The 72,089-nt window shown below is 37.6% G+C and overlaps 2 protein-coding genes and 2 long non-coding RNA genes across 4 annotated transcripts; 2 read left to right on the forward strand and 2 right to left on the reverse strand.

Moving 5' to 3' along the window:
* Positions 1-537: 537 nt before the first annotated feature.
* LOC135088511 (carboxylic ester hydrolase-like) lies at positions 538-3,769 on the reverse strand. The gene is made up of 3 exons (XM_063983340.1): positions 3,559-3,769; positions 2,066-3,351; positions 538-1,623 (listed from the first exon to the last, which is right to left on the reverse strand). The coding sequence occupies exons 1-3, from the start codon at positions 3,748-3,750 to the stop codon at positions 1,125-1,127; spliced, it is 1,977 nt and encodes a 658-aa protein (XP_063839410.1). The 5' UTR covers positions 3,751-3,769; the 3' UTR covers positions 538-1,124.
* Positions 3,770-23,602: 19,833 nt separating this feature from the next.
* Positions 23,603-26,314, forward strand: LOC135088519 (juvenile hormone esterase-like). Its single transcript, XM_063983356.1, has 3 exons — positions 23,603-23,812; positions 24,046-25,304; positions 25,575-26,314. The coding sequence occupies exons 1-3, from the start codon at positions 23,618-23,620 to the stop codon at positions 26,101-26,103; spliced, it is 1,983 nt and encodes a 660-aa protein (XP_063839426.1). The 5' UTR covers positions 23,603-23,617; the 3' UTR covers positions 26,104-26,314.
* Positions 26,315-46,845: 20,531 nt separating this feature from the next.
* On the forward strand, positions 46,846-49,532 carry LOC135071448 (uncharacterized). Its single transcript, XR_010257248.1, has 4 exons — positions 46,846-47,140; positions 47,354-47,394; positions 48,843-48,976; positions 49,372-49,532. It is a non-coding gene; the product is annotated as an uncharacterized LOC135071448 (long non-coding RNA).
* A 15,949-nt stretch (positions 49,533-65,481) lies between these two features.
* LOC135088512 (uncharacterized) lies at positions 65,482-71,563 on the reverse strand. The gene is made up of 2 exons (XR_010261050.1): positions 70,949-71,563; positions 65,482-66,009 (listed from the first exon to the last, which is right to left on the reverse strand). It is a non-coding gene; the product is annotated as an uncharacterized LOC135088512 (long non-coding RNA).
* Between the last annotated feature and the right edge of the window lie 526 nt (positions 71,564-72,089).

Genomic DNA, 72,089 nt, shown 5'->3' on the forward strand with positions numbered 1-72,089 from the left:
CAACTGTAGAACAAAACCGCTTTGAAAAAGCAATCTCCCATTCAGTGAACCTTTTGCTTCATACACGAAATATTATTATCGCGAAGTCATTACATCTGCCCGTTGTTTCGGTATTAATATCTCGGGTATTTACTACCCGGGGGAGCAGGGGTCGGCTCCAATTATGTCGCCTGCCACGATTAACCCGGGTATACTTCATTACATGGTGTTTGAGGGTAGAATTACAGTCTTGTGTACACGGCCGATGTCAAAGTCAAAACGCTATATCAATTTTTGTATGCGAGTATTACAAAATGTTACTATATTTTTTCGCCAAGTGGTATCTGGGAACCACACTATCTTGTCGTACAAGGACACGCACTATTGAAACAAAATTTATCTGATCACGGAATCAGTTATTCCAGTTATTCGATGTTAATAGGTAAAATAGATAACATAAAATTAAATTACGGCAATTAGTTTCGTAAAAATTTTGCAAGGATTTATTTCTTTTGCTAATCTAATGATAAGGAAAGTAAATCAGTAAGATTATTAAAATTTATGTTCGAACATAATTTATTACTTATTCACTAACACGTGTCATGTAAAATCTAATTAGGCCAATAAATTATATTGAGTATGTACCTAATCTATTTGTCTTACTTTGAAATCCAAATAAATCCACTTGCACAAATGCAGTCTTTAAAGTAACTTAAATCTATAATAGGATAGTTTCCTAAAAAATTTTTTTTAAATCGTCAATTTTAGTATAAAAAAATATTGGACACGTATATTTTTAATTGTCAATCAAACAAATAATTACAAAGTTATAGTGCGTTGAAGTTCCGCGCGACGTCACTAAGTGCTGCACTTTTACGCACTCACTGACGTCACGGGCCATTTCTTTAGAACTTTGGCACGCTTTATCTCTTTACATTTTCATTAGTTTTAAACAGTGAAAAATACGTGTCGAGTAGTTTTTGATAAGCTAACTGACGGACTAATTAAAACTCTTGCTTTTTTACCCAGGAAACATCCCTATTACCGAGTTTGAAATTAATCAACATAAGAAGATCGCCTAGTTCTTTCCTTCACTCAAAGAGCGAAGCTCTGCCTGGCCTACATAATAGCACATTACAAAATTCCTACTTAAACGCTATTACAGCGACAACCGTGAACAACATCCAAAGCTGATGAGAAAATATGTTGTTAGCAGAGTTATATCCCTCTGTCGTCGGTTCTACGTCATCTGCTTCTGTAGTTGTTTCATCGTCTCCATATGCTTCTGTAGTCGTTTCTTGATCTTCGTATGTTTCTGTAGTGGTTTCTTCATCTTCAGCTGTCTCTGTAGTCGTTTCTTCATCTTCAGCTGTCTCTGTAGTCGTTTCTTCATCATAGGAATCTGTAGTCGTTATTTCATCTTCCGGTGTCTCAGTCGTAGTTGGCTCTGCCTCTGGTTCATTTTCTACTGGTTGTTGAGGTATTGCTTCATAGACGTCATAAATTGCGTCCCAGAAGGCGCCTCTGCTCTCAACTGGAATGCCAGCAACTTGAATGGTGTCACCTATGGAGTAGTGCGGAAACCGGTTGGCACTGGCCACTGGCGGCCATGTCGGCAAGGAAGATTCTGATGGGGTTGGGTTCCTAAAAAATAAGCAGAGTTATCACACCCGATAAAATTATAATTCTATAGAGATTTAAATAAAATTTACGGAGGCTATCAGAAACATGAAACAAACAAGGATATTAGATAGATAGATAGAAAGTATTTATTTGTCTCAAAACGGGTTATTTTATTAGGTATTTAGACTATTCTGTTTTCTCGATATTCATTATAGTCTATTAGAATAAATTATAGGAAGCTCTAGCTAGTTAATGCTACCATGTGAGACTTTGAGTAAAGGTCTTTTTTATTTACGCATTTAATCTAAGGTTAATACCGGTATTTACTGATAAAAGTATGCATTCATCACAAAATGTATAAGTACTGGTAATTTTATTCATTGCCTCACAAATATTATATTTTGTTTTGTTCTGTCACCACCACCTAGATGTTAAATCACCAAGTATCTGTTAAAGTTCTTACCCTGTGCTAATAAAGTTAGATATAATCTCTCTCATCGTTTGTGACATATTAGTCCGATCCTCTGATAAGCTCTCAGGTAATGAGTGGTCTAATAGAATGTCAAATTGATCACAGTGATCAGCGCCTCGATCATCAGCATTCGGTATACTTGTAGATTCATTGTGTGTGAAAGAGTATTCGTATAAATAAATATTATCTTGACCAGCTCCAACTCGCAATGAAACACTACGAAGTATTCCACTTAGGAATAACACATCAGTAAAATAATTAATGTACTGAGAAACAGAAGACTCGCTGATCTCTCCAGGTCCAAAATAAAATTCTTTAACCATATTAGCTACTTCAACTTTTTGTGTTTCGTTTTCGAACTGCAGGTTAGCTGGTAAAAATTGTGAGAAATCTTCATTCATTGCAACGGTCCATTCGTTGAGCTGCATAATTCTGAATAAACCTTCATGTTTAGCATATCCATATATAACTGGTAGATTTTTGAAATTACCACTCTTCAAAACATTTATAGGCGCGTCTTCTAGAAATCTTTGTTGGCCAATATTTGCCTCTACACAAGGTTGGAAAGTAAAGTAAGAATTTTTGGTAGAGGACATGTCCAACAGAGTAGAGCTAAATAGATCGGAAAGAGGTGTTGTTGTGTAAAACTCTGCCAAATCCTCTAAACTGCTCACGTTCGCGTTCGTGAAACCAAGACTTTGAGCATAATCCCTTGCATTTTGGATGGGATTTATTTGTGTTGAAAATGGGTTTATGCTGCAACCACTTTCGGCAATAACCTTGTTAAACAGGCCGTCGGTCATATTGGAGAGCATGAGCAAGTCTACTGATGACCCTCCCGCGCTACAGCCACTTATCGTCACATCGTTAGGGTTGCCTCCGAACCCAGCAATGTTGGTTTGTACCCAGCGCAACAATGCTACCTGATCTTTCATACCAGCATTCCCAGGGGCATCATCTGTGCCAAGGCATAGGAAACCATGGGGTCCGAGGCGGTAATTGAAGGTGACAACGATAATATTAGCGTCACTAGCCAGACCATTAGCTTTATGGAATATGCCTGCTCCTAATAAATAGGCTCCACCGTGAACTAACACCAGAACTGGGAGGTTAGTTTCGTTTGTATTCGGCACGTGTATATTCGCGACTAGACAGTCTTCTTGGAAGTTAAAAGGTGAGTCATCAGGAAAAAGCGCGGAGATGCTCTGAGGGCATAGGATCCCTCGATCAACTGCGGGAAAAACTCCCATGAATATTGAATTTATTGTGTAGGGAGCCTAAAACAGATAAAATAATTAAGTAAGTCGCAATTTTTAGGTATTAAATATTTCTACATTACAAATTGAATTATTCTGATTCATATTATTATCAGCACATTATGTAATACGCTAATTGAATGTGAAAATTTGCAAAGATTTAAATGTGAACTTAAGTTTTATAACTGTCAGATTCTATTTTCGATAGGATACATTTTACTCTCTCACCTTAAACTTGTCTGTACCAGTGGGTGCAAGAGCGTACGGGACATTTAAGAATTCGAACACATCATGGTTGGCCGCTTTGTACCCCCTGATTTGTCCTTGGGTGATGTTCACCACCTTCGACTCCGTTTCCTCAGTTTCCTGACCGGCGCCGGCGGCCACCAACGCACAAACCAACACTACCACCCTCCACATCTTAATTGATTACAATAACGAATTGACTGCAATTATTTCTTTTTATACAATATGATAATGCATAATACAACAGATTAAGATAGCAGTATGAGTTGTAAGAAATTCTTTGGCAGTGGCACCTGCTGAGTAGATAGTAAATTTTGGATAAGATTAAAAATTCTGACAAGTAGGTATTTCGGCGTATTTGGACTATGGGTAATAATATAAAAGCATAGTATTGTGGCATGTAGATCTGGATATATATATACGACTCGGGATTTTTGTATGTTTATTGTTTTATACATTAGTGAGTCGTTATTTGTGTATATTTTCATTTCACCGGAAAAAACATTACATTGTCTCCATAACCGTGGCTGATGACACATATTAATTAATAAGCCTCTGGCTGGTAATATTTTGTGTTCTGGAATTAAAATCTACTGCACTGTCTAAACTATACAAATTAATAACTATACAGGGTGGAATTTTGTAAAGCCACCTGAAGGGAAAGTACTCTATCTAATACAGTACATAGATTAATCAAAGAAAACAAAGAAAACTGCAATTAAATTATTTATTTGTAGGTATATTATAATGTAGGTACATCTGATGATATAGCTGGACCGCTCCTTTAAGAATAAAATGTCGTGTTTGACTGAACATACAACCATAGCAAACATTTTCAGTACTTAAATTTATGGGACAGCTTGTATCTCTAGTATCTAGATACAGTGCGCATGGACGCACAGGGTCAAACACGAACCTCTCAAAGAGCTCTATACAACGCTGTGCGTTCAATTTGCTGCTTCACTTAAGTAAGCATCGTTAGTGAATACGGGCGTTAGTATACAGATGCTTTCCTATTTACTGTTGCTGTTGAATAACAGGTTTTGTCATCCATCTAAGACAAGTTATTTACCGTACATACAAAAGGCTGCTTTTATGTCATTCTACTTATTTTGTAAGCGAACGTTTATAAAGACAAAGAACTTACTTGTGCAACAATACATCGCTTTTGATGTCTTGAGAGTCTGCTATTGGCATCGGATGAGAAATAAAATGTGTTAGGTACCTTTTTTCTGGAAAATATCGTAGCTACCCGTTAAAAGATCTCAGTGTTGAACAACATAGTTATGTGTAGATGAATTCTTAAGATTTTCTGTCTTTATATTCTGCTTAGACTAAAAAGGAATTCGTGTAGGTAGGTAAAGGTTACGTTACTGTGGGTACTAGTAATACTTTCCTTAAATTAAGTTTTTCTTATTCTTATTCTTAAATTGAAATAAGAATATTACAGTTCCTAATTTCAGGTTTTGTGAAGTTCGTTATTTGGCATTGGCAAGTATGTAGGTAAGTATAGGGATTTTTAATTACAGGCACCAGCTGTTCTTGAACAGCCTTTTCTTAAGTTAAAGTTAAGTTATGATTATGACAATCTATATAAAAAGGTAAATATGGTTGAATTAAAATTGCAGGACCTTTCAAATATTGCTTTCACTGACTATAATTATGTTTCTTGTTAATTTCCTGTATGAATTACCAACAAGAAATTAAAATTTCCAATTACTTTCAAATGTTCTAAATTATCATAGGGCAAGCTATATTTGGACTATATTTATTTTGCATGCTCTATTCATTTTAAAGTAAAAGCTGACCGACGACATCATAAAGGTAGCAGGAAGGCGCTGGACGCAGGCCGCTACCAACCGGGCAACATGGAAAGCATTGGGGGAGGCCTATGTCCAGCAGTGGACTTCCTATGGCTGAAATGATGATGATGAAAAAGCTAGATTGAAACCAGATGGTTTGAAAAAATTGTGCTTAGATAAGCACAATTTTTTTTCTTGTGTTAGATTACTTTCATACACAATTTATGGCATACACCATGCTAATTAAAAGCAAGCTCGGTCTAGTTTGATAAATTGCATGCAATGGCAATTTAGACTAGACAGTGCTGTTAGCCCTAGACCTCTAGCAACGGCTAGTGATGCAAGAGTCAGTCTTATTGTGTAAGTCCTAAAGGTTTGTTTTAAATAAAGCTGGTAAAAAGAAAAATGATTTTCTCCTCCACAACATCATCATGTAGGTAATACAAGTAGAAGAAGTATTTGTCTGGCAAGGTTTTTTCGAAATACTTCAATATTAAGGCTGAGTTGCACCACCTAACTTTGACCGTAACTATAACGATAACCGGTGTTTTTTGAATGGAGTTTGACAGATTTTTGACGTTTAAGTCAAAGTAAGATGGTGCAACCCAGCCTAAGTTAATAACACATACGGTATAACCAGAGTAAATACTAATGAATAGGTCATCTTCATAGAAACGCACGGGCGCGGTTTGTATGTGAGCGCGCCAACACGTATGCGGCGCGCACGCACACACTGACAAAATTTTGCGGGGATTAGCGGGGAGCCAGTCGTGGTTGCGCCGAATTTTGTCAGTGTGTGCGAGCGCGCCGCATACGTATATTGGCGCGCTCACATACAAACCGCGCTCGGTGCGTTTCTATGAAGATGACCTACTCATTTGTATTTACTCTGGTATAACACAGCCCAACTAAAAACCAAATCAAGTAACAAGTAGCAGATAAATTATGCTATCGTCTCATGACGTACACGTGGATTAAAACTGATTAATGAGTGATTCATTAAAAATAACGTCATCTATTGTCGGGGAAGAACATAAACTTCATAATTTCCATCCTGGTAATACATAATCAGTAATTTGAAATTTGATAGCAATCAAAATATTTTGGTTTCAACAGAAATCTCATCAAAAGCCATCTCTTCAAAAATCTAGACGATAAACAGCGATATCGATCTCTTTAGAGCAAATAAATTAAAAAATAGTCGGTCATTTAGTATGGTGACCTAATTTTTTTTTGAGAATTAGTATCTATTGGTTCAGTAGGAAAAGTAGGTAATTGTATTTCAGTTCAAGTAAAAGTACTGTGGCTTATCAGGTTTGTTGTAATTTAGTCTACGAGTAATTATTATTATGCTGTCGACTCTACTTTTAATCGCAAAAAAAAAAAGATAACGAAGCCCACAATAAAGAGATTAAAACTACTTTAGTACTCTCCTATTTACGGTATACTGTGTTCACTTCATTGATATACATAATATGTTATGGATACTTTAAGTAGGCATTATGTAATTATACTTTTGCTTTTCACCAAATGCACATTTTCAGACCAAGACCACTCGTTAACTTAACGAATGAAATGATCGTTGTCTGTTTGTTCGAATCGAATCTTTTAACAACTGAGTTAACCTAAGGTTCAAATTCGCCCTGAGTTTTCCAGCGACCGTTAATTTGGATCAGAGAATCTGCTCAATCATCTCTCTCGTAAATCGAGACGTATTTTATATTATTACTTGGGGCCTGCCTTGCCATCACGTTTACGTGTTCCTTAACACAGAAGACTTACGGTCGATATTTGTACGACTTGTCTATTCCCTAAATTGAATATACGCATAAATTTGACAAGACGCAAGATAACGTAGAATGCTACTCTTGCAAAGAGTGAACTCTTCAAAGCGAGGAGATTAAGTCTAATGTCCTACTTCAGCGCTTTCAGGGTTTATTTTTTTATTAGTCAGCCTTTTTCATAAATTCAGCCTCTTCAACCTCAACGTTATTTAGCGATAAAACCACGTTAATTTAAAATATTATTATAAAAACGAGTGTTTGCTTAAAAAATAAACAATAACCGCAAGTAAAAAATGAACCTACGGAAATTCTCTTACAAAACCATAATTTCCTAACTTATTCCATTAACCAAAGTAGTTAGAACCTTTCTTTCCAGGCATTTCGATACAAACCCTCGAAGAATCAGATTTTAGACTTATAGAGACTGGTATAGCGAAACCTCTGATTGCTTTATAGTTCTTCTTCAGCGTTAACTCAGTAATTGTGAGATATGGGAGCGGCGTGGGAGGGTGTTTTTGTAACGTCAATAATCGTCAGCAAAACTTTCAGATTTTTATGCTCTGTCACGTCATATTCGGTCAATATCCCCCAGTACCGCTCCCATATACCCATATACTTCAGGCACTGAATGAGTGTGCTAGAACTTCTTCTTCTTCTTCTTTTCAGCCAAATGACGTCCACTGCTGGACAAAGGCCTCCCCCAAGGTTTTCCACAATGAACGGTCCTGCGCTGCCCGCATCCAGGCTCTTCACGCGACCTTTACCAGATCGTCGGTCCACCTAGTAGGAGGCCTGCCCGTGGTCGCCACTCGAGAACTTTCCTGCCCCAAAGGCCATCGTCTCTACGAGCTATGTGCCCCGCACACTGCCACTTGATTTTAGCAATTCTGCGAGCTATGTCGGTTACTTTGGTTCTCCTGCGCATCTCCTCATTTCTGATTCGATCACGCAGGGAAACTCCGAGCATAGCCCGCTCCATCGCCCTTTGGGTGACCTTGAGCCTTGCTAGAACTAAGTAAAACTAAATAGTAAGACACTGGTCTTAACGCGACGTTTATTAGTGAGTTACATATTGTACTCACGGCTTGACGTTTCGGCTGCTATGCTACAGCCGTGGTCACAAGCAGACTGGCGGCTCGCGGCGTCGTCCGTTCGGGAGGGCTTGAAAATTTTCTTCTTTTACTAATTTAAGATCTCGCAGCAAGAGTTATGGTGAACAACGCTTGTCGCGCGTGACAGATTTGTGTGTTCTGTATTGAATTATTACATTAGTGTGAGTGCGCTTGCCTCAACCTTTGTTGCGCGAGCTGTATTATGTGTACGCTGTCAAATAGTTTACAAATAACCCTGCCTAATCTTGTGGCTAAGCAAATTCACGCAAACCCCTTTATCTCGAATTAATGTCCTCATCAGAACTAGGGTTGACAATCTGTCAGGGAGACATGTTTATGAGGGTCGCATCGCCAGAGACGTCTCTTGATCGTTGGGCTCTAAATAAACATATTAAGCCATATTTACACGTAGTTATATTATATTAGCCTATGCGCAGACCATCGATTTTTCGTCGGCAGATAGTTTAGTCGGGCAGTTGATCAGTATGGGCATGTATGGAAGTGCGCACATTACACCAATTCGATTTGTGCCGATTCTTCATATAATTTAAAATCTGGCACAACTATCGGCCAACTAAAAATCGGTGGTCTGCGCCTAGTCTTACACGCACAATCAATCCTCAACGATATTACTAATATTTTTTTAAAAACATATTTCACCCCCGGTAGCGGAAGTCTGTCATGCGGTTTTTCGTTTCTTAAGTAATTTTATTACGATAAAAGTTCTAAGTAATATAATTTATTCATTTCCCTCGATAACGTGCAAAACAATCCAGTAAGGGATTCTGGGAAGAACAAATCTTATATTACCTCTTAAGAACAAAGAAAAAGTAGTTTAATATTCCATCACTTTTATACTCATAATGGAATAGCACCACCCACTGTCACTTCAATGTTATATCAAGGCATCATCAATCTTAATAAAAATGAATTGCTGTTTGTTAGTCTCGCTAAAACTTGAGAATGGCTGGACCGATTTGGCTGATTTTGGTTTTTGAATAATTGTTGTAGTCCAGGGAAGGTTCGAACGGTGAGAAACATGGGAAAAATAACGATTTGATTTCCACGCGTACGAAGTCGCGGGCACAGCTAGTAAAATACTTATACCTAATTATGCTAAATGACAAAATTTTAAAAACTTTCTACTTATTTGGCTTACCTCTATTTTTTAAAACGTTTTTATAAACTTCAGTTAACTTAATTTGCTATCATCTATACAAGTTATACGTAATTGAAATGACATGAAAAAAAATCATACATTATTGCGACTCTACATATAACTCTTGCGGACAACCCAGGACCGATCGTTGAGGAAATCCTTGGGGAAGCCTTTATCCAGCAGACGGCTTTTAGGTTGAAAAGGAAACCACATTGATAATGTTCACAAGATAGTGAGAATTCGAATTTATCAAACGCTTGAATCTATTCTTGAATGTAATTTCACAATAATTCGTCGGGTATGACTCAGGGCCCAGTTACGTTAATATCATGCAATCGCATCATCGCATCTTGTAGGCACAACCCTACAAGAATCTGCTGCGAAAATTAATAATCTCTCCCAGTATCGTTGTACATCCCAGCTACGCGACATACCACCAATAAATTGTTTTACCACACCTAACACAAAGTCTTGGGTGCGACGAAATCTGTTCAGCGCGTGTCGATAAATATTGATGACCCAGCTCTGTCGCTACGGCCAGCAACGCTATTCCTCATCGTTTACGAGGTTTCTGATCTATCCGTCACTGTCGCTCATGCCGAGATATCGCTTTGCGTGAGAGGGATAAAAACATCCGAGAATTCGGATCGCGTCGTTGGGAGTAGTCCAGAGTCGCCCCGCAGGCGTTGATAGAGTGCCCGTATGAACGAGGCCGTGAGACATTGTGTGTAACAACTCATTTGATGTTACAGCCCTTGAGTCCTTTGACGGCTTGTGGGTAGCTCGAAGAAGTGATAAAGAGGCATGTATAAATTGCCACTGACACTTCAGGGCTTAATACATGAATGAAACTAAAAGATAAGGCTGTATCTTAGTAGGATATCTAATGCTTAGTAATATTAGCTTTAACCCACGACTGCGAATGCGGTCTCCTTAAATATTTTCTGTCAAAGACTTAACCCTCCAACAACATTTAAAAAGACCTGTGTGCTTATCATGAGTTTACGTTACGTGTGCTCGCTAGCGACTGCGTAACAAATGACATTTGAATGTATGACAGATTGGTACAACGCCCTTAGCGGCTACTTTCAAGAACTAAAATCTTCATAGATTTTTTTGACGTATTTACTAGCAAGCACACCTAACAGAAACTCATGGTAAGCACACTGCCCTATGAAGCATACAAACAGCCAAATCGATGGAATCGACAGTTTTTTTTATACAGGGTGAATTATTAAAAAATAATAATCCAAAAATAATAAATACGTAGCGCGTAAAAAACCTAGAATTTAGGGACTTGAAAAAAATTTCAGTTTTCTTCCACAATTATGGACCTATAGAAAAAAACAACAGAATCTTTTCAGTGGACTATCTACCTACCTTGTTGACTACGGAACCTTAAAAGTGACGTATCACCAAATGTATCAATTGAAAGCATACACGTGTCATTCATGTATAAACAAACGTGATGATGAATCATTTGTAATCTTTCTCTAATCGAATAAGTAATGAATCATTAACTTAAAAGCATATCTATTGATTGAGCTACATATTAAATGATTGTGAAAGTTATCTTCAATGAGTCAGAATTTATACAGAGTATAATTCCATTTATAGGTTAACTAGCTTTCGCCCGCGGCTTCACCCGCGTGAAATTTAGTTAGTCACAGATCGTCATAAATTATAGACTATATTATGATAATCTAGTATTACAAATAACTGAAGAAGAGGCGGGGCCTAGCAGCCCGTACTGGTGACGTCAGCGGTGGCGTGATCGTGGCGCGCCGGAGCAGGTTGCTGCCTGTTGCTACGGACGGAGCTCACTTTTCCTTCGGCGCTCGAGAGTGGTGGACGTGTCTTAGGTTGTTAGGAGATCGTAATTTTGTAATTTTAAAATAACGTTTGGAATATAAGTTTTTGTTAGATTTCTTGTTTTCTTTTCTTTTTTTAAAAAAATAGTTTCCCATCTGATTTATAAGATCAGAAGTGGGATAGGCCACGTAGCCTTCCGCTAACGGTGTAAAATTTAACTTTTGTGTGTGCCGCTGAATCATTTTAAACGCTAAAATTTTTAAATTGTGGTGGTGGGTGGATTGTGTGAAATCTTGGAATTTATTATTTGCGTAAGTGTTAATAATTTAGAACGCGTTCATAATGCCTAAACATAAATCCAAGAAAAGAGATCGTAGTTCCAGTCGTGAAAGTAGTTCTTATAACCGTCGTCATAGATCTAGTAAACGGCGTCGCGATAGTTCATACGGACGTCGTGATAGCCCTCGTAACCAATCGTTAGATGTTATTCTCGGAAGACTAAATGCTATTGAGAATAGGCTATCCGTTCCATCGACAATTACGGCAACGACATGTCCACCACGCGAGTGCCAGACGCCACCGCTGCAGCCCATTTCGTCAAGCCAGGCGACGAACTCCACTGCAGTCGAGGTCACGGCGGAGCCAACGCGGGCCAGCGGTCGCGAGTCGAGAAATGAAGGGGACGCAACGGATAGGATTGTTGGCGCGCTATCATCCTTGTTACAAGTAAGATCGAACCATTATTACATTTCAAGTTTTGATCCTAATATCAACGATTTCGATGCTTGGTGTGCAGAGGTGGATCGTGGCCGCGAGGCAAATCGTTGGGACGATCGGGAGTGCCTATCGCGCATAGGTGGTTGCCTTAAAGGCGATGCACGCGCATGGTTAAATGACTGGGTCACGTCCGATCGAACCTGGACTAATTTCAAATTGGAATTTCGGTCACTCTGTCCACGAAGTATCGATGTCGCTAACATTTTATTTGAGACAATGTGTACAAATTCAAAAGGCTTTTCCACTTATGCTGAGTATGCCCGTAAATCATTGTTGCGATTAAATGTTGTTACTGGGTTGTCGGACGATTTAAAATCTGCTATCGTCATAAGAGGCATAAGTGATCCTCAAGTGAAAGCTGCTGCTACAAACGCTAAATTACAACCCAATCAATTGGTCGAGTTTTTATCCGCGTACACTAAACCTAAAACAGATTTTCGAAATACCCACAATCCTACCCGTTCGTCAAATAACGATAACCGTTTTAGCTCGAGACGCGGGACTAATAAATCCGATCTTAAATGTTTTTACTGCGATGGTGTCGGTCACAAGAAAGACTTTTGTCCTAAGAGACAAAAGCCTAATTCAAATAGCACAGTCACAAATGCCTCAAACACAAATAAATCGGCATTGACTTGTACGTTCTGTAAAAAGACAGGGCACTTGGTAGATAACTGTTTTGCGAAGCAACGGTCCGAAACTAATAAGAAAAACGTAAATGAGGTCAATTTTTGCACAAAAATCACGAATGCTTCTCAAACTAACATTATGACTGCCGTTATAGAGAAGGTGCCAGTCGATGTCTTAATCGATAGTGGTTCTGATATTTCACTGATTTCCAGTGCGGTACTTAAACATATCGATTGTAGTATTATACCAACCTATCGAGTCATGCGCGGGATCGGAAGTCAGGAAATAGAATCCACAGGTTACATTACGAAAGTAATCGAATTTCCTGAGATATCTTTAGAAGTCGATTTATTTGTTGTTTCCCCGGACTGCATAAGTGCTCCTATTTTGCTAGGCACAGATATCTTAAATCGTCAGGGTGTAGCTTATATACGTACAAGTGACGTTCAGCGACTAGTAAGGATTGATAATCCCTCTCATGTGCGCCAAATAAGTAGCTTGGATAGTAGTGCGGTGAAAACATCATTAGTAGGCGAGGACAAGAACCGGTTACTTACACTTATCGATCGATATAACAATTCTTTTGTCACGGGAACCGCGACCTCTACTGTTAATACCGGTTGCATGGAAATTAAGCTGAATAGTAACTCGCCAGTGCACTATCGACCTTATAAGCTTTCGGCGGATGAAAAGTTGCGAGTCCGTGAAATAACTAAAGACCTTTTAAGTAAAGGCATTATTCGTGAGTCACAATCAGAGTACGCAAGTCCTATCATACTCGTGAAAAAGAAAGACGGGTCTGATAGGATGTGCATTGATTATCGAGCCCTCAATGCGATTACGGTCAAAGATAGGTTTCCGTTACCTCTCATAGACGATCACATAGACAAGCTTGGCAGTAGTAAGAACTTTACCAGTCTAGACATGGCCACAGGCTTCCACCAAATTCCTATGAGAGCTGATGATGATTCCATTAGTAAAACCGCTTTCGTCACGCCGGAAGGTCATTTTGAGTATCTGAAAATGCCTTACGGTTTGACGAACGCTCCCGTAGTGTATCAGAGGATAATATCAAAGACGTTAAAACCGTTAATAGACACCGGAAAAGTCCTTAATTACATTGATGATGTGTTAATTATGTCCGACACAGTAGATGAGGGTCTCGAAACTCTACATCAGGTCCTTGAGACACTTACAAAAGCAGGGTTTTCGATCAATTTGAAAAAGTGTTCTTTTCTAGAGACCGAAGTAGAATACTTAGGTAGGCTCATAAGTCAGGGTCAGGTACGGCCGAGCCCTAGGAAAGTAGAGGCCTTGGTTAAGTCACCAAAACCGACGAGCGTGAAGCAAGTGCGGCAATTTTTGGGTCTCGCGGGATATTTCCGACGATATATAGCCAACTATGCCGTCAAAACTGCTCCTATTGCAAAATTAACGAAAAAGGGTCACCCATTTATCTGGGGTGACGAGCAAGATGCTGCTCGTGAATACATAGTTGGTTGTTTAACGGAGGAACCGGTGTTAGCAATATTTGACCCGAAGTTGCCCACTGAGTTGCACACAGACGCGAGCGCGATCGGTTTTGGAGCTGTCCTATTACAAGAACATGAGGGTAAACGCAAACGGGTAGTTGGTTACTTCAGTAGGGCCACACATGGCGCAGAGTCTCGATATCATAGTTACGAACTCGAGACTCTCGCGATAGTGAAGGCCTTACAACATTTTCGGCACTATCTTATCGGTATTAACTTTAAGATAGTGACGAACTGTAATTCGCTTAAGTTGACCGAACGTAAAAAAGATCTCTTACCCCGAGTTGCCCGATGGTGGGTCTACTTACAAGACTTTCGGTACACCATCGAGTACAGGAAAGGCGCCCTTATGCAACACGCCGATTTTTTGAGTCGTAACCCGGCTAATGTCTCACACATACGTAGGCCTAACAATTGGGCTCAAATTGCCCAGTCTGCCGATTCTGAAACCCATGAGTTGATGGAGAAGTTGAGAGATGGTCAGATAGATTCCTCCCGCTATGAAATTAAAAACCACCTCTTGTACTATAAATACAGTCCCACTGGCGAGCAATCGCGTTCGTTATGTTTTATACCGAAGGGGCATCGTCTGAGCCTCTTACGTGTATTTCACGATGACCATCAACATATTGGCATTGATAAAACAACCGAATTAATTCTGCGTCATTTTTGGTTCCCCGGTCTGAGGCAATTTGTGAAAAAGTATGTAAACCATTGTGTGGTCTGCCTTTCTCATAAAAAGATTCCCCGTGGACCTCACATGCCCATTGAATCATGGACTAAGCCCGACGTTCCTTTTTCTACCATCCACATGGATGTCCTTGGTCCGCTTCCGGAGTCTGACGGCTTCAAATACATTCTCATAATAATAGACGCCTTTTCAAAGTTCTGTCTTCTGTATTCCATGCGTAGGCAAGACACAGACGAACTTAAGCGTGTTTTTACGAATGCGTTGTCTTTATTTGGTACTCCGACATTGATCGTATCTGATCAAGGTAGAATGTTCGAGGGTTCAGGTTTTCAAACTTGGGCTTTAAATATGGGATGCTCCACACACTTAATCACACCCGGCATGCATTGTGAGAATGGTCAGGTCGAGCGTTATTGCCGAACCGTATTAAACATGCTGCGAGTCGAAGTAAACGTTAAAGGCGTAAGTTGGTCGGAAGCTTTATGGAAAATCCAACTGACGTTAAATATTACCAAGCAAGCTACGACTCAGATGGCACCCCTCAACCTTCTGATCGGGACTGAAGGTACCACTCCCGTACTAAGGTCTCTCATAAGGGATGTGGCTCTTGACGACACACATAACAATCGCGAGGCGATAGTTACTCTCCGAAGGCAAAGGGCGTCAGAACTATTAGCAACAAATCAACGTCAACAAGATGAACGTGTTAACTCGACGCGGCGCGAACCACCTACTTATGCTGTAGGAGACTTTGTTTTTGTGGGTAAAAGTTCACAAAGTTCTGGCAAACTGGATTCCGGCATGCGAGGCCCTTACAAAGTAGTTCGGGACCTCCCACATCATCGCTATGAGTTGGAGCTCATGGCGGGTTCATATGGCAAGCGAACTCAAGCGGCGGCTGAGCATATGGTTCAGTGGCGCGGGGAGTGGACGCCGGAAACGTGTGCAGCCTTCTTCGAGGGTGGTAAGTCTTTTTTTGGCCACGTGCGCTTGCTTTATGGCAGCTACCTATGGCGTGAGCTTTGTGTTGCTTATACCTCGTGCGCTTGCTTAAGGCAGCTACCTATGGCGTGTGTTACTGCGAGTTGTGAGTGATGTTGCACATGTTGATGTGCAACACCATTAGTGACATTGGTTGTCACGGGGCCATAGTATGCGAACTTGGAGCCTATGCTATGGTCAAGGAGTCGTGACATGCGAACTTTTGGTGCCTCTGTCGCGGGGCATAACCATTACATTTAACACCTAATGTTTTAGTTATGCGAGTAGGGATGGTCATAATATGCGAACTTGGTGCCTATGTTATGATCAAGGAGTCGTGACATGCGAACTTTTGGAGCCTCTGTCGCGGGGCATAGCTTCTGCATTAAAATTATAATGCGTTTGTTATGCGAACAGGTGACAGAAATCCGGAATCTGTCATTTGTTATTTAGTTTTGAGATTTATCTGTTCCCAAACTTAGTTAAATTATAGACGTTGTCTATTAAGGCTTTGCTTGTGATGGTTTGAGTGCACGCTTTCTATCATAACGCAAAGTTATCCAAAGCCCTCTTTTTTTCATCTCATTTTCGTTTTACTATGTCGCTCAGAAGTTGTTGCAATTCCAGAGTCTGATGATTCTACCGATGACCTGGGAGGCCAAGAGGATGGTGGCGAAGGACCCTCTCAAGAAGCAGAGGATGGTGGCGAAGGACCCTCTCAAGAAGCAGAGGATGGTGGCGAAGGACCTTCTCAAGAAGCGGTCGGGGACGCCTCGCGGTCAGGAGAGGCCGTATTACAAATAACTGAAGAAGAGGCGGGGCCTAGCAGCCCGTACTGGTGACGTCAGCGGTGGCGTGATCGTGGCGCGCCGGAGCAGGTTGCTGCCTGTTGCTACGGACGGAGCTCACTTTTCCTTCGGCGCTCGAGAGTGGTGGACGTGTCTTAGGTTGTTAGGAGATCGTAATTTTGTAATTTTAAAATAACGTTTGGAATATAAGTTTTTGTTAGATTTCTTGTTTTCTTTTCTTTTTTTAAAAAAAAGTTTCCCATCTGATTTATAAGACTAGGTTATAAACAATAATACTGTAAAGTTTCATCAAAATCCATTCAGTAGTTTTTGCGTGAAAGAGTAACAAACATCCAGACATCCAAACTTTCGCATTTATAATATTAGAAGGATATGATTATAAGCTTTATAAGGCAGGTTAAGAAATGGATGGTCCGTGTATTTGATAAAGATGGCGGGAGGCACCTGGATGCGGGCAGCACAGAACTGGTCGTTGTGGGAATCGTTGGGGGAGGCCTTTGTCATTTGTGGACTTCTGTGACTGGAACGAATGGACTTTTTGAAAATCATTTAATATTAACAAAGACATAAACGGGACACGAGGTGCCTGGATGCGAGCGGCGCAGGATCGGTCTTCGTAGAAATCCTTGGAGGAGGCCTTTGTCCAGCAGTGGACGTCTTTCGGCTGAAACGAAGGAACGAACGAAACGGGATTATTCTCACCGCTGAAACTCCTGTGTAGCCAGGATCTACAGCTTGACTGCCAATAAAAACCCAACCAGTATAGGTCAAGTTTGTTCCGAGGGAAATTTAAAACGGACGAAATTAATCAGAAGAACATAGAAGGAGTTCGAAATTAAGGTTCAACTTCCCGAATAAAGACATAGCAAATAATGTGCTCATCATTATCACCCCAAGGTTGTCCATTACGCAAAACACCACAAAGTACGATCTAGAGATATTTTTTCATGCAGCTGCTGCCAACTATTTTCGCGTTGGCAAATAGAAAAAATACTTATAACTGAAACTTTTTATTCGCATAACCAAATAAACCTCTTTTCTTGCTCAATGTTATTCACCCTTTTCAAAGTAAAATATCGGCAGGGGATTCCCCACACAAAGGGGAAAATGGCAAATTGTTGTAGCTGCCATGGGGAAGGCTGTAAATTTTAAAGAAATTGTTACACAAAACTATAAGGTCTAGCGCTTTATTCAGTTCCTGAGGTGTAAGAGTGGTACCGAAGGGATGACATTGACATTATTTACACGTGATAAAGCATAAAAATCTGAAAGAAATCTGATTTCTCGCTGATATAAAGCACAAATAGAGTTTTCTTTTAAAAGCAGAAATGTTTTCACTATCCGTTTGTAAACAAGTTACTTATTCTTTTACGCCCATTTCCCATTTCCAATCCTTGTCCAAATCCTGATTACAACTGTCAAATTGAATTCAGTTTTATATTAAACTAGCTGACCCGGCGAACTTTGTTCCGCCTTAATGGCAATAAATAAGCAGACTTTTTTTTATTTCGAACGGGATAAAAAGTATCCTATGTCCTTCTCCTGGCTCTAAACTACCTCCCTGACAATTTTCAGCTAAATCGGTTCAGCCGTTCTTGAGTTAATAAGTGGAGTAACTAACACGACTTTCTTTTATATATATATAGATAGATATCCAAAATATTCGATGCGTCGAAAACCGCAGATATTTTGACCAAAAACATATTAAAATTTGAAAGTTGAAGGACGGATTTGGAATAGGATTGAATATAATCCAGCTTTAGTAACGCCCTTTTACTGTAGTCAAGCAATGTTTCATACACAAAGCATCTGAAGGAACAATGCGAAAATGCCTACAGAAACGGCGCCTGGACATAATAGTCTAATTTGATGCGGCGCCGGCTAAAGATAGAAAAAACTAGCGCATTTTTTAACAGCTCATTAGCAAGAGATGGCTGTAGGGGAGGGATAGCCATAGCCTAAAATATGCAGCAGACAAATTATAGAAAACGTTAATAGGCTAAAATATAAAATGATTAACAACTGAAACATGCAATCACAATAAGAGAAAAAATCCACGTACGGCCGGACGACAGCACATCAAGCTAATAATGATCACTGTGGCATCTTACATTGTTGTAATAAGTGCGAGTTTGCAGTGAAAATGTATAGCTGATGTGCTTGTCTATGTACCTACTTCCTAAAATAATCTTTAGGATATAATGCTGGGTTTATAAAAGTACAATATTTTAGGAATACAGCAAGTGATCTCGATCTTGAATCCAAATTAAATCCAATCTTCTATTATTATCTAAAGACATTCAACGAGAAATGGAAAAAATCTCTACTCATCGGATGCTTTGATCAATGAGGGAGAAAAATATGCTGTCAATTTAGAACGTAAGACTGGCTTTACCCTAGACTGTGGCCTGAAGGCTTTATACCTCGTTATAATAACAAATCGTTGTGCTAAGAACAGCTACTTGAACTTTTTGTTTGAGGTCAACGGGGTTTTTTACAGTCAAAAGATCCTAGGATAAATTGGTTAGACTTGGAATATACTAGCTAACATCAGTGCCCACTAAGGGGGTGGTTATCATGGAGACATCCTGTTCTTTGCAGGATCCCGTTTAGGGCCCGAAACGCGCGTTAGTCGCATTTGCAATGCACTACAGAAGTGACGCCAACGCGCTACTTACGCGCTACAGCTACAAAATCGCTACAAAAAATCGCCATGTACGTTAGGTGGTGCAACTCAGCCTTAATGTTCAACGAAAGTACTTAATTTAACAGATGAATAAGTCAATGAAATTCTGAAATGATATCCGCAAATTAAATAAAACCACAAACTCTACAATCTAGATACGCGGTAGCGTGTCAAGCCAAGTTTAAGGTAACTGTTTTAAGAGCCAGTCTCATACCGAACTGTGAATGAGTCGACGAGATTTTTTTACTTAAATTTTGCGTTTCCAGTTATAAGGATCGAATCATTTATCTGCTCATGAACTTTTGTACGTTTTTAAATGAGCACACATTCACACGTCTCTTTCGGAGCGTAAGTGAAATGAATAGCACGTTCCATGTTCTGTAGTCGTTTTTATTTGTTAAATACTCATAACACTGTACAAAAGGTTTCATTTTTTTAATGGAGCTGTTTTCCATTGAGGTACAAAGTCATTATACATAGACTTCAGTTATTTTGAAAACCACTGGACTGAATGAATTTTTTTATGGCTTTATTCATTTTTGTAGTCTTTCACATAAACATTTTAAGTCACTTTTGAAAAAAATAGTAGTGGAACCCTGTGGTCGCATGAGACCGCGGTAACAATTGATTTCTATTGTGTCTCTATTCGCTGGTACTTGAAGGGCTATGGTGTTGATTGAAAAATGAAAATTGTTCAGTTTTTTTAATTACTGTGAAGATGTTTTTTTATTTTTTATTTAAAAAATGTTTTTATTAAAAACCTAAAAAAATATAGTCATTTAAATATGGTGATTCGTATTATAAAATACATCTTGCCGTAATAAGCGCTTCAGTAAGAATTCTTACGCCTCGTTCACAAGCGGGAACTTGCAACTCAATTATCAATGACGTCATTAAATGGGCTTCTCGCGAAAAAACCTCATATTGACGTGTTTGTTGACAGTATGGCTCAGTATATTTTGGAAGTATACAATTTTCTGTCGCATAGTATTTAAGCACCTATTTATGTAAATCGTGTATTCTGTACTTCTGCCGCTGATGGACGTCTTGGGTAAAACTGTAAGTCCACAGTGAATTATACATATAAATAAATTTAATAAATATCTGGATAAGATGCTTAGCCGACTGCAGAAAATGGTATCCCTGCAGAAAAACGTTGGCAATAAATGTACCAAGCCAGAAAAGCGAGGACAAAACAATAAAGTTTAAAATGAGATGCATGTCGGAACGCATCCAAATAACCCGATGGACTGATGACCTAGTCAAACGACCCGGAGACACTTGCTGAGAATTTTATGGAAAAGTCTGTATTCAGCAGTTTACAATAGATCATCTAATAGATTAAAGTAATCTAAATAACATTCGAAATCAAGTAGCAGTGGACGGGGCACATAGCTCGCAGTTCTGATGGCCGCTGGGGCAGAAGTTCTCGAGGGACGACCATGAGCCGGGAGACGTAGATTGGGTCCCCACTAGGTAGACCGACGATCGCGCGACGTCGCGGGAAGAGCCTGGATGCGAGTGGCGCAGGACCGGTCTTTGTGGAAATCCTTGGGGGAGGCCTTTTTTCAGCAGTGGACCTTATTAGGCTGAAACGAACTACGAATAAAGAATTTCTAGTAAAGTATTCGAGTAAAGCTTCAACCACACCGACGCGACCCATGACAGTTCACGCGACCTGTCATTGGCCTATGATCGCGCCGTGATAGCGCCGGCAATGGCGATCTGCAAGCCTTGGTGTGGTTGAAGCATTATTGTAAATCTGCAACCTCTTGTATTTTGCGTGAGAGGCAGCCTTAGCTTAAGAAGCAGACTGAATACAAATTAAGGGTCGCTTGTTGTAACTCAATTAAACAGCGAGACATTAACAGACTGGGGTTGTTATTATTATTCTTGGGAAAATAAGGCTTTTATAATCTTATTGTTCGCAATGGGGAATTTCAGCGATGAAAATCATGAAATGATTTATTTTGTGTTTTACCTGTGACCGCGATATTGTAGAGATAAGAAATTCTTAGTTACTTATAGATCATTACGAATAAGTCTTTCTTCTTCTTTAGATTATTTTCAAGAAAAATCTTAAGTTTCCAACGATAACTTTCGAGTAAAGTGTATTCAGTGAATATTACGAATGGTCAGTGATTACTACACAAAAGAACAAAATCATTACGTTGTATTGTATTCAGTCTTTTGTAAAAACATAGAGATAACTACATGATTTTTTGTTACATAATTTTTATGAAGCTAAACCTAATAGCTCTATTCAAACGCCAGACTTGTTTCTTTTTCCAAATGATTGCTTTAGCATTCTTGTAGCGAAAACACATCATACTACACATTTTTATTGCAAAATATTTCCAAATGCAACTGCATAATGTACCACAATGTTGACCTTAATGTGCCGCGTATGTTTGTCCAAAGCGATCTCAAATAAAACGACCGCTTAGCATTGGCTTTAAAGGCCACTTTACGCTATCTTATTTTACCGCTAAATGTGCTTGTATATTAGAGCCAATCACACGATACGTTGCGCCACCGCACCGCAAAGATTTCGCCGTATCGCGCGGCGCGGCGCCGCACCACTCGTGTGCCTGCCACAGCAGGGATGTTATGGATATGAAGTTTCGGTTATGCATACAATTTATTAGTACCTTAAGTCCTTATATGCCGGTAGGTAGGTACTTACTTCACACGCTGTTATTTACAACTTCTTTACACTAGTATAAGATAGCTTATACTTGAGCTTTATTGTATTAAAATAACTTTCTAAAAGTAACACTCAAAGTGTGTTTTCCATAAAATATACCAAGAAGAATATTAAGACGCAAGAAAAATGCGAAAGAATGAGTATCATATCTTCCATATTTCTTTGCTTTTAAAAACACCGTCGATAATGGCGTAAGCTGACATAAATCTATGTGACAACATTGCCTCGCGTAAAGCAATATATTGACGCATTTCTCATAGGCTGTCAGTATCAATCTTGTTTGATGCGCGAGCAAAGGCACGAATAAAATATAGAAGAAGATTGTACAGTCAGCGTCAAAATATAGTTCGTGACACGCAAAGTGGTCAAAAAGTTGACAACGCACGCAACCTTATTCCAATTGTAACAGACGTGTTGCGATTAATTATTGATTACTTTGGATATCACGAACTAAAAGCTTTTAGTTGAGACTAAAATAAGCTGATGATGATGATAGTGATACATTTATTGTAAAGCAGTCGTTGACACAAATACCAAAAAAATATAACAAACACACGTTTCTTTACTTTTATCTTTATTTATGACACGCGGATTCTTTCTTGCCATTATTCTGCTGCTATTTACCCGACTGCGCCAGAAGGAGGGTAATTGTCAATATTATTATTGTATAGCATAGTTATAGTAACCTTTGATGGTTTTTTGCTAAAACTATCTGACCCAGCAAACGTTTTGCACCTAGGTGTATGAAAAATAGTTTTCGTCTTATTCTGAGACCTACTGATCTAGGTCACAAAATGCAAAGAACCGGTCACAAATACTGTAACACGAGAATTTTATATGTATGTAAAAAAAATATCTGACTAAAAATGACATTTTTTAAATCACCTTTTAATCTCTCAATGGGCCCGACTTAACCGACTTTATCATTTGATTTATTTATAAGCGTTAGATTTATATTTGAAGATTATCAATGATAGCTATAAGCCGTTAGATAATACAGTTACTGAGAAAACAGATTTTATCAATGAATTGTGGACGTCATTTCTTTGAAATACAAGAGTTGATAATGTTGACATTAGAAATAAGCTTCATTTTATTCACTTTTTCAGTTGTATGTGACAACCCTACATTATAATCTTTCGCACGTGCTCGAAGTATACTTCTTTTTAGAGATTGTACCCAAAAGATTTCAAAAAGAAAAAACATAGTCACTAAGCACGTTTTTTGGCTTTTATCCGATTTAAAGTCAGTACATAAACAATTAAAATGTTCTCAGATTGCGTAACACTATTGCCGCTTACAAATACGATAATAGATACCTATTTTAATTATTATAAAAAGAAAAGTGTCTAATTATAAACGTGTTTCATTTGTTTATTAAGAATTTTTGTGATAATCTTATCCATGATTTACTACTTATCTACCTATCGGTATAATAAATTTGACTCCTTCCTACGTGTATTTATGGACGTACTTCTCTTATCTAAATCGTATGTAATGCAAGACATTTTATATTATATAAACAGAAATAATTACAAAATTTAGTGCAATTAATTAAAATGTGGAGGGTGGTAGTGTTGGTTTGTGCGTTTATGGTGGCCGCCGGCGCCGGTCAGGATATTGAGGAAACCGAGTCGAAGGTGGTGACCATCTCCCAAGGACAAGTCAGGGGATTCAAAGCGGCCAACTATGATGTGTTCCAATTCTTAAACATCCCTTACGCCGTAGCGATGACCGGCCCAGACAAGTTTAAGGTAAGAATACTATAATATTCTGGTTAAATTCTAACAATGTAGTGACTAAATTAGTAATATGCCCCCTAACTGGTCTTGCTTGGATTAGAGATGAGTTCAACATTAGAGTAAAGGTCGACAGGCATCGAACTAGAGACCTTAGAACCGGCAGTCAGATGCCGACACCATTGAGCGATACGTTGCCTTAATTTGTAATTAACCATGTCGTCAGTAATTTTTTTTGTCTATTTTAGGCACCTATGGCACCAGGACTATGGATGGGCGTTATAGACGCAGTCGATCGGCGGATCATATGCCCTCAAAACATAAACCCTATCTTAGCCTTATTCTTCGATATGAGAGAAGACTGTCTGGTCGCGAATATACACGTACCAAACACAAACGAAACTAACCTCCCAGTCCTGGTATTAGTCCATGGTGGAGCTTATAAGGAAGGAGGAGGTGCATTTGAGTTACCGAATGGTTTATCTAGCGACAAGAACATTATCGTCGTCACCTTCAATTACCGCCTTGGAGTCCATGGTTTCTTGTGTCTTGGCACGGAAGACGCCCCTGGGAATGCTGGCATGAAAGACCAGGTCGCACTGTTGCGGTGGGTTCAAAACAACATTGACAGTTTTGGAGGCAATCCAGGAGATGTCACGATATCTGGCTGCAGCGCAGGTGGATCCTCGGTGGACCTGCTCACTCTTTCTACTATGACTGAAGGTCTATTCCAAAAGGCTATAGCTGAAAGTGGATGCAGTCTAAATACATTTTCAACGCAAATAGATCCTCTAGATAATGCATTAATTCATGCTCAAAATCTTGGCTATAATGGAACCTTGAGTGGATTAGGACAATTCTACACAACTGCAGCCCTCAGTGATTTGATGGATGATTCAATGCATCCTTTCAGGCATGGATATGTGCATTTCCAGCCGTGTGTAGAGAGAAATATTGGGCAAGAAAGATTTTTAGAAGATGCGCCTGTAACTATTTTGAAGAGCGGTAATTTCAGCAAAATTCCATTAATATACGGATATGCTACGCATGAAGGTCTGTTGAGTATTTCAAACTTCAATGATGCAATCAGTGTGATGAATGATGATTTTTCATATTATTTGCCATTTGACCTACAGTTTGAAAATGAAACCCATAAGTTGGAGGTAGCCAATAAAGTAAAAGAATTTTACTTCGGAACTGGAGATATAACCCAAAACTCGACTTTACAGTATTTGGACTTTATGACAGATAGTGCGTTTCTAAGTGGTATACTTAGAACTATATCGTTGCGAGTAGACGCCGGTCAAGACAATATTTATTTATACGAATACTCTTTCACACACAACCAATCAGTGACTATACCGAATACGGATGGTATGAAGGGCGCTGATCACTGTGATCAATTGGATATTATACTGGACCATGACGAATCTGTGAGCTTGTCGGAGGAAGCTGTTGAAATGGCACAGACGATGAGAGGGAGCATATATGATTTTATTCGGACTGGGTAAGTGCTACAATTAGTGCAATTTCAATCATCATCATTATATACTTTGGACTTGATAAAAAATAATTAATATGTGACAAACAATGTAATCAACATTATCACTATTTTTGTGTTGTTATATTGCGAAATAATTAACTTACATTTTAGATAGATAGAAAAAAAACGTAAATAAAGGAGCATCGATACATTGGCCTATACAAGATTTAAGAATGCGTTACAAATACCTACTTGTTATACGGTCTATTATACCGAACTGGTTTTTTTTTCTAGGAACCCAACTCCATCTGATACAGTTTCTTCCTTACCGACATGGCCGCCGGTGGGCGCCAACCAATCTCCGCACTACTCCATAGGAGACACCATCCAAGTTGCCGGTATCCCAGTTGAAAGCAGGGCCCTTTTGTGGGATGGGCTTTATGAGAGCTATAGTGTTGTACCCCAACCACCCGCAGAAATAGTTGAGGATGAACCAACCGAAACACCCGAGGATGAGCAAACGACTACAGAGACAGCCGAAGATGAAGAAACCACTACGGAAACAGCAGAAGCTGAAGAAACTACTACAGAAACAGCTGAAGAAGAAGAAATTACTACAGAAACAGCCGAAGAAGAAGAAACTACTACAGAAACAGCCGAAGAAGAAACGACTACAGAAGCATATGAGGATGACGAAACAACTACAGAAGCAGGTGACGACTCAGAACCGACTACAGAAGGATATAACTCTGCTAACAATCTCATTTTTTCTCACCAGTTATGGGTGTTGTACACGATCGTTCTTTTAATAACTTTTAAGTAGATTAGTTTGTAATGTTTTACTAAATTGTGTGGACTGAACTTAGGTTCTCAATATTGAGTGACATCTAGTGAATAAGTATTATTTATAAGCCATTGAAGTGACAGTCAAGCCTTCATGGATAGATCACCTAAACAAGACTGAGGACTTTTGATTTAGGCTTGACATTGATAGCTATTTAATAATAATTGTATTAAATTATTGTATAAATTAATTATGTATTAATTAAGTTAATTGAAATAACAAGATAAAATCATTTTTGACCCTGAAAAAACTGCATTTATTTCCAAGTTTGTCCCGATAAAAGTCAAACTCTCATTGGACTCGCAACGAAATTAATCAGAAGAACATAGAAGGAGTTCTAAGAAAATCCCACTAACTATCATAATGTAGGTTAACACACATTAGGTACAGTCGACAGCACATCAAGCTATACATTTTCGTTGCAAAGTCGCCCCTATCGCAACTACGTAAGATACCACAGTGTTTACGTTGACGTGCTGTTGACCGTACATATTAATATTATAATAATAAAGAGAGCATATTGAAAACATATTAACTAATATTATCATAAAATATGAAATGATTAACAAGGTTATATTAAATTCTCCTTTGAAAATAATCTCATTTTGCTAACACTAGTATGCCGTTTTGGGTTGTAATTCAAACACAGTGCAACGAGAACCGCCAACAAGAGCTGTGTCCATAGGTCCATAGATAAATATTTTGTATGTGTTATCTTAGTCAACTTTTTTATGATGAATCACCACGACACGACTTGACCAGATGACCATCTGCAACAGGACAGGCCTTAAGGCCCAATTTCCACCAAGGCGGAGCGGAGCGGAGCAGTGTTTTGAATAACCAATAAAATTTCATTATTTCCACTTCTCGTCGCTGGCCCGCACAGAAACGCTCCGCACCGCCACCGCTGTCAAATTCTGTAGAAAATTTTAACGGCCCGACACTTCTCCGCTCTGCTTCGCTCCGCTCCGCCTTGGTGGAAACTGGGCCTAATGAACACAGTACAAATACAAATATTTTATTGAAACAAACACACAGTAGAAGATGGTATTCTAAGATCTGTAATACAAAACAACGTTAAAGCTAGATTCTAATTCTGTATTGCTCCTCTAGATTCCATAGTACCATTTATGACTATGACTATGACTAATATTGAAATTCAACTAATTTAATAGCCTCAATGTATGCTTGAAATTGAATCGAGTTTTGTATTTCGATCAGTAAATACCATTTACACAAGCGTAAGCGTACTCTTTAATTTTATTTTTGCCTATCATTTAAACTGCTTTTTATCACACGCCCTGTCACTAAGCATAGTGAATAGTGATGTATACGTTCCACTTTCCATCGTTCACTATATTTCAGACTTTCGCCTGTTACGACAATTGTGAATGAACACCTCTTATCATCATCATCATCATTATCATTTCAGCCACAGGACGTCAACTGCTGAACATAGGCCTCCCCCAATAATTTCCACAAAGGCCGGTTGGTGGCGGACTGCATCGATTTGATCGCACGTGTTACTTGAATATACTGTTCTTATTTATGTGTGTCTTAAGGCCCTCGCTACATTATTGAGTCCACAGCGACCAACAAAGGGTTAACGAGAAAAGGGACATAAAAAGTCTGGTTATAAATTTAAATGACTCGTGTACCGTTTATTTTGCTTTACGGCCGTAGGTCATGGACATTTTGCCACAGAGTTGCAGTGGCTATGATCATTATTTGATAATTATTTTTTTGCGAACCTTCCTTGGATGTACTTATTGGTTTGTTCTGTGCTACGTCATTTTCAACATAAATTCTACGCAAATTAATGGGATTTAAAATAACAAGAAAGTTTGATTGTGGGATATACGAGTACAATAAATTGTTTCAGAAATTAATTTATCACCCAGCAATTATGACGTATGCAGTATTCGTAGCAAGCTACGAACTTTGTAGCATGCACAACTTCGTAGCATGTCGTCGTAGTTCTACGAATATTATCTGTGACTTCTGTTGACATATTCAAATCCAAGGCTTTGGCTCAAAAGGGCTTATAGTTACACAGAGCCATAAAACTTCATATAAAAAAATATTCAAAGCATCATTAACAAACCCAAAAGTTTCCTGATCCAAGGGCTATGTTTTGGATACTATTTGTTGTATGTCGCAATTGTATGGCGACATCGTTCTGTACTAATTCTGAATGTAAGCCAGAGTCGACGTTGGGACTAATTATAAAATGTAACAGGCTTTTTGGTGTCATTTTTGTATTCGCACCTGTGCGGGTCGAGCGTCATATATTTCTGCGCGTTTTTGCCTCGAGTTTTTATTCAATTAACACCAAACCTTTTTTTTTCATCACAAACCATTAAAAGATAAGTTAATGGTGCAAATTACACGATCTAATTCCACCAGCCCCCTTCCATCATCGGGAAACCAGACGCAGATTGGCGTAACATCCCTATATTGTTGACATTCAACCAGCTCGCACTAAGCGTTTCGATGACTCTTTTATAATGCGAACAGCTAGGGACTGGAATTGGCTGCCTGCTGCCTTCTTTCCCGAAGACTATAATAGGTAGTGGTGGTGGTGGTAGGTGGGCCGACGACCTTATTGGGGGAGGCCTATGTTGAGCAGTGGACTGGACGTCCTATGGCTGAAATTATGATGATGTTGATGATGATATTTACAAATTATTTAAAATTACAATGCTTTCAAACATCGGGTACCTACAAAGTATCGTAATACGTAATAAAACGGATTGAGTTTCATTGGCATTATTTGTTTTCTCTCAAGAATACAAACATTGTTTTAAGCCTCACAAAAATTCCGACGTTGCAATTACACTTTTTTCCCAAAACTGTGGCTTGTTCTGAATTTTAACTGCCCCTTAGCGAAACGACAACGGCTTAGTGCACATAAAATTATACTGGAGCACTTAATAGTCTTGTAAGATAGCGGCTGTACACCAATTTAGCGCTTAATGCCATATTATAGTCATAGTGAACACTGCATTAATAACTGTTTTGAATATAAATGTATTTATTGTAGTTTGTATATTCCTCACCAAATTATTTTTTAATCATTCATTTTGGTATCAAGTTAGAGTTTGTTCTCTTCTAATATTGAAATTCGTTCTAAAATCATTCGCGAAATGTCAGGTCAAAATTAAATGATAGTCACTGGTCCTATCATCCTAAATTGATGTTTTTCCAGCCATAAAAATGACGATAATATTAATTTTATCTTTTCTTTCCTCTCAGTCTTGTTGGACAAAAATGAAATATTTAACGATGTGTAAGTACAAAACATGATTTACAAGAAAGGTATTTTTGACTCGACTGCCGACTTTTATACTGTTCAATTACGTCGCATCGCGTCGCGATTTTATCCCTTAACATTACGAGCATTTATTTTAAAGGGAATGTATGTACTCATATTAGGTACTGTACTATTAATTAAAGGTAGGTAAACCCGCAAAAATAACGTCCATAACTCATCTCACACTCAACTTATCTTTGACAATCTATATTTTGACGAATCATAAACTAATGCCCGTATTCACAAACATTACTATGAGGTCTCACAGTGCCACCAATTACAGAGCTCTATTCAACGCTGTGCGCTCGATTTGCTGCTTCTCTTAAGCAAGCATCGTTTACGGGACTATTCCCACCTCTCGTTCCCACCACTGCAACTCCTGTGTAGCCAGGATCTACAGCTTGACCGCCACAAAAACCCAACCAATGAAGGAAGCATCGTTTGTGAACAGGCGTTAAACTTCTTCATCTGTCTATTTCTAAATGCCTTTTTCCTGTGATGCTTATTTCGACATTTCATTATTCCATATCCGCATGCGTGTAGACCGCGTAATAGGAAATCCGCATCACAGTAAAAAGGCACTAAGTGTAGATTTCATACATAAACTTCGTCTTTGTTTCAGCATACGGGCCTAAGTGACACACTACTACAAACATAAAGAAGCACATAGCTTTGTATCAAGACACGTTGCGAGTTAACACATATTTTCCGCAATTACGTGTTGAGCCACAGTTTTCCGCAGTTTACACGATGGATTCATGAATAGCTACGGATTCTCCAGAGCATTTCCTTTGCCGTGTTTCGATTATTTATGAGATTATTTCCCACCTACGAACTTGGATATTCGGTTTCCTTCCCGATATAATTTGTGATGTATGGGTTTTAGAGGCGGTGAAATATTTTTATATACGAGTGAGTAATTCGTAATTCATTGGGTAGGTGTAATCTTTTGTAAGTTATGTAAAAGGGAAAAGGGAGCTCTTTCTGTAGGCTTTATACTTTTTTTGTATCACTACATAGTCGCTCCGCTGTCTGTCTGTCCCTTGTATATGCTTAGATCTTAAAAAGTACGCAACGGATTGTGATGCGGTTTTTTTAATAGATAGAGAGATTCAAGAGGAAGGTTTTAAAGTATACTGTGCAAAGCCGGGGCGGGTCGCTAGTTTGACATAAAAATAAGAATGTGTAGACTAAATTAGATAAACTTCGTTGACAATACGGCTATTTTGAACTAAATTACAAAAGTAATTACGGCGTATGTAACCTAATTAGACGATGTTGTCCTGAGGATTTCTCCTCACTAATTAATGCTAAAGTCGACGCTTATGCTGCAAAACGTAGTCATTATGGTAACGACGTCAACTCGCGCATGTAACGCACCAGTGCCCGGGAACTCGTGGAATATACAGGGTGTTATGAGATGATACATCAAGCCAAACTGTAGAATCTCATATGGTTGTAAAGGTATTATTTTCTGTTTAACCCAAAGGTTAACTGGCAGAGAATGCCCAATGTCATTAACCGCCTCTGTGGTCTAGTGGTAAGACCACCTGCTTCAGACGCAGAGGTCCCGGGTTCGATTCCCAGTGGGAGCAGATTTTTCTGTTCGGTTTGGTTGATGGTAGGGCTTGTTCTAAGTCCGCCTGGCTAGCTACCACCATCTTACATAAGTCTGTCGCCATAACAACAATGTTAACAGCATTGTTGTGTTCCGGCAGTTAGAGGTAAGATAGCCAGTTCCTCCGTGGTTGAGGATTCCGGGTGAAGCTCGCTTCCACCTTCGGCCTGATCGTCACTTACCATCAGGTGAGATACAGGCCAAGAGCTTCCTCGTTGTGGATAAAAAAAAAATAAGTTCGCCTTATGTACCAACTATATTTTAGAAGCCACGATAGCCGAACGACTGACCAACTCGTGATCCGAGGAACGCGGGTTCAAATCCCGCCGCGCACCGCTCGACTATAAATTGTGGTGAGCCCACTCGTGACACAAGTAGGTTTATTTAGCTTAGTAGGAAGGGCTAACGGGTCTATTAGTCATTTTGTGCAATACAAATTACTAATATTCTTAAAAAATATGGCATTAAAGAACAAATACATTATTTTGAAATATTCTTTTGTAATCCGAGCCGTCTATACAGGTTGTCTAAAAAATGAAATCGAAAATAAAAAAAACCGGGAAATGTCGTCGAGTAAACTCGAATGGATTCTGGCTCCAGCAGCTTTGCAAATAGAGGCGCTAATTGGCTTGTTCTGAGGCCTCAGCCGCTAAAAGGACTGCAAACACTGACTGTTGGATGTTCCCGTTATATCCGAAACGGGTCACGGTTAATGATCCGGATAAACCATTTGTAATCTGAGAATCTGTAACACAAACCCATATGTATCAGGCCAAAGCCCTCCCCAAATCTTTGAGACAGCAATCTATAAAACAATAATCATTTTCCTTGAACAGCAATGCACTTTTTGTCGCCAAAAACATACAGTTAAATAGGTACATTTTATATTTTGTTGTTGAATGAATAGAAACTCATATATTTTGATCATTGAAGTAATATTACTACGTAGTACATTATAACTCAATGTATTTGATGATCTTTCATTCAAAGAAACCACAGATATTACCACAAACCTCTCAAGCTGGCTACTACTACTACTATTACCAGTGATCATTTCCTTCTCGCCATGTGCTATATACTGCTGCTATAGGCAAGAATAAGCTAAAATATTGACATCTAGCCCAACTCAAATGTTTGTTAGTTTGTCGGCCGTTTGGTGTAGTGGTTCAGAGCGGACTACTATGCCGAGAGGTCCCGGGTTCGATTCCCGGCCGGGCAGAAATTGAAATGATGAATTTTAATTTCTGTGACGGGTCTGGGTGTTACCATGTATAATATGTATGTATTTAAAAAAAAAGTATATAAGTAGCATATCCGTTAAGCTAGCACCCATAACACAAGCAGCATTAAGTTGCTTACTTTGGGGCTAGCTGGCGCTGTGTGAAATTGTCCAAAGATTTATTTATTTATTTATATTTATTTATTTATTACCCAAAGCTAATCTATCTATCTATATAAATAAAAATGAATTGATGTTCGTTAGTCTGATTAAAACTCGAGAACGGCTGGACCGATTGAGCTGATTTTGGTTTTAAAATGTTTGTCGTAGTCCAGGGTAGGTCTAAACGGTGAGCAAATACGCGCGCGATATTGTTTTTCTGTGACAGACAAAATTACACGCGGGCGAAGCCGAGGGCGGAAAGCTAGTTGGTAATATTAATCATAAGCATATAGGTACAGTAATCATATTGAAGTTTGCAAGTTGACTAGGCTTTAGGTTTGCCTATCCACTAATTGGTTGACGTTGGCTTTTCCTTTGACATGTCAGATAAAGGCTGCATACTCGTATGTGTGGAGCTGCTAAATACTACTACTGCATAAGTACTTCAAAGCAAAAGTTTGATGAGATTATCAAAATCAAAATCAAAAATCAAAATCAAAATTTTCTTTATTTGTTTAGACTAATTAAATTAGTTCTTGCAAATCGTCAAATGCTCTTAAGGAGCCTATACATGTCTCATTCTTTTTTTGCCCTACCAGCGCTTCGAGACAAACATTTGGCAAGTGCTGAGAAGAAGCGCCGCAACAAACTCAGTCACCACTGTCTGCCGGTTTAAAAATATAAAAAAGTAGGAAGTTACAATACATTCAGAAGCAAGTTACTTACCACGCGCTCCCGTTAATAGAAGGTGGTCTTTAAGACGCCCATCTAGCACGAGACCGCGTGGCAGTTTTGAATATGTTTATTTAGTGCCGTGCTAATTTCTAGGTTAATTGTTGCGTTTTGATACATATATATTTTATGTCAGGTATATCTTTCCTTGACCAGTCCCCGAAGGCAGCGCCTGTTCACAGACATGACGTGTGAACCAGCCATCGCTTCACTCGACCATATTATAGGGAATGCAACGACCCGCCTCACACGCCACTATCCCAGAGACATTTTAGTGAGCATGACAAGTCTAAGATATCCTTCTGGCTAAGTGCCAGATATAAAACTATTTAGGAGACAAGGCAAGAAAACTCTAGAGAGAAAAGCAAGGCACCATAACAAAACCGTGTGGTAGTTTTAAATAAATTGTATATATTTATATTTAGTGCCGTGCCACTGTCTAGCTTGATTGTTAATTGTTATGATAAAAAATTTAAGGTAGGTATATCTTGTCTTGACCTATATTATAAATCAACTATGTACAGGGTGGCGCAATAGAACGTGCATTTTTAAAATAATTATTAAAAAATAAATACAAAAGGTATAGTTAAAATAAAACTAAGCAATTATTAAGTGATAACTGAAGTTAATTTTTTAAAAATAACATCATCTAAATGATGACCCTCTCTACGTTGGCACTCCTCTAACCGCAAACGGAAATTACCGAAAACGTTCTTAAGATAAGGACCAATTATTCCTTTGGCAGAGATTGCGGCCCAAACTGTCACTTTAGGGCTATGTAACGGTTTTTGATGTTTGAGTCTGGGATTCTCACTATTCCAATAACGACAATTTTGGCGGTTTACGAACCCATTCATATGAAAATGTGCCTCATCAGAGAAAAGGATGTTTTCAAAATTTGAAAACCGATTGAGCATTTCATTAGCAAATGTGAGCCGTGCTATGAAGTCAGAGTCTTTCAATTCTTGAGTTAATTGCAGCTTGTATGGATGCAATTTAAGATCCAAGCTTAAAATTCGTTGCAAACTTCGTCGCGATATGTTTATGACAGACGATCTCTTGCGAGTAGACATTTGTGGATCTTCTCGTACCGACTGCTTAACACTCTCAATATTGTCTTCGGTCCTAGATGTGCGTGGACGACCTTTTGCGTGTGGTTTAAACGTCGATCCAGTCTCTTCAAACCGCTTTATCCAGATTTTAATTAAATTAGCACTCGGAGCCACCCTAATTTGCCGTACACCATACTCAGAACAAAATAGTCGCCTGACAACTACGTACGAACGAGAGTTTTCGTAAAATGCGCGCACGCAAAATGCGCGACGCTTCCCGTCGAAGTGACTCATAGTGACTAAAACTTCATGAACCGCGCTACCCAACGATATCGGTCTCCCCTCGCCCACGCCCCTTCTACCCCGCAAAAAAAAATGATGCAATATGCACGTTCTATTGCGCCACCCTGTATTTCTAGTGCTAATAATTTAAAGAAATAACGAGTTTCTTTATTTAAAAGTGATCACTAACAATTTCTATTTTGTTTCTATGTTACTAGCGACCCAGCCCTGCTTCGCATGACTTGGTTGGTGCTATAATACATAGCATGCATCCAAACCTTCCTCTTAAATCACTCTATCTATAAATATTGCATTAAAATCCGTTGCGTAGCTTAACCTATAAGCGTAGAGACAGATGGAGAGACTTTGTTTTATACTTTGTAAAGATGCATGTTTTCATTCGTAAGCATCCATTATTTTGACATACAAACAGACACATCAAATACATTTATTAGCATATAAAATAAGAAAACAGAAGACGAACGACCCGTGAACATTCGGTACGGCTAAAAAAGACCATTTTAAGTGTACGTTCTAAAGGAGATCGTATTTAATGATAAGACTTCCAAAACAAGTTCGTGAGCGAGATAAGGGTAAATTACATTATCCCTTACGTAAGTGACTTACACATGTTAAGGCGAGGGCACACTTGAGAGCGCCCTCCACGTTGGAGGGTAATTAATTAGATAACAACGCTCCAGTTGCGAGCTGATAGCGCTGTACGCATTTTCATTGCGTTTTACGTTAAGCTTTTGATGAAGTTAAAATAAAACCATATTTTCTAATCGTCTCAATTGACTGGAGGTTAAAAAGCTATGCGTATAGGGCATTTACTCGTAGAAAGCTTCATAAAAAATTTTCAACATCAGGTGAAGTTCATGTGAATCATTTACATAACAGTTACTTCTTTTCAGCACTAGCCCATGTATTGTCCCGAAGCAGTGGTAGGGTTAATACTGGGACTTATACAAGTGCTTTTTAAAAGCCTACTTGCATAAATAAATCAATTTTATGACTTTTTATAATGTAAAGTGAGTTTGAGTTTATTTCAAATCCCGTATTGGGAAAAAGAAGGTCTAATCGATAAATTAATTTATTAAAAGTTGTGCAAAGTTTATAATTAATTTTGTTATAATGGTGCGAGTCTTGACAGATCTCAGCGTTATATTAATTTTCAAGATCCAAACTTGGTGAACGATTATAATATTATCTTAGAAATAATTCGGCTAATACAGTCGAAATTGAATTAGTTAAATTGAACTAAACGACAGTTAGGCGATAGTTAATAGGTTAATTGGTGTTAGAAGTTAGTTCGCACTATGCAGATAATGTGTTACTACGAGTATGTGAGCTATGTATGGGTCATTGTCAAATTTTGCGCAGGTAAATGTAACTTAACCCATTAACGCCCTCTGTACACACGTGTGTACACTTCTTTAAAGTTTATTTCTGAACGCAATTTCTAATGTTAAGTCAAATTACTTGATAAAACCTAATCTAGATGTAGATACAAGGTAAGAAATATAAAAAAGTTGGGGGGTGGTGTAAAAATAAATGTCTAATTAACATTTTTTTCCGACCTTTTCTCAAAGTGACTGGCGCCGGTTGTAAAATAATACTGATATAATATATTTTAGCTTTATTTTGATTCAATTCTACGTTTCAAGGTAAGTTTACATTGTAAATTATTATTATAAGCTAAAAAAATAATAAATATACAGGGTGACTTTTGTATCAGTATCCAAATTTTTTCCTGACATTAGGTATCGTTTATAGATGACATTTTTAATAAAAAATAGGTAGGTCAAATTTTAACATCAACTATTTTTTTCCTAACCAATTAATAACGTAGTGTGGTTACCGCGCTTAGCGCGTAAACATTTTGCGGGAGAGCGAGTCGAGCGGAGAGCTGGCAACGTGTGGCAACGCTCGACCGGCCGGCCTGGCCGCGCGGCGCATCAATCAGTCGCCCGCGCAACCCATTACGAGACGCGCGTATCGCTGCGCGCGCCGATCGTTCCGTCGCGCCGTCAACGTAACGATGTATTCGCAGCGCGAGTGTTATGAAATGATTCGGTGCTACATTTTAAGTGGAGAGAGTTTGAACCGGGCCCAGAGGAATATCTCAACTTCGTAACCAAGGACTAAACCCAACAGTGCCAAACCGGTGAACGATTTTAGCGGCAAACTGAAGCGAGATCCGCGAGCAAGTAGGTAAGTACCTACACGAGACGCGAAGTGCGAAATAACACTGTAGTTTTAAATAAACTCAAAGACAATGTACAAAAGCGTGCAAGTCTGTCTGGAGAAAAATGGTATGCATGCACTTTGGGCAATTATCAAAATACCTTCTCATAATTTGTTAGTTTGTAGTTAGGTTAGGTAGGTTTGGTAAGCAATCTCAATTATTGCACATGAAAATAATGATGAACTTTTTAAATACCCCCGAATAGGTACACAAGAAAAGTAGTGTTACCGATACTCTCGGTGATTTTATTTTGTTTTTGATAGCGTAATTATTGTCGTAGGTATTTAATTTTTCTACCATAAATTAGTAAGTCTGTTTAATTAAAACTAATTACCACTTTGAAATCTTTTGCATTTTGACGGTCTCCTAATCCCGTGAAAGTATGAAGGGAAAATCGACAACTTATGAATCGTATCGCAATGAATGAAATGCGGCGCGGGCAGGCGCGTACGTGTGTGCGTGCGTAAGCGAGTGAGCGAGCCGTGACCACGGTGTAAGTGTTTTTTCAGACTGTTTCTGGGTGCTTTATTTTGAAATTTTTGTACTGGACGATACAAAAATAAAAAATACGTGTTTTGTCTTTCGCTTCATAGATTATTATATTAAAATTTGGATACTGATACAAAAGTCACCCTGTATACATATAACATACCAAAAATTGTTCAAGAATGTTGGTGTACACGCTTGTGTACAGTGGGTGAATGTATACTAAGAAAAACATTTTTTTCAAGACCAGGTTGATGATTGAAGATGTCACATAGATAACGTTTATCATCTCAAAACTAGTTTCAAAACTAGAGGAAGCCATCGAATCCATTATGGCAGCTGAAGATGACGATACGGAGCTAAAATTTATCATCGTACCACCTGATCCTGCTGTTGTTAGTGATGAAGAAGAAGGTGCATAAGATGATTTGACTTCCTCGGTACTTTGAGATACACCAGGTACTATCGAGCTATTACGCGACCAACCTTCAGATGAAGAGTCGGAGTGGGTCAATAGCGATGAAGAAACTCTTTCAAGCCTTGGTCCGGCTCAAAAACGTGCTCGTAACGAAGTTGCTGAAAATCCTACTTGGAGAAAAATATCACCCATTTTTTCTACTGCTCATGAAATCACCCAAACTAGTGGATATGGCGGTCTCAAATGCATGGCGCTTATATGTACTTACCGTGTAAACCAAAAACACAACGTACTTGGATCAATTGGCTTTTAGGCGATCTATTGCCAGATCGTATTTACCCAATAATAAAACGAAGACGCGGCCATCATCGTCAACATCATATTTACAGTCAAGCAATGGAGGGCATAACCGTATTGTAAACCCTCTTAGGTGTGTTATTTGCCATAGTAGGGGCGTTGGTGTTGCTCTAAATGCCTGAAAACGCTTTGCGTAGAGCGACCTTGCTTCGGGAAATTTCTCACCTGATCCGCCCATTGTACACACCTGTGTACAGGGTTTTTTTTCAAGGTTTTTAATTTTTTTTCAATATTTTTTTGTGTTTATAGATTACTTGTAATCCATTCAGTAGCAATAATAAAAAATATTATGAAAATATATCGTGGTTTTACTATGGGCGTTAATGGGTTAAAATCATATTTTTTTCAAAATAAATATATGCTTAGATATTACTTTTTTCTATGTCCGTGTCCTTTAAAACAACTGAATTATTATCTTTTACAGTTTGCCGCGATGCTTAACCAATAATTTAAGATTTATTCCAGATTTAATGGATCAGGGTGAAAAAAAATACAACTTTGTTACCATTACGTTTTACCTTTTATTATGAAATTAAACAAGTCAGTCGCAAATATTTTGGGACTAATATTAAACAGTATTATATCTTTTACATATATTTAGAATCATAACAGTCTTTTTTTAAGTTTAACAATCATCAATCTAAACTCTTAAACAACTCTGTTACTTCTTGAATATTAAAATACCTTAAATTCTACTTAAGTCCTCCAAATATCTATTTATCAGCAGCTAACTATGAACATAATACTGTAAAAATATCTAATAAATTAACGCATCGCAATATTTGCTATATTATATTGACTAGCTTTTCTTTAGAATCTTACTATGTTCTTTAATCTTTGGGACAGAAAAGTAACAGAGTTGTAACACAGTAACATAGTTGTTATTTTTTTTGAATAATATGTAATAATTTGCACTTATTGAGCTTGAGATCCAAATCACTTCATCAAAACATTAACTTATGATTGTAATTTATCAATCAAGAGCTTACTTTCTTATAGATTCCTTATCTTTATAGTAATAAACATTAGATTTTCTTGGAAGAGTAGCTGAAAATTTGAAATAACTTATTTCTCAAGTTTAACTAAGGGATTATGAAATTGGTAGTATACTCTTTTACCTTTGCAGACTTTTTTAGGTTCTGGAACAACGGCAAGTAAATTATCAAAAGCCTCATAGGATAAATCACTTAATTAATTTGAATTTTGTTGCATTATCGTCGATTGCCTTAAAAACATTATTTTAACGTCTTTTTCTTGATTATTTCTACGGCGTTCTCGGGTATCGTCGCTGCTTCTCAGCAGGCGTTAGAGGCATTTTAATAACGTAAATATCCTGTAACAATGAGTTTTTGGGGTTATTAATATTTATTATTTCGATTTATTTGTATAAAACAAAGTTACCCATTGCTTGAACTTTTTAAATTGCAACTGATTAAAAAAAAGTAATTTAAACATAATATTTTAGCAAAATTAAAGAATAATATAATGGCATAAGCAACTCTGTTACTTTCTAAACAACTCTGTTACCACACGCTAGTAACAGAGTTGCAGCAACAGAGTGGTAAATTTTACATTCCATTATACACCAGTCAAAAAATAAAGCGTGTAGCAAAATATTTCGTTCACATTTAACACATTTACCCCTTAGACAATATACTGAACGTAAACTAATGAAAAAACATTCATTTACTTACGTGAATAGGTAGGTAACAAAGTGGATGCGCAATAAAAACACGCAGCACGTTCAACACCTTGCGGTCGACTGCCGAGCGACTTATCCCTCCTCCCGATCTAACGAACTTCCACGACGAATGCAAACATCCCACCCAAGATTAAACAATATCCAAAATACCGCCATTTCCATTTTGAGTCGTGAATTAGTTAGTAACATAGTGTTCCAGGTGGTTCCAGATAGTCCGTGGGACAAAGTTTAGAAAATTATTTAAAAAGTACATTTTATACTGACTGATTTTAAAACATATTTTATTGAATATTTATAATACTCTGTTTACGATGATAATTTATTTTAAGAAGGTTACTATAGTAGAAAATGCAATTATTTCATGTTTATTGTAACGGAATGCTACATGGGACAGGTACAATTTGTAAGGAAAACCTTTCTGTTACCACTAATGACCACTCTGTTACTTTAAAAAAAATTAAAAATATTGAAACTTGAGTCGTTATTCCAATAATGGATGTTCGCTAATGCGATGTATTTTGTATTTAATACATAATTCGTAAAGGATTTTGACATTATTACTAACAAAAAAATAAAAAATGTTGAGGGACACGTTTACCTGCGCAAAATTTGACAATGACCCGTATATTGTATATTTTATGTAGGATATTATGCTAGATACAAATTAAATATCGAATATGATACAAACAGTATTTGTTTAAGTAAATTTCGATCACTGAAAGTATTAAGAATCAATCTCGTGATCTTTAATGGCCATAAAAAAATGTTAATGTTTCTGAAGAACTTTTTAAGCATAAAAATTGTGGGATTTTAAATTTCAGCCCTTTTTCAATCCATTCTTTTATTTGCTGCTACGAAAAGAAGTGAGTCTTAGACCTTCTATATTACATAATTAACATTGACATGGCGTTCATTGATTTAAACGTTTAATTAACCTTACTTTCATAACTTAGTAAAACTTAAAGCCCACTTTTTCTTAACAGACGCAAATTTTGGCTCCCACGTAATGCCATACAGCACTTGTACATAACACAACACTAAAAAATGAATGGCAAATATAAATAACGTATAAAGTAGGCAGTGTACACCCGCCTTGCTATTCCAGAGTCAACTACGTGTACGAATTTGGTACGTGCCGTTTTACGTCCCGGGCATTGAATAACATAATATCTGGCGATACATTCAGTTGTTGAGTCATGAATAAAAATTACGGAGTCCGCAAATCCAAAGAATGCATTGATGTTATAAAAGACCAACACCCGTATTCACGTGGGTAGGCCTTCCACTAGGTGGACCGACGATCTGATGAAGATCGCGGGAGGTGCCTGGATGCGAGCGGCGCAGGACCGGTCTTTGTGGAAATCCTTGGGGGAGGCCTTTGTCCAGCAGTGGACGTCTTTCGGCTGAAACGAACGAACGAACAAACCCGTATTCACAAACGATGCTAGCTTAAGTGAAGCAGCAAATCGAACGCACAGCGTTGAATAGTGCTCTGTGATTGGTTCGTGTGTGACCCTGTGTGTCCACGCGCACTGTGAGACCATCATAGAAATGTTAGTGAATATGGGCTCAAGTGTCCATTTTAACCCTTAACGCAAACGCGCGGGTAAAAGGGACATTTTTATGAGCAATCTATTATTTAGAAGGTAGTTCTTGCTAAATATTACGTAACAAATACAATAATATAGTACCTACTTATGTTTAGATGTAATAATCTGATCTTCGCTAATCACGACTTGCGATAATGGTAATTTTGGAGCGACTAATAGAAATAACTCTTGAATTGAAGACTTGTACCTATCATAAGGGTGACCACTGCATGGACACCATATTTTATTCGACTACACTTGCTTACTTTTACGTAAGCAAACCTATACAGTTCTTTTTTGGAATACTTGCAACACGTCCTCTATTCCGTTGAAACAATGTCCAAGACCAATTTTGAATGCAGCATTTCCCTGGAGCGCATCGGCTGTCGATTGCGTCCCGATTCCAATACATTTAACTGTTCAAACCTCATTTCCACCTGCACTTTTTTTCCAACTTCTAATGCAACAAAAGATACTGGCAAGAAACAAAAATTAGAACAGAAGAAAGAAAAAACTCTTAAAAAGTTTTTTTTCTTTATGGCTCTCGCGGATTGCGTTCAGCCATTAACGGAGTTAAAAAAAAGGTTGAAAAGCATTTTTGTTCTTTTAGTGATTGTTCAATATTTCAATTCAAATTCGATTCTAAATTCAAATAATCAAACAAATGAACTGTTTTCAAAGTTATCTCCTAAAAGGCAGGAGAAATTCATTAATTTGGGTTATCTTTCTTATTCATCGGCGAATCAGAGCCTTCATTTAGACCAACATTATGTTCAGTAATGTACCCATTTACTTCACAAAAGGCAACATCAGAACTCCTCAGCTCACGGCTCGGTGAAGGAGTTTAGATAAATATTTATGAGCTGTAATATTTCTTTAAAATACCTGCATTACTGTGTACAAGATACAAAGGTATTCTGAGATGAAGGAAGGGACTTGAAATGATCATGAGAATCCGTAATCATATTCCAATAACAGACTTTTTTCCCTAATTTGGAATGTTTTTGATGTTTTCTCTCTTCATTAGAACCTCTATCGTTCTTTATTATCCTACCTGAATAGGCTGTTGAGGACATCGAAGTCAAATGTGTAACAGCATATAAACACGGAAGTGGCATATAGCGTGCATCATTATGTTAAAAAATACCTAAAAACTTTATGAATAATATTCGGAAACATTACAACCGACGCATATAATTTTATGACAATCGTTTCGCGTCCCATTGCCCAATTTGGACAATTTCGGCGGTGGCATTATTTTTGAAAACGCAATAACCGATTTTATGTGTACGACTTGCGACACAAGATATTTTACACGAATTGTTACCGGTTCAAACGATATTTTTTTATTTCTTTATCCAGTCTCATGAAACACTCGCACTTGACAACTTGAATAATGATGACCTCTTGGAACCGGGAACATCTACTTGGAATACTAATCAGTATCTGGAACTTTTGTACGACGAAATAATCCGGACTTTTTATAAAAAAACCGGATATATCAAAAAAATAAAAGGCTTTAATTTTTTATGATGAATTGACTTGCACTTTTTTTAATGACGCTTTGAAATAGATTGAAAATAAGCAATTATTATTGCTGGATAACATTTAGGATCTAATAATAAGTTTATCTATTTGCTTAATAAGTGAAATTTCATATCAAAACAACATTAATCAAACGGGATTATAAACCAGTGATAGGTACTAAATTTTATTCAAACTTCATTCAAGCGTCTTAATCTTATCTAGGTACTTAAATATTCCTTAATAATAAAATTAAGCTTAAGTAGGTTACTTCTACATGATATCACTGTATTATGCATCACGTCGTCTACAACATAGATAATAATAGACTTTTCTTTTAGAAATTGAATATTATAATGCAAAATATTTAACGTCTAACGTTTTACTCAACAACTCTTATTATGGAATCGAGAGTAATAAAAACGAGATCCCGTTTCGTATATTCCTAGTTTTTACAGTAAAAATGAGTTAGTTTTAATAAAGCATGTCACCACTGTTAGGCCTACTCGTTCTGTTATTTCATTAATATTTATTTACACAGCGTTCAGTGCTCGCTGGCATGTTACAGCTGAAACCCATTACGTTTGATATAGGCCGTGTATTTGTTTAGGACAATCGAAATTCCCAAACACGATAATGCCCGTACACAATCAAATATTTAAGCTGAGAAGCGATACAATGGTTTCGGTTCAATATCCGGTTAGAGCAGGTGCGTATTGCTAATATAGTTCGTGTATGCGAAATTGTGAACTTTAGTTGACATGACATTAAACTTTAAAAATTAATTATTCATCATCATCATCATTTCAGCCACAGGACGTCCACTGCTGAACATAGGCCTCTCACAATGACTTCCACATCGCACGGTTGGTAGCGGCCTGCATCCAGCGCCTTCCTGCTACCTTTATCAGAGTATCACCTTGTGGGTGGACGTCCCACGCTGCGTTTTCCGGAAACGTGGCCTCTCACTATAGGCCTTATACAGAAGCTCAAAGTTGCACAGCGTGCTATGGAGAAACACCCAGCATAGCCCGCTGGGTGTTTCTTTACGAGATCGAATCAGAAAATTATTACTAATCAAACATAAATAATGCTCGCAGCTCGCGGAGCTGATGGCCGCTGGAGCAGAAAAGTTCTCGAATGGCAACCACGGGCCGGAAGACGTAGTGTGGGCAGGCCTCCCACTAGGTGGACCGAAGATCTGGGAGGTGCAGGGAGGAGGGCCTTTGTCCAGCAGTGGCATTTGGCTGGAACAAACGAAGGATAAATAATGCTCTACCGCGTCATTACAAAATACAGAACAGAATAGTTACATACAAGTCCTAACGAACAGATAAAAATTGAATAGTAGCAAAAGTTAAATTGGCTCGTTGCACGCTGTTAGCGAGATATTTTTAAGTTGGCAACTTTTTCGCCATCTCGGTTTCTCGATGGAGACTTCGTTTGTTTTGTTGCCAGTTTGTACTTTATAGAGAACTTTGTTCGCTAGACGTTATACTTATATTTAGTTACTCATATACTAAATAATTTTCTAAAGTTCTTAAGTCTAGTTTCGTCCCTCTACTTTGTAGTGAATATTTCACTAAAGCGTCCTGAATAATAAATCAATTCTTGCTCTTGTCTTCAACTCTCTCTTATTTAGCTTTGTAATCGACATAACATATTTTTGGGACTTCTTGGCGGGAATCTGAAGCGTCATGTTAGCGGTTTTGTTTTATTTCCTCAAATTCGTGTTTAGGCGACTATTAATGTGTAATAATGGTGGGTTATTAACCATTGAGTGTTGAACGTGCATGAGTGTGGGCGAGTGAAGCAAAACAGTGCATCGCGATTCTTCGGGTTCTCTCAAGTTGTCCATAGGAGGTCTCAGTAAATCACCACAACTTTACTGAGACTCAAAGGGTGGGAAGGGGTATCATCTATCATCCTTCATTATATCATTACTTGATCTCATTTTGTAACTCGTATCACTTATAAACTTGAAAATGGCAAAAATCAAGTCGACGTCGACGTGTACGAGGGGCGGCTGAAAAGTTTTGAGCCTAAGTATCTTCTTTTATTATTGACTCGAGCTAAATTTAATTAATTTGCCAATAGCCTCCTTAGTATATGTACAAAGTTTCATTTCATTAGCGTCATCACGCTTTTAGTAATTAATCCGTAAACATCATCATGTCTCAGTCATCCGCGCAATGTACGAAATTGAAGTACACAATTGTCATAAAATTCCTCAAAAAGAGGAACAACACGCTGACGGTAACATTTGAAGAGATGTCTACAGTTTATGGGGAGTCTGGGCCTTCATTTGCCATCATGAAAGATTGGATCCGATAGTTCAAGCATGGCAGGGAGTCGCTAAAATATGACCGCAAGTCAAGGCGGCCAGATTTCGCCATTAACGAATAAAATAATGAAAATTTAAAGAAGCTTGCTTTATAGATCAGCGAATTAAGCTGTGACAGATAGCTGAAGCCATAGGCATTAGCTAGGAACGTATCGGCGATATTTTTCATACTCATTTGCACATGAAATAGGGGTGCGCGCGATGGGTGCCAAAAATGCTCACGCCGCTCGACAACCAGCGTCGAGTCACAAGTTTGCAGGAGTATTAGGACATCTTTGGCCATAATCCTAACAATTTTTTTTATCACATTGTCACTATTGATAAATAATAAATCCGGCAGTACGATCTAGAGTTAAAATAAGAGTCAATGCAATGGATTCAAAAGGGAAAACGCCGCCGCGGAAATTCAAAGTGGAGCGATCGACACCCAAGCTCATAGCCACTATTTTTGGGAGTTTGGAGGATTTTTATTCATTGTCTACCTACTTAAAAAAACTACAATAAACGGGGATTATTATGCTGTACTGTTGATAAGAGTGCGTCAAGTGGTTGTTGAAATATTAAGAGGCAAACTGGCGAAAGGAAATCTGTTTTTGCAAGACAATTCGCCCACGCACACCGCGCATGTTGCATGGCTTGCCCCGGGTAAAATTGGATTTCAAGAAATTAATCACCCACCACACAGTTTAGTCCAAATCCCTAGCTATTTTGTCTTATTCTCAAATTGGAAAAAATACCTCCAGGAACGAAGATTTTTGAGTGACAAAGAAATGAAGGCGGCGTTAAAGGCTCATTTCAAAGGCAAAGATTGCGAATTTTTTTTCAGTGGGTTAAAAGCTCTTTTACACAAATGTAAGAAGTCCGTTGTAGTAGAGGGAGATTAAATAGAAAAATATATTTTTTATACTTTTCTATCGGCATTTTTAATACCCTAGGCTCAAAACTTTTCAGCCGCCCCTCGTATTGCCAACATCATCAAAAAAGAAGAAGAACATATTTTTGTTAAAATATTTTTTTTTTTATGCTAGACAAGGCAGGTATTTTACCGCAATCGTGGAATGTGCTTTCATTCCAAAATATACTCTAAATTCCTCCACTTAAAGCAATCCCTTGAAGGTCATAAAATTATATCAATAAAAGACCGCTTTTGTCTACCGCACAGACAGCACTATAATGACTGGGTTTTTTTTTTTTTTTTTTTTTTAATTTGGGCATTTTTAATTTCAGAGAGAGCGCGGCGCTATCGGTTTACGCGTTGCTCTCTCCTACGTGATTTAGAATTTTAATTATTGAAAGATTTTAGGTTGCTAACTATGTTTTCAATGTAACATTTTACTTTAACCGTAACTTTCATAAAAAAATATCGGTTATCCTTATCCGATGTTTTTTTATGAAGTTTGACAGACTTTTGAAATAGAAAATCTTTATTTGACGTGAAAATTCAAATGAACAAAAAAAAGAACTTTTACCTAGATGGCATTGATATTATGTAAGTATGGTTTGACATTTGTTATAGTTAATGTAAGATGGTGCAACCCAGCCTAACAGTTGTTACATACCATTATTTCTATTCGATAACTATTGCGATCTTGAATGGAAATAGAAATCGTTACATAGGAAGTGGGAGACGATATCCTTTTGCGTAACAGGAAACTGTAACCAAAATTTAATTAAAACAATGCATTAATTAGACCAACAATGGCCATACCTACAGCTGTTGATAACGGTAAAAAAGTCACTATTGTTGGATGGAATAAATTCTGTGGACATTATTCATTATACCATGCTTCGTTAACAAACATGTGCCTTATTTTTGGTGTTGTGCTTGATTTAGCTATGTGTACGATCATTTGGTCATAGTGACCAAATAGTAGTTTAAAATAGCCTTAATTAGTAGTACAAACTACATGAAGTTTCATTGAAGATTTTTAAATGTACTGAAATAGCATTTTATCGCCTGTTTTGACCAGGTAAGTGTACTTAATTAATTATTGAAATTAACATTATGGGAATTGTGACATAAATTCATCTAGAAGTGTATTTTTACGTTCGTTCCTGGCTGTAAATACTTTTGTTGATAAAGTTTATTTTGCTAACATTTTTAGATTAATTGATGTTAGTACCTTACTACTTAAGTAAGAATCATCGTCTTACATGTTTCAAAGTTAAAATTTTCTTTTCAGAATCTATCAGGAGTGCAATCTGCGATTATGAGTAATATTGAGTGAGTAATTATTTTATTTTTATCAAGTGGTGATTCAAGTGGACGTAGTAAGTAGGAGAAAGTATTAGGTATTAGGCTGGGTTGCACCATCTTAGTTTACCTAACTTTAACAAACGTCAATAATCTGTCAAACTCCATACAAAAAGCAGCTGTTATCGTCAAAGTTACGGTTAAAATAAGATGGTGCAACTCAGCCTTAAAATGTGTCATACCTAGTTAGGTACTCAGTACTCACGATAATATGTCCATGAACTAAATTGTCGTTTTTGTAAACATGATGTCATTGAGAATAATTGTTATTATATTGCTTTCACCGTCTAAATTGTAGCGTACCTTTTATCTATATTTCTTTCCTTTTCTTTTCTTGTCTAATTCCATTTCCATTTAAAAAGTATTCTCATAAAAAAAACGTTCAATTAAAGGGAAAAACATGATTGTAAACAGATCATGATGATTGATTTAGTGATTACATAAAAACCAAAGCCGATAATATCTGCATGATTAATAATTTTATTTACTTGCGTTTTTATTTTATTATGAGCTTCACCCGCGTGTTACTAAGGCTGGGTTGCACCATGTTACTTTGACTGTAACAAACGTGAAAAATCTGTCAAACTCCATGCAAAAATCACCGGTTATCGTTACAGTTACGGTCAATGTTTAGTGGTGCAATGCAACTCAGCCTAAGTTTGTCATTTAGGTTTTTTTATTCCATGGCTTCATCCGCATGTGTCATATTATACAGGGTGGAATTTTGTAATGCCACCTTGAGGGAAAGTACTCTTAATACTGTGGATAGAAAATTTTACTCAAAGAAAACATTCCTTTATTTTTGAAAACAAAGAGAACTGCATTCTAATATTTTTGAATTTTTTTTGAAAATTCTCTACCATACCATACAATTTTTTTTTTCAGAAAGAAAGAATAATGGTTTATTTTTTGTAAATAATTAAAATAATTTAAGATTTCATGGTTATCCTTTCATTTAATTTATCAAGTTTGTTAGAGAGATTTCATCCACAAACTTTACCCTAACGATCGATGCAATAAAAATACAGGGTGTAATTTTTAACAAATTTTAGTTGGTTCGATTCCCGGGTGTGGCATGCAAATTTTTGGAAATCTTTGAATGCAGTTCTATTTCTATTCAAAAATAAAGGAATGTTTTCTTTGAGTGAAATTTTCTATCTACAGTATTAAGACTACTTTTCCTCCAGGTGGCATTACAAAATTCCACCCTGTATATGGTTAAATTGAAATCGTTGGCGTCCTTTTAAAATAAGACTGTAAACCTTATAAAACCGTTATAATATGAACACTTTATAAAATGGTTAATCACTTACCATCAGGTAGGCCAAGAGCTTCCTCGTTGTGGGTAAAAAAAAAGTATGTGTTACTATTAACCATGTACAAAATTAATAATGTTTTAATGACACTTTATATTTCAGATTGGACTTTTGGGACAAAGTTGATCCTATATTCATAGCTGTAGTGATTTTGGGCGCGACAATATTTATATCTATAGGATTAGGATTGATTATCTGGGAATTTTATGTCCGTTATAAAAGTGGCATATACAGAGGTAAATAGGTAAAAAAGTAAGGCTTTGTTGCATCATCTTACTTTAACTTTAACAAACATAAAAAGTTGTCAAACTCCATACAATAAACACCGGTTATGGTTTAGTCACGGTTAAAATAAGATGGTGCAACTCAGACTTAGCTTAACCACATCGATGCACCGTATTATTGTACATTTTTTCTATTTTTTTTTATATTTTAGTGTGAATAAATAACTATTTTCATAATAACTTTTTAGCTACTTAATTTTAAAAACAAGTTCAGTACCTACCTAACTTTGGGCCTAAATAATAACTACCTACTAAGTAATGATGATAAAATGTACAAAGTTTATATTTATAATGAAGGTATATACTGTCATATTTTGAATAAATAGACAACGTAATTTATTTTTCAGTGCGTGAACGGAACGATGGCCAGCAAGTCTAGTGGCGGTGGCATCTTATCTGACTGTAATAAGGTTTATTTTACAACAAAAGTGTGTATATGTAATTAATTTATAGCAACAATTATTCTTGTGATTTGAAATAACTACTTAATATATTTTTTCAAAAGCTACCTAATTGTTTTCATGAAACGTAACTAATGTTTTATTTAAGCAGAATAGGATTCCGTCACTTTAATATAGGTAAATCTTTGCGCATACCTGCTTCTTACAATTGGAAGAAGTTTTTCACCGAAATGTAACTAATTATGCCGTTTCTACTCATACTTACTTAGGCATCTCTATACTTTGTCGTTTTTACATTCTAATGAATAGAGGACTTTGTCACAATAATATAAATGAAACATTTTGAAATAATCTTTATTCACAAAAGTGTAAGTTGTGTAAGTGTGTAAGTACCTAATGTTAGTGTGTGTTGTATAGTGAACAGACCTTCAACGTCTAATCTATAAACTCGTATGATCTTGCTAGAAAATTACATGAAGAAACCCTATGGCCCAGAACTGCAACTTCTAGTTACTTTTGACGCGACCAGTTTGAAACCGGTTTAAAATGGTCGCGTCATGTGTGGTCTCTCAACGGAATCTATGGCAGAAACTTAGAAGCAACTCAAAAGTAACTAGAAGTTGCAGTTTCGTTGCAATTGCGTTTCACCGTATGTTCTGGGCCTAAGCTGTATCAAAACAAAAACCTACCTTAAAGTCATCCAATCCATCATGGCGCATGCAAATATTGGCAGAAAAGCTGCAACCTCTGGCTGTTTATATTTAAAAAGTAAATTTAATCGCTCATCTACGATCGAGTGAGGCGTTTAGCTCGGACATTGATCGAGTCGATTGGCGGTGAGCGATAAATCACTCGAGTCACGATAAAAACGAGTCGTGGATTTCATATCGTGAAAGGCAATCCAATGTGTGAAGTTACGTATCTTACGTACTTATCGTGAATCTTTAAAAGAATTTCACATGAGTAATAAGTAAACAAATGCCTTCAGTGGTGCAATTTTAATAGCGCTGGATCTATACTTGTATTATTGTTTTCCACTGTCTATTAGACACTTAAAAAATTTAAGATTGTAATCATCATGTTATTTCCTAAATTCAAAATAACTTTCACATAAATTATTGAATTTCTATCAAAACGTAGCCATTGCAATATTATAACCTGATACTCAGGATTCAACAGTTTTATACGAAGTCTTAACACTGATATTTATAATATAAACCGCAATGTTACTACTATAATACACTAACTTCATTAAAGACTGGCGATAAATAAAGCTACTAAGGAAGAAGATTATTATTTCGTTCTTTTGTTTCTCTAAAAAGATTTCGGAAGCACTTAAACTAAGTAGGTTAGGTATATCTAGTTCATCGTGACTCCAAAATACTTATTTGAACTTCAACTGGAATTCAATCCGCTGCTGGAACTAGTGCTTTTTGGAATGCAATCGCTAATGGAATCGCGCCAACGCCCGCAGTATTCGTATAAAAATCTAAAATTTCCGAGATCTCAATTGCTTTTTCCTCAGTCTTTGTTTTTGGTGTTCCTATTCCCAATTTTATGGGGCATTTAATATGCAATGTTAGATAAAAGAATGAAGTCAGCGAATTATTTTTTCCTGGCTCATAGAGAACATAATTTGAAAGGCTGTGTTCAGTTGTGGTTCAGTGCCAAAATATTGTACCTCATCAACCTACTTTTAGTTTTTCATGAGGAGAGAATGAACAGACACTTACAGGGTAGATATGTACCATCCTAGACTGCATCTCACTTAACATCAGGTGCGATTGCGGTCAAATACTTGCCTTGTTTTGCATTAAAAATATATTTTAGATAGTTATAAGTAATTATAAACACTTCACGTAAAGCAAAATAAAAAGTTTAAATTCAACCAGAATTGGTTACTCCTACTTACTTACTTATACCTACTTCAAAAATAGTCTTGAAATAACCTGTAAAAACTTTTGAGAAAGGCTAAATTTTATTCAGTAATGGTCTCGTAAATATGTATTTGTATTTCAAGAAAACTTACATTTAGTTTTCTTGGAGCGAATGAATAATAATATTTTACCTCATGAATTATTATTATTCTGAAAATGTTCGTTCCTTTTCATTATATTTAACTTTCAGCATCTTAAACTATGTAGAGTAGAGCATAAAAATATACTAATTTATATACAAAATGACTAACAAATGAACGAAAAAATCTTAGTAGGTATCTGGATAAAATATTGAGCTAGTACGTCATTTATTTACCGATTTATAATATGAATTTGGTTTTCATAGGGGACACTTAAAAATTAAGGATTGATGGTGAAAACGGGCATAATTAATTCTTCTAATCCTTGGGGGAGGCCTTTGTCCAGCAGTGGACGTCTTTCGGCTGAAATTACTATCAAAAGGAAAGTCCGATATTGACTTCTCTATACCTACCTCTAATGACAATACAAAAAATACGCCCTTCATGATATTTTCATCATTGAATAGAGTTTAATAAAATAAATGTCATCATTATAACTACCATTACCATACCATACCAGAAATCAACCATTCTGTTTCGAATTGTTCGTGGTTATATTCGACGGAATAGTAAAATAGCATCCGTTACCCGGATGATAACTCACTTGCATCCCCAATGTACGGACGCGCACATCAAGCTAAATACTGTGGGTTCTTATGTAGTTGAAATAGGGTTGAGTTTGCAATAAAATTGTATAGTCTGATGTGCTGTCGTATGTACGCCCTATTTTACGGTCGGGTTGCAGTTGACACGGCTGTATCAGACCTAGGTAGGTACAGTTATACCGATTTCAGGAGCTCGCCCATTCTGTAGTCTGAGCCAATTTACCAAATAGATTGCATTTAGAAGAACAGGTAATGCCAATTTTGATCTAATATTTTTGATTTGATTACAAAAATGTAGGTAATTACTCTTTTCAGCCTAAACAAAAAACCTACAAATCATTGTATCAAAATAAAGGTCATATTCTGACATAATCTCGAAGTTGGATTTATGATGGTTGCCAAAGCTACCCATAACTTCACCATCTCAAGCTTAGTAAAATAAACGAAGCGTTTTCAAAAACAACCCGTAAAAATCCGACAAAGCCCTAATTACGAAAGGATCCTTATCAAAAGATCGTGGTAATTAACGAAACAAAAGCAGGCGCTATCGTAAGGGCCATAATCGAATAACCACAGGAACAAAAGGTCTTGCGCACTGATAAATTCCAGAAATTAGAAATTTTACGCCCGAATCGTCACTGCCATTGAATCCCCGCTGACTTCGTTCGGTAATATTCCAAATTTCGAAGTTTTCTCCGAATGAGTTCTATGTCCAACTTTGGTACTCGACATTTTTAATAAATCCGCCTAAATGCTTCACTTGGGATTCGTGAAAAGTTGTTCGGGTAAAAATACTGAATCTTAAATTAGGTAACATTAAAACATCTCGTAGTTACTAAGGACTTTGTATTACATTTTGAATTATTTGCTTGTTATTCTACTGAGATAATTTTATATTGTTTAATAGTGAAGTACGTAGTTTATACCCGTTGTCTGTCTTTGCTTAGTTTGGTTAAATGTCAAATTTTTTAATTTATTTTTTTGTTTGAACTTGTTAACAACTGAAATTCATACGTCTTATTTGTGGTATCGATTTTTTTAACCTTATAATACCTATACGATTTCTTTCCATTTCAATATTGATTGCTTTACATCCCTTAAAAACTTGTAATCAACCTTGAAAATAAACAGGAACCTCATTTAAAACAGACGGAAAGTAGCAGGGTTTCAACCAACATTGGTAAAACAATGCTAAAAACAAAAAAGTTTACGCTCGTTTACAAAAAGGTATGTCGCTAACGAATTAATTAAGACATAACTTAACGTCAGGGGTAACAAAAAGCCGTCAAGCTCGTGAAGGCAGATCAAAGTTACCAACTCAGACAAGACCAACTTCCCATGTTCGTTCAGGTTTGCGTAGTGATGTGAACTGAGTACCTTTAAAGACACAGTACTCGTATACTCGAGTACATTTAAAGTATTCTTTCGGAACTCGAGTGCTGTTCTTGATTCGAGTTTCAAAATTTGAGAAGATGACCCCTTTGCAAAATAAATAAATATCCTTGGACTTTTACACTGCGCCGCTAGCCACAAACTAAACAAAGCTTTACTATGGGTACTAGAAATAAGTCATTAATTCTTGGTTCGCCAAAGTAAGTATTATGATCTGCCATTACGCCATCAAGGTGTTTAATTATTATGTACTTGGTTTGTGGAGAAGAGACGTCACAATAATTCAAATATTTAATACATGAAACACTGTGCCCGTATGAGATGGAACACAAAATTGATAATACACAGTTCAACAAGCCTCGTCAAATGATACTTTTTGCTTGCGCAATACAAATACTTTTTTTTAATCTGTTTTTATTTAGGGACTTTTGTTTGAAAACATGTCAGTCCCATAGAATAATACAAATACTTATCAACAACCAGTTTTATTTTGTACTCGAGTCCTCATTTCATTTGTACTCTAGTTAATCGTTACGTCACTAGTTTGCAGAACAATTCAAGGAACAAAATGCTTTTCACAAATTAACCTTCCGCAATCCAACTTTAAATGACTTTGTTTGTATTGGAAACCGCACTTTGGAACTATGCGCTATTTAACGTAAGTAGCCACGACCTCGGGCTTCAAGTTAATGGGTGCTAGATAAACCACTTTAAAATGGAGTATAGAGATTAATTACAATTTGTAAACTATTTTAGTGGATTTGCCCTCTTGGCCTTGGTCTATCTGAACAATATAATTTGTCTGAATAGATTAATTTAAATTCACGTAGAAAACTATACAAAATGCCACAAGCTTTTTTTACAAGAACACGAAACTAAATCTAAAAAAAAACTTCTCACCACTATCTTTCTTCATCAGCTGTTACAATTTTTATAGGTAAAGTGAATTTAATTCTTCAGCTTTAGATTTCGACGTCGAAGTTGGTCTTAAAGAAAAAGTTGTTTTATTGAAGCACATACCCTTTTTGTATCGACCAAGGTAAGTATTTTATTTGTTCGCCTTATGCTCATAGGCTCATAGGTACCAAACTAAAAAACTTGTACACGATTTGCAATCCGGCGACTTTTATGTACCTAGATACACATCATTATACAGGGTGACTTTGTTATCAGTATCCAAATTTTTTTAATAAGCTCGTTAGAACAATTTGACAATACAGTTTTATTGTAATTATTTTTATTGTGGTATTTTTCGCAAAATTTGGAAACCGCGCGCAGCGGATGAAAATAATTAAATATGGAGAAAAAAGTTTGGTTTTCTTTACGTAAATCAATTAAGTTACTGATTCTGAGTCGATCCTAAAAATTTGGATACTGATACAAAAATCACCCTGTATTTTTTGATACACCAGTGCATTTCACGTTCGCTATTTCCCAGTGTGTCATTAGAGCCGCAAGCACGACTGTAAACCCAGGCTTAGCACTTCCACGTGTGTCACGTATTACCTGTCTATCACATATTGCGGGGCATTAAAATTTATTAGCCCCATGTTCATGACCGTTTAGGGACATTCGGTTTTCACGAAGCACACCGATGGAATACGTAAGTAATCGGATTACGGAGTACTATGGACAGAGGAGCGTGTTGGTGCAACATGTAGCGAATCAATAAAAAGTATATAGAATAGAATAGAATAGAATATCTTTATTCAGCATTTAACGTTTAGGTGCATACATGTACAGATGTAATTGAGTCATGCTGAAAAGGCGCCCGCTCAGCGAAAATCGTAACATGACACAGGTCGTCAAGTCACGAAGCTGGTTTTCAGCGGGTACCAACGCACCAACGGGGGTTATACTTATTACGCGCCCTTTTGAAAATGACACTTTAACGTTAAAATTCGTGTCGGTCATATAAATTGTTTAAGGACTCTTTCAAATTGCACGTTTCTAGCAGGACGACAGTCGTGCATTTGCAAGATCCTAGGCTGCAAGTTGGCACACATGTTGGTAATTGATATTTTTGTCATACAATTTTCCCTGTATTGTCCTGAAAACGGACGACTTAAACGTCCTGCTCAAAACGTTTTATTTCAAAGAGACAACTAGACAACTAGGTATTTTCGTGCAGTAATTTTTTCTCATCCCGAAGTTGAATGGTGCGATATGTGCCATATGAATAAAACTGTGTTTAAACTAGGCAACAGCTGACGCACAATAAGTTGACCAATATTTTTCTCGCTATGCCACGGAACGTTTTGTAAAAGCTTTGTCTGTCTACATAGATCAATAATTGCCATCTGGCAATGTTATACGATGTTGTCTTATGTAACATACGGGACTATTCCAACCTAACATTCCCACCGCTGCAACTCTTGTGTAGGCCTAGGCAGGATCTACAGCTTGACCGCCAATAAAAACTCAACCAGTGAAGGTCAAGTTTGTCCCGGGGGAAAGTTAACTGTCATTGGACCCGCAAAGAATTTATTCAGAAGAGCATAGGAGGAGTTCGAAATTACGGTTCGACTTCCCTTCAGTGCAACGCAGATGATAAGAGACATAACAAAGGTTTGTAACCACCTTTAAGAAAAGATAATGTACCATGGACAGTACGCATCAACTAAAGACCTATCTATGTTGTGTAACTTAAGCATCACGTGATTACGCTTCAATTGTAACTTGTTTAAGTTCTTTATGTAGTATGTAAGGAAATAAATTGGTTTAAGCAACAGGTTCAGTGCCTTTCAACATCATTAGTCTTTTCCTAGAAACAAAATCCAAGTAAGTAAGGAGTCCTTATTCGAATTCATGCTCCCCATTTCAATTCGATTATTTCGCAGAACTAGAGACTAACTGAGCTAAGTTTGTACATTCCAGTCATGTTTATTTTGCATGCTTACTTACTTAAAATTCCACGGACTTTCATGATTATGAAGTACAGTCATTTTCATAGTATTCCACAATATTTTCCAGTAAAATAATACCTACTATTATAGCGCTTAACTCAGTCAATGTCGGAGGTATAGGAGCGGCACGGATAGGGCGACCAGGCATGTTATGGATATCCGTAACCGTAACCGAAACTTTCGGATATCCGAAATAAAAAAAATACTCGTAACTGTAAACATGAACACACACAAACATCTTCACGCGTTGAAATTACCGCGAGCGCTCCGCGCGCGCCAGTCGCTAGCTTGCCCGCTAGTTAGACCGCACGTGCGTTTCGTACGTAAACACTTGGAATCACTACATATGTTTGATATTTCGTCACCGCGCCCGCGCCCGCTCCCGCGAGTCAACGTGAACAAGCACTAACCGAAACCGGTATAATAATATTCCTATATCCGTAACCGAAACTATATATCCATAACATCCCTAAACGATTATACACTCGACATCAAATAAATCGCACCTCCCGCGACAAGCACTTTCACACGTATGCATCCCCACTTCCCACCAATATTTGTACCATTTAAAAGCCTAGTTCTAAACTTCATTCCATTAAAGGAAAAGTTTTTAACCCAAAAATGTGTCTTTAGAAGGATCCAGAGTCACTTCTTCAAAAAATAGGTAGTTACGCTTGAGCCAACTTTTATGGCTATAAAACTGTTAAGTTGGGATTAATCGCTATCCATCTGTTAAAAAGGACACGTGTGATCATTATTTGGTTTTATAACCATAAAATTTGGTCTAATTGATCCCAGAGGCGAGCCCAAAGTGAGGTCTTTTTTCAAGTCACATTTTTATGGTATATGTTAAATCATTTATTAAGAAATTAAATGTGTTTTTCTTTAAGGATATTTATTTGGCTTTCAAATAACACCAAGACAATGATTGGGGCACAATGATTGTGTCAGAAGAAAATCTTTAAAGTTCGCATCGCGGAAGGTGCAGTTTATTTGATGTTGAGTAATAATATGTCGCGACTGAGCATAGTATGCTCATAGTATGAGCATAGTATTACAAATCTGAAGGAAATCTAAAGTCTCGCTGATGTTTGACCGTTACAAAAACACCCTCCCATGCCGCTTCCATACCTCAGGCACTGTCTTAGTTAAGAGTTAGACCTATACGGATAGGATGAGATAGCAGATATCACGCTCCAAAGAATCTGGAAATTTATAGACTCAACGGGACTAAGCAGTGAACTCTAAAGACAAGGGCTGCCACAAAAGATCAAACCTGGTCGAGTTGGCGCAAGTAAAGGCCCAAAAACCAATAATAATAAATAATAATAGACCTATACAACTACATTATTAGTTGTACCATGAACTATCGTCTGTACTCCGTGATACGATGACAATATGAGATACACATAGAAATCCACGACAAAGCAACTGAACCATCAAATCCACTTTGTGAGAAATCAGTTTAGAGTTCCCGAGCGAAACTCGATTGTCCCTTGTAGGTATAGAACAAACGGGGAGAGGGATTAATATTGTATTCCAGTATTTTAATCAGATATGTACGTGTTCTATTAGCTACCTTACCTACTGCAGATTAATAAACTTCTGGGTAAGTTGTTAAGTCAATCAAACATTGTTATAGCTTTGTTGGGGCATATAATAATAATAAATAATAAAATCGTTTATTGCAAGAAAAACAATTACATTTTTCATATTAATCTTGGACTCCACACTAGGCAAGCCTGTCTCGTGGAGGCCAGGAGATAACTTTACAATATTTTGGGTACTTAAAACTATTAAAACTATAATTAGAACATAAAAACAATAAAAAAAAATCAATAATTGTGCTGTATGTTTTATAAGTATGGGTTGTGTATGTGTCGTGTATTAAGTAATTAGTGATTGATGATAAAATATTATGAAGTGTAGGTATGTCGTAGGTTTCACATTTTGTTTATTGTACTATTCTTATGAAATGCTCTGTGTTTTCGTAATTTAGTGAGGTAAGCCATGTTCCTATTTTGTGTTTAGCCTCTCTAGTAGGTTTGTCTTTTATGTTGCAGAATTTTACTATTTTATTATAAATAAATGGGCTGAGAAACGTGTTGAATCGATGGGCAAATGAAGTTTTAGTTAATGGGACTGGGATTGTAAAAAATCTTTTTTGACAGGAGTTGTTTAAATCGGAGTTTAATACAGATTTGTGGACTGAGGTAGAGGTTTGTTGTATAAAGAGTTGTCTGACGCTAAGCAGGTTACAAATGGACAATGGTATTGATATTTTTAATGTTAACTAATAACAAAATATACCTACACAAAGCCTGCCTAAGAATAATATAAAAGTTTATAAATATTAATTGTTATATTGCTTAGAAAGAATTGAGAAGATTCTCACTACAGAACACTAAAGAACTAACATTGAGATGGTGTGAGAGATCTAAGAAAACACAAGGAGTTTCCCTCTGTGACAAAAAAAAAAGTAAAAAGAGAAAAGTCTAGCTCACAAAAAAGAAAGATTTAACTTCTCGAGTTTGGAAAGCAAAACGTCGCATACCATTCCCGCAGAAAATAATCTAGAGCTTAAAAAGTTAAGACGGATGTACTTTTGGCTAAAGTCCAGGGTTTTAGAGAGGAAATAAGTCAATTTATTTTTGTGCTGATTTAGATACTGGGATTTTCCGATTCTAATTATTTATGAAGATATATTAGAAGAATTTTTAAATTTGCAAAATGTCACCTAAAGTACGGCCAACTAGAAGCGATACAAAAGGTCGATACGACTGTCGAGTTGACAATATATTCTGTCTCTTCCCATCTTGTGTATTTGTCGTAATGTCTCGTTCTCCCGCCAAAATATGTCAAAGTCAGATGGGTTCACCCATCACATTGGGTTTGTTTACATTTGGTATCGCTTCTCGTTGGCCGTACTTTAGGCCCAATTAACTTTTTACACTATTTTGTGTGTCATTTTTGCATTGTAGGCGAAATAAGGTAAACAATTTGTTGGGCGATTTCAGTACTAACTAATTTGATCCTAAATTGTCGCGCTAAGTATAATTTATGAAATACAACTCTTCACGGACCATTAGGCACAAGCCACACAATACAAATCAAGCAATAAAAAACTTTTATAATCTGTAAGGTATACAGGGTGGAATTTGGTAATGCCACCTGAAGGGAAAGTACTCATAATACTGTAGATAAAAAATTTTCCTCAATGAAAACATTCCTTTGTTTTTGAAAAGAGAGAAAACTGCATTCAAAGATTTCCGAAAATTCGCTTGCCTTACCGGGGAATAGAACCGACTAAAATCTGTTAAAATTGCATCCTGTATTTTTATTGCATCGATCCTTAGGGTCAATTAAAAGGGTAAAACTCTCTAACAAACTTGATAAATCAAATGAATGTTATAACATGGAGGATGTTATAACATTCATTTGACTTCGTTCGTGTCTCACGTGTGATTTCTAGATTAAAATACCTTCAGTGTGGCTAGATCTTAAGCTCCAAAGTTATTGCTGCTTACATCGGAGCTCATATAATATTCATAGTAAACTGAAGAGCCAAGCTAGTTGGCTGATGCGCGGGAACTTTTTGATGGAATGCTGGAAGTTCGAGCACTCTAAATGCAGTGGTTGGTATTATTCCGGTATAAATAGTCGTAGAAACTATTTATTATTAGCAACTGGGAAAATTGTACAAAAATTGTATGCTTCATATTTTTATGGTTAGGTGAAGATGAAGGTTTAGTTATAAGTCCACTTTTTTTATAACTTCTGCTATTGGTAGGCACAGAACAAACAAATTTTACCTTTTCTGAGTATTTTTATTTATGTTATTATAGATGACGGCATATAAAGCTTAAAAGTAAGCTTTATAAGGTACATCAAAAATGTATTACTTACTTATCGTTAGTCTGAACTCGTTCGTTCGTTCGTTTCTGAACTCACTAGGTAGGTAACCACAGTTAATCGTAGTTAAGGAAGCATTACTTATTTGAAAATTAAACTTCGCAACCTACTCCAAAAAACTTTAAAGCGCACTTTTCACAACTTTTCAAAGTACTTTCCTCCCAATATCAAGCTTCAACGCGATCGGGCAAAACCATACAAATGCAATCTCATAAATATTCAGCACTATACCGTCCACATTCGATACATTTTTGTAGCAAAACAGATCCTATTACATCGAGTTAAGACTCATAGTATTTGAATTAATATGCCAACAGTTGGGATGGTCCAGCCAACTGATAAACCGTTGAAAACTCCCGCTAGAATGCAGCTGGACTTTTGCTATATGCAAAATTCAAATGCAACTGCTATACAACTAAGTACTTTATTGCAGTTCTGTGTTGCCCATACTCTGTCGCTACGTGTTTTAAAAAGGAATGCATTGGAATGCACTATTTTTAGTTTCATTTGCATTCCTACTTTGGTGACTTATTTATTTGTATCGCATTTGCAAATGGCTTCTACAAAGCGGTGCAAATTAAGAACGCTACATAATAAAATCTAAATAAAGCTAGTAGGTACGTACCTAGATTACCTACTTATAAACCCATAATCTTCAATTGCTTATTTAACAACGAGTAAAATATCTTCAACTACATTAGCTTTTTCTTATAACGTAAATACGTCATGGTACTCTAGTTTTGAATTATCTACATTCTTACTTTAAAGTCCTTATCGTTGGTTAACAATAGAACATTCATTAGCAGATTTTTCCTCTCGGAACTTTTTTAATTTTGAGTTATACAGAGTGCATTTGACTGCTTCCGAAGAGTGTTGAAGCGTCGTAGAGTTGGAAAAATCCGAATGAAAATCAATACATCATGTTTTGTATAAAATTTAGATGCAAACGAAAAAATGAGTTTTCAAAGCGCACCAATCCCATAATTATACGTACTTATTTACATGATTATTTTGTATAGCAATTATAAGTTTATTAAGTCACATTTCTGCCAACTAATTTACTGGTTATCATTTCAAAGCTACTAAATACCAAATTAAAAACAACTAGAGCTAGCCTAGCTCTTTCTTTCGACCTAGATATAAGTGGGTTTTTTTTTCAGATTTTTTATAATTATTAGTCAATAGTTATTAGTCAATGGTGTAAAGTAACCAATCGTTTTGTTTGAGATTATGTACCAAGGTTTAAGGTTGTGTATTGTATTGTAAGTAGGTATTTTATTTAACTCAAGAAAGTGGAAAACTTGATTGATTTTACTTAGATGTTAGTTCTTGAACTTATTATTCAGTATCAGACTGTACTACGTCAGTCCAGTCGAAACTACTTGAGCAGACGCTTCTAACTCGAGGAATCTGTTCCAGATAGAGTTTGCTGTTGGTATTTGATACAACTTCCAACAAACAGTCGATGTGGACAATACGTTGAGTTGGGGGCTTACAACATTGTTTACCGTCTATGTTACATTGCTAGATTGTATTGATATTGTCCTAATTGAGTATTTAACAATAAATAAATTAGTCTTGGTTTAACAAAATAAACATGAGATTTTTGAGCTAAATATGTGTTAGATAAATGATAAACGTACCTAAGCTTGGGAATTAATGTTTTTGCTTACTTTTAAAATAAACTTAACTGCCTTTAGAAGCTCGTATACTTCCTGGCGTTTTAATTTACCTAATTTTAACCGCTAATAACATTGAAGCCTTTTATGACGTCACACATGACAAGTAAAGTTTTTTTTAAATGTTTGGTAGAAGGATTAAGACTATGGCCAAAAATGTTCAGTTTTAATTTTAATTTGCCAAAATCAAAAACCCAATTAGTTCAACTGATCCCAAACCGCGACCGCAGCTATTGCACATCCCCACAATACATCTGCTCCATAATTATTGGGTGGCAAACAAAAAATATTTATTGGCGCAAAGTGCGTTGACCCCGGTTTGTGGGTCACGCGTAGGGTTGCCAGGTCCAAAAACACAAAAGCCGGACTTGGCGCGTAATTTGGCCGGGCATTTCATGGCGTGTTCTTTTAATCCTACATTAGTTATTTATGTTAGCCAGTATCTACTGCGTGCGTTAGTCAAAAGTTAGTAAATAAGGCCCTGCAGCCGTATAAAAAGCCTAACAAAAGCCGGACAGGTTTGACCAGAAAATATTTGGCCGGACACGTCCTTACTAAGCCAAACATGTCCGGCTAAAGCCGGACACCTGGCAACCCTAGTCACGCGGGTGGCATGGCGCCAACTCGTAACGACGACAGACAAAATTTGTGCACATGCTTTTGTTGGACGACTTGTAAATAGGTTTTGGTGATTTGACAGAATGCTTGGGATTGTGCGTGGGTTTTATGGGGCCTATTGATGTTTGACTTTGAAGACTTTTCAAGTACGGTTGTGGATAGCCCAATGTAAACATTTTTTATATGTTGTAAGAGATAAGATAAGTATATCGTAGATAATATTTCATAAAACGTAATTTTATGAAGAATGAAAAAATACATCACTGTTCTTAGTATAATAAGACTGTCTATTAATCACCACCTCAAACATAAAAGATGTCTTAAGTTTTCAGGATTACAGCATAGTGTGATGACCGTTCCCATTTTAAAATTATCAATAGTATGATTAACGTTCTATTTAAGTTTAAGTTATAATTATTTCATAAGTAACTAGCGGCCGCCCGCGACTTCGTACGCGTGGATCCTGTTTTACCCCCTTTTCCCGAATTTTTCTTTGCTATAAACCTCACGGAGCCCGAGACCTTTCCAACGAATGCAAAACCGTGGAAATCGGTTCGTGCGTTCTGGAGTTATAGCGTCAGGGAGGAAAACCCGACTTATTTTTATATAGTAGATAACCAATCCTCACAAACTTTCGTTTTTATAATATTAGTAAAGAAGTATGTGATGTAATTTATTTAACCATACAAACCTCAAACAATCAAAAAAAGTTAAAACGAAACCAAATCCTCATCTCCATTCTGAGACAACACTGTAGTGCGGTTTCGTATTTAGTTAACCTAATTACTTGTAGCTTAACTACGAGTAAGTGCACGTTCTAAGATGTTTCCTTTTGGGCTGCTCTTGGAAAAGTCTATTTAAATTGGCCCCAAAGCTCTGAGAGCGGATTAAGGCTACGTATGCAAGCTCTGGGAAAAGCTCCACCACAGGCTTTGTTTGTTTTATATTTAGTACCTATTTTACTAAAATTATTGCTATAATGGTTGCTATATTTTGGAATATTGCACAATGTGTGCATTTTATAAACTCGCTTCTTATGAAGCCAAAATTAAAAGGTCGGTTTGTGAAGCAGCCTAGCTACAGTGTATTCATAAAAGGGAAGTGCATTTATTACAAAATTGTAAGATAGTAAGAAGAACTTTAATGAAATCAAATCAAGTGCATCTTTGTTTGGAATAATAAATTGACGTTTGCAAATTGTCAAATAATCATAAGGATGCCTTTAGGTACATGTCTAATTTTTTTGCCCTACCAGCGCTTCGAGACAAACATTTGGCAAGTGCTGAGAATAAGCGCCGCAGCAAATTCATGCCCATTATCACCATCAATCCCTCATTTTTAAGTGACTCCTATGAAAACGAAATTCCTGTTGTGTGTTACCATAGGGGTCACATACAAATCAGGGATTAATGGTGAAAACGGGCATCAGTCACATAAGCTAGTTACTATATGTTAGGTAATGCACGGTCGTCTATATATAAGACAGAGCCAACCAGTATTCGTTGTTCTAGTGATAAAAACAGCTGGTTGAGACTTGTTTAAGCCATCTTTCCATAAAACTGGAGACCTGTAAGAGCTTTCTTCAAAATAAAACTGATGAAGTGATGATGATGGAACGAACATGTTATTTCAGTGTTCTCTATTTTTGGCATGTTAGTTACCAGCTCTCAAGTTTTATGACTTGAAAGGCTTTTAATGTTACGAGCACTAAGTAACGCTGCAAGTACGAGGGCAGATTCTCGGGACGTATGTTAGTACCTGTTTTATTATTTGATGAAAATACTTTTACACCTAGGGGTTCTAAAATATTTCAGTGCTGTGTTATGGGCTCTAGAATCTTATGTTTCCAAAGGAAGTTTTTATTAAGCAAGGCTCAAAATGTTGTTGGATGTAATATTTATTTATACATATACGTACACGATAGACAAAATATTATTATTAAATGCTTTCGCCTTTGCCCTAATTTTATAAACACCCCATTTGGATACAGAGTCATAGATATAAGTGCGGTAGGTATGTACATATAATTATAATTATGATTTTCATAAAATGAAAGACAATATTTTCAGAAAGTTCATCATTATTCCTTAAATTTTACATGTCACAGAATTTTAATATAAAAAGCAGCAAAACCAATCAACACATAATGTTACATTTGCAAATATAATATGTACTTAAAAAGCATTACTAGCGCTGCGCAAGTTGCCTCGCAAATAACCGAGCGACTTAGTAACAGTTATTTACCTATTCGGGCGCACGCGGATGCATTGGGCGGGCGGCTGATATATGCGCCACCCAAACTAACAGTAACAAAGCTGGGACCACGTTTTTGTGGAGATAGTGCACAAGAAAGATGTTGCACATGAATTCGGTTCAGGCATTGTTGACTTCGTACCATTTTTAGGGTTCCGTACCTCAAAAGGAAAAAACGGAACCCTTATAGGATCACTTTGTTGTCCGTCCGTCCGTCTGTCAAGACCCTTTTTCTCAGGAACGCGTGGAGGTATGAAGCTGAAATTTATATCAATTACTTAGGTCTACTGTCCCTTGAAGCTGTGAAAAAATCAAACTTCTAAGCCAACGCAATCAAAAGATACAGCCGTTTATGCCGCAAATTTTCGACACTTGCAAGGGAATCAAAACCTACAGGGTGCTTCCCGTGAACTCAGAATCTTGAAATTTGGTACGAAGCAACGTCTTATAGCATAGATAAAGGAAAAATTACGAAAACCATAAATTTTTAGTTACATCACATAAGTTTTTAATAATTTTAAACTTACTACCCATTTCCTCATAAACGCGTAGAGGTATTAAATTGAAATTCATACCAAATACTCAGGTCTATAATACCTTTAAGCTGTAACAAAATCAAACTTCTATGTCAACGCAATCAAAAGTGTTCACGCAGAACTAGTTAATAAAATGCATTCTTGAGTTTGAGAATTTATTGTACTTTGGACAATATTACATTGAAATAATTTGTGAGTTAACGTGCCGGCCGGCACGTCAAGCCGGTTCGGTGGCTGATAGGCGAGAGAGGGATACAGTGAATGGGAGAGTGAACGCGCGCGCGGACCGAATGAGATTGAACGATAGTGATGTGAAGCTGTCTGTCATAGACATCCTCCGGGGCTTGAAAGCTAGGTAGCTTTCAGGAGTTCTTCGCTGTCTTCATTCGGCGACGGCAGTAGACATAGGCGGTTCATGGCCCTTCGAACGATGCCTTGGGATGTAGAGACGTCTGCGACTCGCGGCACTCCATCAGAGCCGGGGAAGAGTCTGGATATTCGTCCAAGGCGCCAGCATAGCGGCGGTGCGCTCTCGTCCTTAATCAGGACTAGGTCATCAACCTTGAGGTCTCTGCATCGCACCTTCCATTTCGTGCGCTGCTGCAGCTCGGCCACGTACTCCATTGACCACCTCTTCCAGAAGTCTTGACGGGCTTGCTCCAGTCGCTGAAACCGGTCAAGACGATTTGTGCTATAGTCAAGCAGGTACGGCGATGGCAATGAGGTTAGCGGCCTACCAATTAAAAAGTGGCCCGGGGTAAGAGGAGATAGGTCTTGGGGTGAAGGACTTATTGGACATAGGGGTCGGCTATTTAGGATGGCCTCAATCTGAACAAATAATGAGCTCAGCTCCTCAAAGGTCAAGTGTACATTTTTTATGACTCTATGTAAATGAAACTTCGCTGACTTGACCCCACTTTCCCAATAACCACCAAAGTGAGGAGCGTACGCAGGTGAGAAACGAAATTCGATGCCTTCACGAGAAGCGTGATCAATGATAGAATCGCTATTATTATTTAAAAATGAATTTATCTCTTTATTTGCTGCAACAAAGTTTCTACCATTATCACAGTAAATGATCTTTGGCTTACCTCTACGGGCTATAAATCTTTTTAAAGTCAAAATGAATGCATCCATTGACAGCTGACTGACTAACTCTAGGTGGATGCATTTATATCGGAAACAAATGAAAATGCAAAGATAACATTTACTAATCTTACATCCACGGCCCTTGCGGTCTGTTATCAAAAATGGACCCGCGAAGTCGGTGCCTACTGTGGAGAAAGGAAAATCAGGTTGTACGCGATCTACAGGTAAGTTTCCCATAATGTTTTCCATAGTACGAGCGTTAAATCGGCGACAGGTAACACACTCGCGTGCTACACGCCTAGCTAGAGTCCTACCTCCTACAGGCCAATATCGTTCCCTAATCGAGGCTAAGAGATGTTGAGGACCTGCGTGTAACAAGCGAATATGTTCTTGTTTAAATATAAGTTTTGACAAATAATGACTAGAATGTAACAAAATGGGGTGACGTTTATCATACTGGTAGTTGGACGTATCGATTCGTCCTCCTACTCTGAGAATGCCATTTTCATCAAGAAATGGAGTAAGGGATGAAAGAGCAGTTTTAGAATTTAAACATTTACCTTTTTTGAGCAATGCTAACTCAGTAGCAAAAGAATTTTGTTGAACTAACTTGATTAAAACATCGTGAGCCTTTTCTAGCTCCGAAACTTGAAGTGGACCTTGTAATCTATTAGATTTTATCTTTGTTCTACAATTATTGATGAATCTTAAGACTCTAGTCAGAACTCTAGTAAGAGTTGTTAATTTAGAAAATTTGCTTAAAGCAGCTGACAGACTGGGCATGGAAACTGCCTCCTCCCCCACTAAAGTTTGGTGAATCTTGAGCTCTGGCAACTCTATCGAGCCGAAATTGTGTACAGCTGGCCAAGAGTCTTCGGATTCTGAGAGGAAAGGTGGGCCGTGCCACCAGATAGAGAGGTCTGAGTGATCTGGATCAACGCCACGCGAAACGAGGTCTGCTGGGTTGACAGATGTGGGCACGTAACGCCAGTCTGCAGGATTGGTAAGCTCGTTTATAGCAGCTACTCTGTGGGTAACAAAAGTTTTAGTTTTATTTGAGTTTAACCAACCTAAAACAACTTGAGAGTCTGTCCAGTAAACCTGACGCTCTATAGGACAGCGTAGTGCGGCTATAACTGTAGAGCATAACTGAGCTCCCAGAAGGGCAGCGCAGAGCTCGAGCCTTGGTATGGTGGTAGGTTTAATTGGTGCTACTCTTGATTTGGCACATACCAAGACGACTTGTATTGCACCACTAGAAGAAATGGATCTCAAATATATACAGCTACCGTAGGCACGCTGTGAAGCATCAGAAAAACAATGAATTTGTGTAGACACAGGTTTATCAATTAAAATGCATCGAGGAATTTTTAGTAACGATAGACATGAAGATTTATTTGCAAATTGTAACCATGACTTTTCTATTTCTGAAGGAACAGGTTCGTCCCAATCAATTTTTTGACTCCATATTTCTTGTAACAATATTTTAGGTTTTATTGTAAAAATTGATAGAAGACCAAGAGGGTCAAAAATTTTGAAAGTAGAAGAGAGTATAATTCTCTTTGTGACATTGTCTGATGATTCGATATTATGTTGGAAGTGGAGTTCATCGGTAGACGGCGTCCAACCCACGCCTAGCGTACTAGTTGCCTTGCTAATCATGAGATTACCTTTTTCTAGGTCAACAGAATCGGCGAGTAATTCAGGTAAGTTGGAGCGAAATTTACGCAGATGAAAACCTCCCTTGGATAACTCAGAAGAGACAGCGAGATAGATATGACGCAGTTCGGGCTCAGTGCTGGCCCCGGTAAGTAGATCGTCACAATAGAAGTCATTTTGTATGATGGTTTTGATCTGCTGGTCTGCAGATTCCTCACCTATCTGCCAAAGACAACGAGTGGTAAGAAAACTGGCACTAGCAAACCCGTAAGTGACTGTGTTCAAACGTAGTACCCTAATAGGATTATCTTTGCTGTCGCGCCACAAAATAAGTTGCAGATCGCGATCAGCTTCGTTGAGGAGCACTGAGCGAAACATTTTCTCTACGTCCCCTGTCAAAACATATTTATGTTGCCTAAAACGGACTAGAATATTGAATAGTGGTTCTTGGACTACTGGACCCACCATCTGCAAATCGTTAACTGAAATACCAGAAGTAGTACGAGCTGACGCGTCGAAGACGACACGAAGTTTAGTAGACTCGCTTTGCTCTTTTATCACAGGATGATGGGGTAAGAAATAAGCATTTAGTGGTCTAGGCACTGGAGATTCAGATAAATGACCTAAAGCTTCATACTCATCTATAAATTGACAATATTCCTTTTTTAAAGTTGGTTGTCGTTGGAACCGAGCCTCTAAATTCAAAAACCTCTTTTTAGCCAAGTTGTACGAGTCTCCTAAACGGTCTACACCATCGCGGAGTGGCAATGATACACAAAATTGACCACTGTCAATTCGAGTAGTATTGGCAAGATAATGTTGCTCGCATAATTTTTCTTCAGTACTAAGGGGTTTTTTATGTGGAAAAGTCTCTAGTTCCCAAAATTTTGTTAACTCGTCTTGAACATTGCACAAGTTCTCATCTTTAGAGACGAAGTTACACATGACAGATTTAGTTTTATTTTCATTGAAACGTGGCAAAGGTCCCGTGACGAGCCATCCTAATTTAGAGGCTTGAAGCTTTGGATAGCCACACCCTAAGGAGTGCTGCTGAGCACTTATAATGTCCCAGAATAAATCCGCACCGATAAGGATATCTACTGGAGATGGTTCGTTGAACGTGGGATCAGCCAATTGAAAGCCACTAATATTTAGTTGTTTAATATCAAAATATGATTTAGGTAAATTGCCAGTAATTTCAGGCAAAACCAAACAAGAAGCAATTACATTGAATGAAGTTGTTTGTGAATTGATGCGCAGAATACAGCGTTCTGTGTTTAATTGTAATTTAGTGTTACCAATGCCTACTATGCTAGTCTCGGAAGGCTGAGGAGTCAGGTTTATGCACCGCTTTACAGCTTGAGTGATAATAGTCGACTGGCTCCCGCTGTCGAGTAACGCACGTACTACCATAGATTCATTTGTGGCTGGGTTGGTAACTTTGACCTTAGCAGTACATAAAAGTACTTCTGGTGAACATACCGAAGACAATGTAGTTGTATTCACAGATTCAGTTTCCTTCGGTTTATGTAGAAGAGAATTGTGTCGAGATTTGCAAAAACGACAAGTGCCTGAAAGGCGACAACGACTAGTAAGATGTCCCGCTCGCAAGCAAGTTTCACATAAATTATTAGACGAGACAAAATTGAGTCTATCTTCGACAGATTTCGTTTTGAAAGAAGGACACTCGAACAGACGATGATTATTCTTACAGAATAAACACTCTGGTTTAAATCTAGAAGTGTTGCCTTCGTTGGATGTAGTCACTAATGACTTTGAAACATTTGATTTATTTTGATTATTGTTGTTAGAGAACTGCCTTTGCTTGTTATCTAGACCATCTTGCTTATGGCGATAGACAGTCTCCAAAACATCAGCGCGAGACTTCAAAAAACTAAAGAAGTCACTTAGCGAAGGTATTTCGCTTAAGTGATTTCTGTGCTCTTCCCACTTGAAATATGTGCTATTATTTAACTTTCCCGCAATAATGTATATAACTAAAACATCCCATTTATCAGTTGGCAACCCGAGTGTATTAAGTGCACGTAAGTTCTTAGTAACATGGTCAATAATATACCTTAACGATTTGTCAGTTTCCTGAATTGAATTGATATTGAATAATGCCTTAAGATGATTGTTTATTAATTGGCGTTTGTTGTCATACCGTTCACATAATAGTTTCCATGCTTCGGTGTAATTATTATGAGAAACTTCCAAATTAGCAATTACTCGAGCCGCTTCCCCTTCGAGATATGATTGTAAGTAGTGAAATTTGTGGATGCTCTCAATCCTATCATTGTTGTGTACAAGCGACATATAAGTTTCTTTGAATTCTAACCACTTAAAATATGTTCCATCAAAATTTGGAATTTTAATCACCGGCAAGCTAAAACCTAACGGGTTACAATTGTGTTCATTTTGATGACAAGAAGCCAAAGATGATTTACCTTGAGAATTATTATTATTGCAATTTTCAGCTTTGCTATTTTTTTTAATTAAATCTTGAGCTAATGCAAGACAATGGTAAAAATCTTGTTCTATGAGGTCCCTTGTAACTAACTCACTATCTAGATTTTCAGAGCTATTAACTTCAATAAGATTCTGAACCTCGTCAAATTCAACGAATAACGCTTCACATTTTGTCAGTTTCATCGAAAGTTTACTCACTTCTAAGTCTGAAATTTGTTCTAAAGATGTTAAAATATCAAGGTTAATTTTAAATTTAGTAACACGCCCTTTAATGGAGCCGCGTTTTGCAATTAATTCTTTTAACTTCATAGCTTCGGCCATTTTAAGGTAAACTTGCAATGAACTAACAAACTGCTATTGAAAAGTAAAACAAATAGTTTGTATTTACGATACGCTCCTCGCTTTGTTGATCAGCTGATGCTCTGCCACGCGTAGGCTGCGTGCAGTGACGTGGGGTGCAAGTGGGGCCGGCCGGCGTCGCAGGCTCGCAGTGTCGCTCGCAGTCAGGAAACCGCGATGCGCAGGCGATGACGCGTGACCGGGATCACTGGAATGCGTTTATTTCGTATGCCTAAGTAAACTGATACTAGCAAGGTCGTATGTGGGAACTAATAGATTGTAATAAGTGAGATCAAAGTTGTGAGGTTATATTTTTAAGTGTTTTACAGGTTAAAATAGTTGGGATTGCAATTAAATTGTTAGAATAGTGCTTTACTTGAGAAATGTCGACTTTTGACTTGAATTTATGTAAATAATGACAAGTTATTTAAATTTAAAGATAAGTTACTGTGCAAAAATAATAGATTGTGTCAGCCAAATGCGATTATAGGTTATTTTGTTAGAGGTATTTGTGCTTGCCTGTCCTATAAAATTAGATAGCGGCACTAGACACAATACACAGAAAATACCTGACTAGCTAGACACTTGACCTTTGAGACACTGAACACACTAAATGCACAGATTGATTGGAGGATAGAAAATAGGTAGGAATAGAATGGAACGGGCTCACTTTTAGTTAGGCAGGCAGCTGGGCTCCGGGGCTTGACGGTGCAGTAGGCAGCGGAGCGCAAGGTAGGGCTCGGTGCAGATAGGCAGCGGCACGTCGCGTAGGGGCGTGCAGTGCAGGTAGGCAGCCGCGCAATGTAGGGCGCGCAGTGCAGTAGGCAGCCGGCTCCGGGCTTGATATCCAGACTGTCCCCTCGGTAGGCAGGAGCACACGTAGTGTAGTTATAGGAATCCTCGTGTCTGTTCGGAGATGTAGACTTCGAGTTTCAAGGTAGACGTGCAGGTTAGGTTGGCTCGACGAAGGTTCTCGGCGCAGGTAATCGACACGCAGGGTGATGTTGGCGTTTTCGGTAGATGGAAACTTGTCTGCTCGTGTTCGGGAATGCCTTCTCGTGCCTTCGACTGGACACGCGGTGTGAAATCTCGAAAAATTGCTTCGATCCGAAGACTGTAGGTCCTGTCACGGTCGCCACTTTGTTCACGCAGAACTAGTTAATAAAATGCATTCTTGAGTTTGAGAATTT

The sequence above is a fragment of the Ostrinia nubilalis genome, chromosome 4, assembly GCF_963855985.1.
Source record: "Ostrinia nubilalis chromosome 4, ilOstNubi1.1, whole genome shotgun sequence".
Lineage (NCBI taxonomy): Eukaryota > Metazoa > Arthropoda > Insecta > Lepidoptera > Crambidae > Ostrinia > Ostrinia nubilalis.

Coding starts and splice junctions, on each gene's coding strand:
- LOC135088511 (XM_063983340.1), bottom strand. CDS start 3,750: ATGTGGAGGGTGGTAGTGTTGGTTTGTGCGTTGGTGGCCGCCGGCGCC. Junction 3,352..3,558: donor CTGGTACAGACAAGTTTAAG/GTGAGAGAGTAA, acceptor TATCTGTTTTAG/GCTCCCTACACAATAAATTC. Junction 1,624..2,065: donor TCTAACTTTATTAGCACAGG/GTAAGAACTTTA, acceptor CTTATTTTTTAG/GAACCCAACCCCATCAGAAT.
- LOC135088519 (XM_063983356.1), top strand. CDS start 23,618: ATGTGGAGGGTGGTAGTGTTGGTTTGTGCGTTTATGGTGGCCGCCGGC. Junction 23,813..24,045: donor CCGGCCCAGACAAGTTTAAG/GTAAGAATACTA, acceptor TGTCTATTTTAG/GCACCTATGGCACCAGGACT. Junction 25,305..25,574: donor TATGATTTTATTCGGACTGG/GTAAGTGCTACA, acceptor TTTTTTTTCTAG/GAACCCAACTCCATCTGATA.